The following is a 72089-nucleotide window of genomic DNA, read 5'->3' as shown; positions in this document are numbered from 1 at the left end:
GGGTTTGCTCGGAGCTAAAATATATTAAGGAAACGATTCCTTGAATTGAGTGGAAGTAATGGTGGAAGAAGGTAAGCTCAAGATCAATAAGGTCAACGACAAAAACTATCAACACTGGAAGATGTAGTGTCATAAAACCTAACATCTAACCAGCCCAAATAATTTTCTTATATTAAACTAATCATTTAATGTGGGAGAATAAACAAGAACAAGGGTTAGAATACAGACTTTTTCTTACGGGTCTATCTCAACATGGGGCCAATGGTAAAAGGGTCCAGAAGAAAGATGATATGTCAAAGAGCAAGGCTAGCCAATGGATCTTAAAGACCTTAGGGTTAGCTTCATTGAAGACCTCCAAAGGTTAGTGCTAAAATTTCTTTGACCTTAGGTAAGCTAGGGCCGAGCTTGAAATGGGAACCCTGCCCAAGCTTGAGGTGCTTGTCATGCTTGATGACTAAGGTGCTCGAGGTGCATGTCATGCTTGCTGACTAAGATGCTTGAGGTGCTCGTCATGCTTGCCGACTAGGGAGCTTGAGGTGCTTGTGGGAACACTACCCAAGCTTGAGGTGCTTTTTCATGCTTGCTGACTCAGGTGCTTGTGTTCCAAAAGTCAACAACATCCTTACAAGAGAGGGGGCGAGCCCTAAAGCTAGGGGGATGAGAGAGAACACACACACACACACACACACACACACACACACAAGGTAAGCCAAAGCCTCAAGAGGAAGCAAGGACACATGTCAAGCCCCTACCCATGTTGCCCTCATGGTGTGCCTAAAGCCTATTGATTGGCCTCCCAAGGGATCCAATGATAAATTAGTTAATCTAATTAATTGTTTTTGCATTTATCAAGTCCTCTCTCTCAAAGGGGAAAGGGGGACACTTGTCCCAAGGCTACCCTTGTTGCTTGATATGCCTCTTGCACGTGATTGGCTAGGCACACACTCTCATTGTGTGAAGTGCAAAGTGCAAGAGCTCCATATCCTTCTCCAAGCTAGTAGATAAGTTGAGAGCCTACACCAACACTCTTGGCTATGGAATGCAAATCCAACCAAGAGCCATACTTCAATGCTTAAGCTTGCCATCTTCTCCATCTTCATTACTATGCTATTATGTATGCTAGCAAGAAGAGTGATGATAAGTGAGGAACTATTTATTTCTCCTATGAATGTTTCTTCTTCCTCTTCCCTACCCTCATTCCCCGCTAGCTCTCTCCACCTTCGAAGGTGTTTGAGGCCTTGGGACTGAGGCTTGGGATAGTTATTGCTTTTTGCAAAGTTTATGTTATGCTCATGATGCATGAAGATTTCCATCTTCAGTGCATCACCTAGGTCACAAGGAACAGAAAGATTGTATTGTACCAAGTCTCTCTTGATGGGAGAATCTATAATACAAATGCCTATTGGAGGGAGGACTGGCTCCACATAAATCCAATCCTCAAATGTTGTCATGTTCTCTAAACTCTCTCTCTCTCTCTCTCTCTTGCAAAAGTATTGTTCATGCCAAGTTAACTAAGTACTATTTTTATGTTGCTACCATCAATTAAGTTCACCCTCTATGTTCTCAAAGTAATCTCACAAAAATACTCTTTTTAATTCTCTTAATTCCGCTATTCTCAAAGTTCATAGGCCATTTCCATTACATTGGTATCAGGTCATTTGGTTTCTCTTTTCTTGCTTAAGAAGAGAGGTCCTTAAGTAGCCTATTAATGGTTGATTTTGTTAATTACATTAGGGTAAGTGGGACTGGTATCTATTATCGATTTTGTTGAGTCCTCTATGTGGGATATGGTGCACACCTCGAGAGCTTTAGTCTTAATAATGGGGTCTTTTTAGACTTGCCTATAGCTTTACCATTATTGAGCCATAAGAAGTTTGAAAGGAGCTATTCCTCAACAATTGTGCAATATTAGATCCACTCCACTACTCTCTATAATTAACCAATTCGAGCGTGGGTATAGATACTTAAGTGTTGATTTTCAAAGGCTAAGAGGAGTAGCAACTAAGGTTTTGAATTGCCAAAGAATACACTAAGTAAACACACAAATTCTGCTCACATGGTTGATAATAACCAAGAGAGTAGAATGAACACTGATAACTTTGATTTTGCATATGAAGGTGCTAATGGTGATGCCCCCATGTTTGTCAATTATCTTGTCACTAGGTTGCAGCAAGCTATAGGCAACCTTGCTTTTTGCAAGCCGCAGTTACTCAGCAACTTCGTGCTTATGGGATTTTCCTTCCTCTCCAAGAGGAGATAGAGCTTAGGAGGCCTCCTGATGAGACCCCCAAAAGAAGACTCTCTCCCATACAAGAGGAGGAATCCGAAGAATGGAAAATTAATGAATCCCTAAGTTTCTCTGAAGATGCAGCTCCACGAAGACGGAGGTCTAGACGGTCGCCAACTCCTCCCAAGAGGAAACGGTCAACCCACAGTCCTTCTCCTCGTCACTCCAAAAGGGAAGAGAGGAAACAAAGGAAGAAAAGGGCAAGAAAGAGGTCACCCTCTTCTCCTTCTTCTTCACCTTCCTCCTCTTCCAACAAAAGCTATGGCTATTCTCCTAAAGAATACAAGAGGAGAGGACATCGCAAATCTTAACTTGCATGGCGAAGGTCACAAAAGCTCAAGAAGTTCCAAAAGGGAGGAAAGAGTATCTCTTTTCTCACCTATGATGGCACCTTTGTGCTACCGACAAAGTATTGGCCTTCATCCAACAATTTGATGTGGCCTTTGGAGACGAGGGCTTCACGGAGTCCTCCTAGCTACACCATGTAGCTATGCACTTCTAGAAATCGGCTTGTCAATGGTGGGCTAGCCTTCGTGGCAATGACGAGGCCCCAAAGACATGGAAAACTCTACGAGTTTCCATCATGAAGCAATTCCTTGCAAGCGATGCAAAGGACAACGTGCTTACCAAATGGCATAGTTTGAAGCTTCTCTCTCATGAATCTATCCACAAATATGTAGACAAGTTTTGGGATTTATGTCTCAAGGCTATTGTCTTTCAAAAGATAGACTTTGCCGAGCAAAAGCAACAATTCTGTGCGGGATTACCTAAAGAGATGTCCGAGTACGTCAACTCTCAACGGTCTGGTTCTATCACCGATGTAATCCACCGCACCATGGTTGCTTCGTGCATCAATTTCCAACAAGGAGCTAGACAGAATGTCAAGCCCATGGAAAGCAGAGACAAGAGTGATTCAAAAGGGAAAAATCAATGCCCAAAATTCTTCCCAAGGCAATTCCAACAACAACAACAACAACAATCGGTCCAAGGAGAAGGGAGTTTACAAAGGTAAAAACAAACTCTCTCTAAAGAGCTTGAAGCTTTTCTCAAGGACCGTAAATGTTTTAGGTGTGGGGAGCAAGGAAATGGCTATCATTCTTGCCTCAAGATAAATGTCCGGAATGAGAATCATAGAGCTACCACTATGGAAGCTTCAAAAGAGGATGCTCATTGCAAAGGATCACCTCTCTCCTATGCTTGGGGAAAGGTAAGGGAGCATGATGTCTTCATCTTGTTTGACCCTGGCTCTACTCACAACTTCATGGAGTTGGCCACCAAGTTGGGTATTCAAGCTTTTAGATGGGAGACACTGTAACGGCCGGGCACCGCTTTCAAGGGACATCAAGCCTTCGTTACTCCCTTGATTGGGAAGTTGAGGCTTCATGTCCAAAGCTATGTCGACAAAGAAGACTTTTTCATCTCTCCTCTGCAACATGAGGATGCTATCCGAGGGGCACCATAACTCAACCGCAGGATTGCCAACATGAAGTTCCCTGAAAGGAGAATCTACTTCACCTATAGGGAAAGAGCATGTATATAGATGCTAGTGAGTCTGGTCGTACTATACCACTTGTAAAGCCTCTTGCTTTTGATAAATCAATGAAGAGCTCAGTTTTTGCGTACATAATTTTTGTCAAAGAGTCCCTAAAAGATCCTAATGTTTTATCAAATGTAAATGGTAGGAATCAAGAAGAGTTAGACTTGGCTAATTTATTAAAAGGATTCCAAGATGTATTCATTGATGATGTCCCTATGGACTTACCTCCAAAACGAGGGGATGATGACCATCGAATTGAGCTCATACCAGGAAGCTCACCGCCTAACAAGCCTCCTTATCAAGTTTCCTAAGCTCAACAAGAGGAGATCATCAGTCAAGTACAAGAATTGGCAGACAAAGGGATGGTCAGGCCTAGCTCCTCTCCCTTTTGTTCCCCAGTCCTTTTAGTGCAAAAGAAAGATGGTACATACCGTATGTGTGTGGACTATCGAAAAATAAACCATATCACTGTCAAAAACATATTTCACATGCCTCGGGTAGAAAATCTGTTTGATAATCTACAAGGCTCTACCTACTTCGGTAGGATTGACCTTAAAAGTGGCTATCATCAAATAAGGATAGTGGATGAAGATATCCTAAAGACCGCGTTTCATACAACGTTTGGTCTTTATGAATATCTAGTCATGCCTTTTGGCTTGACCGATGCACCAACCATGTTCAATCGTCTAATGAGAAAATATTTAGACCCTACCACAAATTCACTGGAGTGTTCTTTGATGAAATCATCATCTACTCCAAGTCCTTGGAGGAACACAAGCAACATCTCCAAGTGATTTTTCAAGCATTGAGGGACAAGAAGCTTTTTCTCAAACAAAATAAAAGCAAATTTTTCTTCAAGAGATTCAATACTTAGGTCATATTATCTCTCAAGATGGTATCCGTATGGATCCATCAAAGTTAGAGGTAATAAAAGCATGGCCTAATCCAAAGAATCTACATGATCTAAGAAGGTTTATTGGTATGTGTGCATACTATAGACGCTTCATAGCAAAATTTTCTCAAATAGCAGGACCATTACATGACTTAACAAAGAAGAACGCTAAGTATTCATGTACTGCTAAGGAGAAAAATGCTTTTGACAAGCTCAAAGAGAAGCTTACCTCCTAACCAGTCCTCATGCTTCCGGACTCAAAGCCATTTGAGGTCTAATGTGATGCTTGTGGGGACTGCCTTGGAAGAGTATTGCTTCAAGAAGGGCATGCCATACAATACGAGAGCCGAAGGCTCAATATGGATGAACGGGTCTTAGGCATTTATGAGAAAGAGCTTTTAGCTATTCTACATGCCCTAGACACATGGAAGCACTATGTATTGGAGACTCCATTCATTTTACAAAATGACCACCAAAGTCTCAAGTACTTCATAACGCAAACCAAGCTTTCCAACAAACAAATGAGGCGGACAAATTTTCTTTCGTAATTTTATTTTCATATTACTCACATTGCTGGTAAGCACAATCAAGTGGCCGATGCACTTTCATGACAACCAAAAGTTAATGTGGTGTCTATAGCAACTCACAATGATCTATCTTCTATGATAAATGAGTATTCTATTGACCTTGACTTTAAAGACATAATGTCAGTCCTTGCTTTGGGGAAGAAAGAGGAACCATTCACCTTGAAAGATGGTTATCTTCTCCATGGCAATAGGCTATGTGTTACCCACTAACTTCGTGAGAAAGTCATGTATGAATCCCATGCTCCTCCCTATGCGGGGCATAGAGGTATTCAACCTACTCTTCAAGGAGTAGAGACATATTTCTATTGGCCTACCATGAAACTGGACATTCAAGAGTATGTTTCAAAATGTGTGGTATGCCAAAAGACACCATGGGGGAGTATATCCATGGATTATCCAAGTCTATCCATGGGAATACGAGAATATGGACAATAGTTGACAGGTTTAGCAAGCAAGCACACTTTATTCCTTTCAAAGAGACTATTAAGGCACACCGAATGGCAACTCTCTTCATATCTCAGATTTTCAAACACCATGGATTTCCAACATCCATCGTGTCAGATAGAGATCGTAGAATGACCAGTAATTTATGGAAAGGCCTCTTTGAAAATCTAGGTACAAGATTGAATTTCTCTTCGGTCTATCACCCACAAACAGATGGCCAAAGTGAGATAGCCAATCTTACAATACTCGATCTACTAAAGACTTATGTTACCGAAGTAGATCAATGCTTACAATGGAAAAAGTACTTACCTCTTGTAGAGTATGCATACAATAACATTGTACATACTTCTACAGAAAAAGCAGATTTTGAAATCATTGAGGGAAGACCTAAAAGTCCCTTGCTACTTAAAGTACATGGGAAGATCTTCGGTCCCGTTGAGTATAGTCGTGACCTACAACAATCTTTTCAAAAGATTAAGGAGGCTATATCCATCTCTTAGAAAGACAAAAAGCAGCTGTTGATAAGCACATAAGGGCCTTAATGTTTAAAGAAAATGATTGGGTCTTACTTAAGTTTCCCAAGGCTCGATTGAGACAAACAATGGGCAAAAATCCTACGGGCCATCAAAATTATTATGCTAAAGTAGCAAAAAGATATTATGGTCCTTTTCAAATTTTGAAGCCAATCAATGAGATGGCTTATCAACTCAAGCTGCCCAACCATTGGCTCATACACAGTGCTTTTCATGTGAGCCTACTTAAGCCCTACAAAGGAGAGCCACCAAGTGAACCAATTATTGAAGACCCTCCCGAAATCGAAAACCAAGAAGAGGTGCTACAACCTGAATCTATCCTTTGGCATGAAGACAAGGTACTACGATATGGTAAGATTGTCCGATGGTATCTTATCAAGTTAAAAATTTATCCTTTTGAAGATGTTAGATGGATGCAATGAATACATCTTAAGGATATTATAACCTTGTCAATGCTTACAATGCTACATTAGAGTAAGCAAATGTACAAATTTCTTTTGAATGACCAAAGTTTTTGTCTTATAAGACTAGTTATCTTTTTATTATGCACAAATTTAAATAGTATGCATGCTTAGAATCATGTTTGTGATGACGAAGTCTCTCAAACACCAAGTAGAATTTGTCACTCTACTTGGGAGAATGAAATGGACTAAAGTGCAGACATACTTGCGGCAACTATGTCTCCCAAGCACCAATGGATTAGTGTTCCATCTTGGAAAGATGTCGTAGGGTGAAATGGGATCCTCTACCCGCTAAGAAACATTGACTAATGACTACGGCTTTATCTCTTCTACCTCATAGTCGAGGATGACTATGAATTCAAGAGAGGGGTAATGTCATAAAATCTAATATCTAACCAACCCAAATGATTTTCTCATATTAAACTAGTCATTTAATGTGGGATAATAAATGGGAACAAGGGTTAGAATATAGACATGTGCTTACGGGTATATCTCAACACGGGGCCAATGGTAAAGGGGTCCAAAAGAAAGATGATATGTCAAAGAGCAAGGCTAGCCAATGGAGCTTAAAGACCTTAGGGTTAGCTTCATTGGAGACCTCCAAAGGTTAGTGTTAAAAGTCCTTGGACCTTAGGTAAGCTAGGGTCAAGCTTGAGGTGGGAACCTTGCCCAAGATTGAGGTGCTTGTCGTGCTTGATGAATAAGGTGCTTGAGGTGCTTGTCATGATTTTGCTGACTAAGATGCTTGAGGTGCTTGTCGTGCTTTCCGACTAGGGAGCTTGAGGTGCTTGTCGTGCTTGTCGACTAGGGAGCTTCAGGTGCTTGTGCGAACACTACCCAAGCTTGAGGTGCTTTGTCATGCTTGCCGACGAAGGTTCTTGTGTTCCAAAAGTCAACAACATCCCTACAAGAGAGGGGGCGAGCCCTAAAGCTAGGGGGATGAGAGAGAACACACACACACACACACACACACACACACACACACACACACACACACACACACACACACACATGCAAGGTAAGCCCAAGTCTCAAGAGGCAGCAAGGACACATGTCAAGCCCCTACCCATGTTGCCCTCATGGTGTGCCTAAAGCCTATTGGTTGGCCTCCCAAGGGGTCCAATGATAAATTAGTTAATTTAATTAATTGTTTTTGTATTTATCAAGTCCTCACTCTCAAAGGGGAAAGGGGGACACTTGTCCCAAGGCTACCCTTGTTGCTTGATATGCGTCTTGCATGTGATTGGATAGGCTTGGAGGGGTCCAATTAGCTTCAATCATGAGCTCTCATTGTGTGAAGTGCAAAGTGCAAGAGCTCCATCTCCTTCTCCAAGACTACACCAACACCAACACTCTTGGCTATGTTATGCAAATCCAACCAAGAGCCATGCTTCAATGATTAAGCTTGCCATCTTCTCCATCTTCATTACTATGCTATTATGTGTGCTAGCAAGACTACACCAACACCAACACTCTTGGCTATGTTATGCAAATCCAACCAAGAGCCATGCTTCAATGATTAAGCTTGCCATCTTCTCCATCTTCATTACTATGCTATTATGTGTGCTAGCAAGAAGAGTGATGATAAGTGAGGAACTATTTCTTTCTCCTTTGAATGTTTCTTCTTCCTCTTTCCTACCCTCATTCCCCGCTAGCTCTCTCCACCTTCGAAGGTGTTTAAGGCCTTGGGACTCAGACTTGGGATAGTTAATGATTTTTGCAAAGTTTATGTTATGCTCGTGATGCATGAAGTTTTCCATCTTCATTGCATCACCTAGGTCACAAGGAACACAAATATTGTTGTACCAAGTCTCTCTTGATGGGACAATCTATAATACAAATTCCTATTGGAGGGGATACGGCTCCACATAAATCTGGTCCTCAAATGTTGTCATGTTCTCTAAACTCTCTCTCTTGCAAAAGTATTGTTCATGCCAAGTTAACTAAGTACTATGTTTATGTTGCTACCATCAATTAGGTTCACCCTCTATGTTCTCAAAGTAATCTCACAAAAATTCTCTCTTTAATTATCTTAATTCCGTTATTCTTAAAGTTCATAGGCCATTTCCAAATTGAAGTATACCTCTACCAAAAGGATCTTTATCTGTCACTAGCCGGTCTTGTAAGGAAGCCCGCAATGATGGCAAATGAATCTTGGATCATCCTTGATAAAAAAAGAATTGGGAACAATCTGGCTATGCTTGGCGTCAATGATGGCCTTCAACGTTTCGGAGATGAAGACCACAAAGGACTTGATGATGTTGCTTGGTGGACTCTATGAGAATCTGTTCAACATCCAATAAGGTATTTCTCATGAAGCAATTTTTCAATTTAAAAGTAACAAAGAGTAGTTCGGTAGGAGAACACCTAAATGACTTCCTCACCACATAAGTCAACTTTGATCGGTGAAGGTCAATTTCAATGACGAACTGCGAGCTCTCCTTATACTATCGTCTTTACCACATAGTTGGGATAGCCCTATGATGGCTAAAGTAACCCCGTCTCTGACACAAAGAATCTTAAGTTTGATGATATTGTGGGTGTTCTTCTAAGCGAGGAAATGCAAAACAGAAGCACAAGCGAATCATCAAGTGTTGCATTGTCAGCGGAAATGAGGGGAAGATCAAAGGTTAGGTTCAAAAATCAAAAGGGTGGTGATCACTCAAGGTGAAGAAAATCACGCACAAAGTCAGTTCTCGAGTGCTAGAATTGTGGCAAGAAGGGACACGTCAAGAAAGATTGTTGGTCCAAGAAGAAGGAGTGAGAGTCTCAAGACAACAAGCCAATATCGGAGGCCAATGTGGTAGGTAAAGTAGAGAAAGACACTCTCATTCTTTCACTAGACAATGTGCCGACTTCTTGGATAGTCGACTCAAGAGCTTCATTCCATGCGACACCACACAAGCAGTATTTTCAAGATTATACCAAATCGAATTTTGGGTATGTATACCTGGAAGATGATGAAGCTTGTGAAATTATCGAAAAAGGTACAGTTTGTGTCAAAACTATAAATGAAAATGAATGGAATCTTACAGATGTTAGGCATGTTACCTCTCTTCGCAAAAACTTGATCTCTACAGGTCAATTGGATAATGAAGGTCACAACATTGCATTCGGAAACAAACATTCAAAGATCTCAAAGATCTTTGGTGGTTGCTAAAGGAGATAAGGTTGGTACACTTTACTTGTGCATTGTTAGTGTGTAATCTTCAACTTGTGCAACATCTACAAAAGTCGACGGTGCAGTGTGGCACTATCGGCTTGGGCATATGAGTGCCAAAGGAATAAAAATCCTTCAATCAAAGAAGCTTCTACCAGGTTTGAAAGAAAAGGACATAGAGTTTTGTGTGGACTGTGTTTACTATAAAATAAAAGAGGGTAAAATTCTTAAAAGTAGTGACAAGTGCAAGCACAAAACAGACACCAACGGCCTCTACGCCAGGACCATGCACGTAGAACTCGTTAAGGGGAGTGAACAGGGGGGGCACCACCTAGTGTTGAGCATCTAGGATGTGGACAACAACGATTCAAATAATACTAGCACAACACACCGTAGAGAGAGAGAGAGAGAGAGAGAGAGAGAGAGAGAGAGGCGGGGGGCATAGAAGGAGGAGATGAAAACCCTTCGGAATGTGAGGGCAAGCTTGATTCAAGGTGGTATTTACAAAACCCTTTGTTTCAGCAAGATGGAGACCGCGGTGTGTGTGTGTGTGTGTGTGTGTGTGTGTGTGTGTGTGTGTGAGAGAGAGAGAGAGAGAGAGAGAGAGAGAGAGAGCCTATAGTGCATTCTCTAGGGAAATCTCATGTGTGTGTGTGTGTGTGTGTGTGTGTGTGAGAGAGAGAGAGAGAGAGAGAGAGAGAGAGAGAGAGAGAGAGAGAGAGAGCCTATAGTGCGTTCTCTAGGGAAATCTCATGTGTGCAGAGATCCTGCTCCTGTGCCGGCTGGGGCATGCCTTTGGTGTCATTCTTTGGTTTGCCTTCGCCATCGCGTGTTTTTGGTGTCGTCGTTCTTCGTCTGTCGATGCATCGATGTCAATCCTCTTTGTTTTTTTTTTCCCTTTTTCTGCTTCCTTTCTGCATGCCGTGTGTGCGCGTTGTTGGTGTTTATTTGATTGTGTGCATGTGCTTATGCGTGTAGTATATATATGTGTGTGTACATGCATGTGTTTGTGAGCGAGTGAGTGTGTGTGTGTGGAAAGAGAGAGAGCTGAATTTCTTGCTTGCTACACAGAACGAGAGAGAGAGAGAGAGAGAGAGAGAGAGAGAGAGAGAGAGAGAGAGAGAGAGAGAGAGAGTTCTATTATCGTCCTCGGAGGTCAAATATGACCTATGGGACCAAATGAACATGTCACGTGGTGTGAGTGTAAGTCATAAGTGACTCTCGATGCTCAAAAATGGCTAAAATGAACGTCGCAATAGAGAGTCCACATCGTGGTTGGGAGAGGAAGGTATATAGGGAGAGCTCATGGATGAATATATGGGGAAAAGAGGACCTAATGTGGTCAAAATCTGAGCACTCAAGTAGTGTGTGGTACTCACTCTCTCACACTTGACGAGGGCATAAGGTGCAGAGTCAATGAAACTCCTCGCCAGTGCCCCAACGTCCTATCTCGCAGCATAGAGAATGTGAGATATGACGAATGGAGGCAATGGTGCGGATCGCACTTAACGGGATGGGTTCAATGCTTCCATTTTCATTAACATTGGAAAAATATGCAGACGTGAAGCGTCCTCATCCCTTCCAGGGACGACACATGCTATTTCAAGACTCTCTAGGAAATCCGAAGCATCTTCCCCCACCTTACCCGTGAAGGTTGGGAAGGAAACGTTTGCCATTGCAAAAAAAAAAAAAAAAGTCAAACTTTTTCTTTTTTTTTTCTCAAACACAAGTAGCTTAGCTGCTTATAGTGGCTTCTTACAAGGTTGGGTGGATAGATCAAAATAGGATGAAAATTGAAACGTTAAAGGAGTGACGGTAATGCAACACGAGGAGAATAATGGGATTTGGGGATCTAAGGATCTCTCCTAGCGCTGCAGCACCAAACAAGAACACAATCTTCTGCTGATAGAAGATCTTTCTATCTATATGTACGTACATGTTACAGAAACATAAACGAAAAAGCGGTTGATCCATTTTCCATTATGCACAGTGTAGAGTACTCACTTATACCCTTACCATGCCGGTGTTGACAAGTCGTCACATCCACAGGAGGTCATCGCCCTTCATAGGCTCCACCTTCCCTTCATTGCTCATCACGCATGGAGTGATGGTGATGTGTTTGACCACTTTTAGCCTTTTAGCTAGAAGTAGTTGCAAGTAGTTACCGTAATCGGCTCGTTACATGAATTCCACACCATTTGATTGTAGCTCATCTTCGGCTCACTGGGTTTCACCCATAGTAGACAGTTTCTTCAGGATGAGTTTCACCAAGGAAGGCCCTCTACCCGCCTTCCAAAGCAATGAGGACAATAGCCAAACCACTCCTCTCTAGGACATGGGAACCTCCTTATCACCTCCGCTTTGGGGTTGTCAAAGTGAATTGGCAGCACTCGCATGCGTGCCACAAATTGATAGGCGATCTTCTGCCGCATTACCTTGGATGAATTTCCTTCTGGTAGCCTGGGCACGATGCTGCTTTCCAGAGCTGAACTCGAAGCAATCGCATGGCTAGGTGTTTCTTCTTCCTTGGGGTGATGTGATTTAGGATTGGCCTAGCCCTCCTTTTCCCTTGGCATGAGCAGCCCCTTTGGGCCACTTAGGAGCCGAGGCTACACTTTCATTTTCAGATTCCTTGGAGAAAAGAGGCTTTACTAACCTCTTTCCTTCCTTAATATGGATAATTTCTTCGTGGTGGACGTCGAGGATTTCTGCTTCTCCTTTACTTCCATTGATGGCACTCATTCATAGAGTGCGGTGGGTGACAACAATGAGAGCAGCCTGTTGCCCTCCCTCTAGTGACTCTTGATTCACGGTTAGAATGAGGGATGGGAGATGGAGAATTTACTTCCTGGATGTTGATGACGGTGTATTCCGGAAGCAGCACTTCGATGAAGGTTCTTAGTGCTTCATCAATTTCTTCCTCCTCTGTTCTCCAATCATTAGGAAGAGGATGAGGTCTAGAAGGGCCTCTTTATTTGCTATGAGATTATGGAGGTGATTAACATTTTGACAAATAGGTGCATGCCATGTGTGCAAGAATGGTGGGTGTGTAAGAGAGGTGTAAGAATGGTCAAAGGATGCACTTTCTCCCCAAAAGCGGGGGAGGGACAACTTTATGCTTTTGGGACTTCCATAACTCCTACATACAATCTTCAATTTGAGTGGAGATTACAGATCTAGAATCTACACGCCGAGCTCTTTCCGTAGATATGTTACTTGATATAGTTCTGCCCGCTAGATTTTAAATTTCATTTTGGGGGGAAAATTTGAATTCAAATAAACTAGCCGTTTTGCATGTTTAAATTCAAAAGATCTCCTTTGATTGCTTTCTTAATACTAGAGCTTTACCTTCCTTAAACTGCCAAATAAAGAGGCCCTCCTAGACCCCATTCTCTTCCTAATGTGGAGAATTCCCGCAGCCACTCGTCCGTGGTCGACGACATGCATCATTTTCAGTGTTGTAAACTGAAGGATTGCAAGAAGCCCTCCTCCGTGGGGACACAAAATGACAAGCGCAAGCGCAAAATGGACCCCAGCGGCCTCTACGCCACGATCTTGGACGTAGAACTTGTCACGACTGAACAGGGGGGCACCACCTAGCATTGAGCGTCTAAAATGCAGACAACATCGATCCAAATAACACTAACACATCACACACCCCACACACACACACACACACACACACACACACACACACACACACACACACAGGGAGGCGTAGACGGAGGAGATAAAAACCCTTCGGAATGTGAGAGCAAGCTTGATTCAAGGTGGTAATTACAAAACCCTTCGTTTCGGCGAGATGGAGACCGTGGAGAGAGAGAGAGAGAGAGAGAGAGAGAGAGAGAGAGAGAGAGAGAGAGAGAGAGAGAGAGAGAGAGAGAGAGAGAGAGAGAGAGAGAGAAGTCTATAGTGCGTTCTCTAGGGAAATTTCATGTGTGCGGAGATCCTACTCCCGTGCGTAGTGACCCTTGGAGTCAGTTTATGTGCATGACCTCTCTTTCAAGTGCTGACTCCCTCGACCTCTCAGTGCTCTTTTATAGGTGCAGGCTACTTAGTTTAATATAAGCTAATTAGGTTTCGGGCCCTAAGATGGAGAGACAAAGCAGGCAGTCAGACGGTTGAGCGGTGCTTTGTTTTGGGAGAAATAAGAAAATGATATTCTCTTAAGTGAGCCTTTGTGACCATCACCTAGAGAGAGGTGGAATATACCATTAGGAGAAATTGGACTTTGCATGGGTCTTGTAAGGAATCCTAATTTTTAGGGATTAAAGCTGATGTTGTGTAGGGTTAAGGGGACAAGAGCATTGAAGAAGGTATTTTTGATTAGGATTTCTAGCATTTTTTAAAGACAAATGTAGGATGTGGACCTAAGAGAGCTTTTTGAAAGTAGTATAGGGATATAGCCACATCAGTAAAAACGTGGGTCACTAAGAGCCAAAATTTGACTTTTTTTCAAAAAACTCATTTTTACTTATTTTTGACTTAAAACTCCCTCCCAACCTATAAACATATTCAAAAATCATTTTTTGACCCTTTTTTTTTACCTACAAGCTTTGAAAGTTCATTTTTTAAAAATCTTTTTCCCCAAAGAGTTAAAAACACTTTGTTCTCTCCTCCTCCTCCTCCCTCCTCTCTCCCTCTCCTCTCTCTCCCTACCCCTACCTTCGTCCTCCTCCCCAATCTCTCCCTTCCCCCTCTCCCCCCTTCTCTCCTACCATCTTCCTCCCTGTCCCTCCCCCTCTATCTTATCATCCTTTTCTTCCTCACACAACAGCTGTCATGGTGCTTACGGAAATCACAAATCGTTTGCTTCCACCACCACGGGCTCTGTACACCAAAAGCGTGCATATTTGCTTTCCCACGGCGTTTGCACTGAAGGCCGCATGTGAGGCTTATCAAAGGTCATCACAGGAATGTCGCGCCGTCGCGGTGAGATGAATGTTGACATTTGGGTGGACGGCCATTTGTACCCTTAGGATCCTATAAGCCGCTTCCATCCATCCTTTAATAGCCTTTCAACATTTCTTCAATATCTTGGGAGGGAAGAAGCAGGCTTGTTAAGCTATTGCAAGCGGTTGTGTATGGGTGCAGATGCTTCTTTGCATATATGGATGCACGAATGTTCAGCTCAAGACGGTGGCATTACAATTGCCTCTTTGGAGAGGGAGTTTGAAACTCTTCAGCAACAAATTCAGGAAAAGGATTTCCACATTATGAAGCTTGCCAACACCATTACATATTTGAAAGAAACACCCCTTGGTGCAAGGGAACGCAAACGCACGTATTCATCTATTGAAACCCTTGCACATACGTGTGGAGCATGCAAACGATGAGTGTTATCCACAAGGTGATTTGGTCTTTACTTGAATGATATATTCTTACTTCACACTATTTTCTAACATTTATCTTATTGGTTGCTAGAAACTTTATCCAGGAGGCATGCGATGGAACAAGCCAAGGTGATTGAGTTAACCTTCTCACTAGTTGTTTCACATTAGGGGAATTTTGAGGTCACTTTTGTGCCCTGTAAGAATATGTAGAGAGAGAATATATACTTTATTTTAAAAATAGTGAAATGTTTGTAAAAAGGTGAGTTTGCGTCCTTTTTACCTCCACCGAAACATGTCATTGTCAAATCTTTCTAGGATCTTTCGTATTCTAAAAAATACTCCCTTCAAAACTAACGAAAAGGTCAGTTCTGGCCCAAAATTCAAAATTTCCAAAAGCTGAAACAAACCTTTTCTGTGTCGTCTTCTTCCTCGTATCTGCACAGCTTTTTCCTATAGTACTATCTCTAACAAATACTGTTAACAGACTTCCATGAGGAAGAGAAGAAGCTTATACCATCTACACATTGAGCTAAATGAAGAATATTGTCCAGTGCGCAAGAGAAACAAATGTGCAGAGGTGTCCTCGTCCATATTTGAAGCAATGCGGCAAGATCAAAAAAATCACATTGATCTCTGGACTGATGGAAGATTGTATCCAGTGGACCCAATGAAAAAGAGCACTCCCCCATTCTCAAATTGTTCATCTTTGATAAAATTTGTGGGTGATGGTCAAAGAGGGTTGATGGGTTATACACAGAGTCTTGCGGCAGAGAGAGATATTCTTAAGTTAGAAGATCATTTGACCAAACAAATGATAAATACTCTTAAACAACAACTTGAGGAATGTAAAGAGAGCAATGAAAAGCTACAAACTCAGCTCAAACAAGCTAGAAGCAAGAATACAATGTTAGGAAACAGACAAAGAGAAAAGAAGTTAAAGAACATTGAAGCCTTGAGACGTGGTGGAGGAGGTTGCAGCAGGAGAATCAGAGCAGCAAGGTATTGTTATTTTATATGATTCTGCTTATGTTAGGTTGTTAATCTTTTTGTTAGGTTGTTATGCTTATTTTATATGATTCTGCTTATGTTAGGTTGTTAATCTTTTTGTTAAGTTGTATTGTGATTCTGCTTATGTTAGGTTGTTAATCTTTTTGTTAAGTTGTATTGTGATTCTGCTTATGTTATTGTTATTATGCTATTGTTCTTTATTAAATGATTAATATTCAGTTAACTTTAATTTAGTTTGTTTATTTTGTTGGTGTCATTTGGACAATAATCAGTTAATTTTGTACCTTTTGATTTAGGACTTTGCTACAACCAAACTCTGCATCAAACATGGAAATGGCAGCTAAACATTATTGTGATGTTTTACCTCTCAAGGTTGCCAAAAAGATTTTCACAGAAAAGAAGTTTAAAAAGGCAAAGGAGCAGTGCATTGAGGGATTTTTGCAGAGCTCTTGCTTGGACAAGGAGGATGTGCAATATACTATGGATAAGGTAGGCATTAGCAGAGATGGTTATAGCAAGCTGTTCAGAAATATGAAGTCAAGGTTAAAGCAATGTAAGGTCAGGTCCTCTTTGCTTCCAAAGCCATCCATTGTGCAGCAGGCAAGGAAAAAGATCAATGAGAGGATAATGGAGATGTTGGGTGAGCCTCACCACATTCATGGTACCTATCATGGTAAAAAGAGGGATCTTCAATTTGACGAGTTCAATAATATTTTCCTTGACTTGAAGACACTTCAGAAGGAAATGATCAGATTCTATGAGCTGGAGCATACAGAAGCAGATGGTGTTGTCAGTTTTGTGATAAAGCTTGATGAATGTGAGATTGTTAAGAACAAAAAAATTGAGAGGATTTCCATAACTTTAATGAACAGAGCATTGAAACCGAAGGATACCAAGTACTTCAGCGTGCAATCGGAGAAGAATGTCTGGTGGCTAGGTGCTTTTGAAGTAGAGAGTGAAGACTTTGATGTTCTGGATTGGGTTTTCCATCAAACAACAATACCCGAAGTCATTAATGCACAAGAATTAGGGGAAGAACTTGAAGTTGAAGGGTTTGGAAGTTACAGGGTGGAATGGCACATGGGAGGAGACCTTAAAACCCTTAAATGTATGTACAATGTCTCCAAAGGAGCTATGGCAAAGAGCCCTTGTCTGTATTGTATGGCATCAGCAAAAGAATGTAATCCTGCAAATTGGAACAAAGCACCCAATAGGCATACTCAAGATCCAAACTTCAAAGCAGTTTTAAATATTCCACTTGCTAATGTCCACATATGCACTCTGCATGCTCTTTGCAGAATTGTGGAGAAAATCGTACATCTCTATGTGGGGTTTGCTTGGAAGTTACAGCCAAAAGCAGCTAGAGATGCTGCAATCAAATGTATTGAAACGGTTTTATCAGAAATTGGCCTTCACAGTGGTAAGGTTAAGATTGAAACAGACCTGAAGAGGTCTTCAAATGGAAACAATGTGCCTAGAAAGGTATCTGTTGGTGGTGTGAAGGCCAGAGCTTTCCTAGGGTTTCATGGCAAACTAGGAAAGGTAAATGCCAAGAAGGGTTCATCCAATGTGAAGTATAACCAGTGGAAAGCTCTCCACAATGCCATCAAAGATCATGGTCTTGAAGGTACATTAAGAAACAAAAAGGCAGAGGTATGGGAATCACTAGACAAAGTATTTTCCTACTGTGATAAGACATCCTGGGGAAAAAATCATATGCCAAATTTCAAGAAAGTGCTCAATAACTTCAGAAGTGCAATGAAAGATGCTTGGGATCAGGAATTCACACATTACATGGTAAGTTTTTTATTCCTTTTTAATATGTACATACTTTTAGTTTGGAAGCAAATGATTAATCTCATACTTACTAATTATTGACACACTTTTACTTTGCCAGCATATAATTTACAATCACACTCCCTGGTTTGTAAAGAGATGGGGCTCCCTGTCCATATGGTCTACACAAGGCATGGAGAAATCCCATTATCAAGCAAGAACCAAGTTTTTCAAGCATACAAGACATGGAGGAGGTGCAGTGAAGGCAAACAGCTTGCTTGAGGTTTTCCAATGGTTCTATAGACAAATATGGCATAGAACCAGATCAAAAATGACAAAGAAAGCACTACTGAACTCAGATTTAGCAAATGCCTTACAAAGACAAAATTCATATAATAGTTCATCTGCAAATGAAAAATTCTTACAATGGCTAGCTACAAGAGAGAGACAAGGTAGAAAGTGGGCCAAAGTACAGGTATGAGCAAAGTCAGTCTTTTGATGAAGGTACATCAACTTCACCCCTAAACTTCAGAAACTTCTGCTTATTGTAGCCTATCATTTGTCTCTTGAGGTCCCCAGAGTGGGCAAGCACATAGGATGCCATTGTTGCAAAATAACCAGCTCTAGAGCCAGTAAGGCCAGGGAAGAATCCAAAAATTCTGATGGCTTCCTCCTTTTCCACCAATATTAACTTCTCTAACCCTGGAGGAAGCTGATATGAACCAACAACCTTTGTAAGTGCTTTAATTGCAAGCATTGGCAGCAATGGTTCTCTTGTAAACTTGTTATGGAATATAATGACAGTCTCTTTGTTGAGCTTCCCAATAAAGTGTCCCAAGCTCTGGTTCCTTCCTAAATTTAAGGGTCTGGAACCCTTCCCCTTGCCAAGGAATTTGTCTGTGTCCAGTATTTCAATCTGCAAAAATATGTCTTGGTTAATTGTTCAGCACATTAATAAGACAGGGCAAAATGGTCATTAACATACCTTAGGAGACTCATCCTCCTCAAACAAGGCAGGTTCCCATATATCAATGGATCTAGTTGGCCTTACTTCATAATCTCTGGTCTTTTCCTCTCCCATATGCTCTATTTTGAGCCTTTTCTGGATCTCATTGAACTCCTCTTCAGAAGGTACACCCTGTTGCTCATATCTCAGAACAATGTCCTGCACATGCTTTCCAACACTTGAGCTGTCAATAAAATTTTCTGCCTCTGTGTCCAAGACTGCTAAGGGGCAAGGTGAGTAATCAATAAATCCTATGTCATTAGATCCCCACTCAGCCAAAACTGCCAAAGCATAATCTTCCCTTAGATAAAAAAGATGCTAAATGTCATTCAGCAAAACATATTCCTTTTTGTTAACTTTGTATGTGCGAAATGTTGCTGTGCAATGCAAAGGATCAACATCTTCATCCTCAATGTCAACATTCTCCACTTTAGTGATGTTTTCTGCTTTAAATTTTGCAATGTCCAGCATCTCAGTGCTTTGTAGCTTCTCTTCCTCTTCATGGAACTCCATCTCTATCTCCTCTTTCTCCTGGTCCTCCTCAACCTGGGAAATCTGCTTTGGAATCTCTTTGCCCTCTGGTGTTGGGAGTACACTGAAGAAAATGATAAGTCCAAGGTCATAATCTACCAACTGGCAATGCATATTACCATGAAATTTGCAAGGCTTTATGATCTTTTGCCAGTCTGGATGAAGGCTTGACCACTTCTTTGCAATACCTGTCCTTGAAAAGCTACTTGCTTTGCATATATCAACAAAATGAACAAGATTGTCAAGCCTGTGATCTCTGATCAATTCTGTATATATCTCTTTCAAGTCACTAATTTGTGTAGAGAAGCCATCCACAAGTGCTTGAAGATCAAAGGCAGCATTAAAAATCTGTTTGGCACTTTGAAATCTTGTAAGTTCATTAACTTTGTAAAGAAAAGACATCAGCCTATCATCAGCGGTCTCGCCTATCATCAGCGGTCTCTTGTATATCCTCTGTATCCATTATGACAATCCACAAATGCTTAGCTGAAAAAGAGAAAAGAGAAGTCTATCAAGACATTAACCACCCTTCTTTATATCAAGTCTACAAACAAATTAAAAGCATAAAATTGTCAAGCAAATTAGGCGCACAAATTAAGCGCAAGCAAAAAAGAATTACATAAAATTGTGACATGCTATGTTTGTCACTTGCTATGCGAACTTTGAGAAGTTAAGAGAAACTCGTCACTCACTAACAACGCGCACAATGTGACACTTGGTACGCGTTTTCCTATTGCTAGGAAGAGGTTGACGTCCACCAAAATCGTGCACGGGTGTCGCGGTGTGTCGCTTGGAGGGTTGGAGGCTTAAATTCGTGAATGACAATAAGCGAATCAACGGGTTGGGTAGGTTCCTTTTATGGGCAAAAACGCCGCCTCGGGAAGTGTGCAAATCCGTTGCCGCCTCGAAGTTTGGTCCAACGGCTAGTTTTTAGGCGCCTAGGGACTTGCGCCATGCACCCTATATAAACATCCTTAAAGCCCAAACTAAGCGCATTTTGAATGAGGTTTTGAAGGAGTTCCACAACCCAAAACTTCGAGCGCTTTGAGCGTACACCGTGCGCGATATTCGTAAGTGAGAAGACTTTGCCTCTTTTATCATTTCGCGTACCGAGTTTCAAAGCAATGTGACCTACTATGTCCACATATGTGATCATGTTTACGATGTGTACCGCAATGTGTACCGCAAGAGGTTTTCACCGCTTGGTTTTCCCGTCACCCCGTGCGCGAATTTGGTAAGTGGGAGGACTTTGCTCCCTTCGAAATTTCGCGTACGAAGTGTCACCGTATCTGTGTAATGCTCCGTCACATCATGCGCGATCACCGTTAGTGTTAGGACTTTGGTCCCTTTGTGATTTCGCGTACGGGGTGTCATCGCAAGGTGTTCCACTATGTACGGAAATGTGTGCCACTAAATATACATTTTGAAGGACATTTTGTCATTTCGCTTACAGAGTTTCAAGGCAATGTGTTCCACTATGTCCACATATGTGATCATGTTTACGATGTGTATCTCATGTGTGCCATTATTTTCACCATGCGTACAACATGTGTCTCAAGATGTTTAAGAGGTTATCACCGCTTGGGACTCCCGTCACCCCGTGCGCGAATTTGGTAAGTGGGAAGACTGTGCTCCTTTCGCAATTTCGCGTACGAAGTGTCACCATATTTGTGTAATGCTCCATCACGCCGTGCGCGACCACCGTTAGTGTGAGGACATTGGTCCCTTTGTGATTTCGCCTATGGGGTGTCACCGCAATGTGTTCCACTATGTACGGAAATGTGTGCCACTAAATATACATCGTTTACTTTTTTTACTAATGTTTGTTGTGTTCCACTATGTACGGAAATCCCTTTTGAAGATGGCAAGGACCAAGAAGACTGCAAGGAAGGTTGATAAGCCGGTTGATAAGCCTCTATCCGAAGATGAAGAAGAAGCTCAGCCTAGCAAAGCTTTAGCTGGTACTTCAAAACCAAAGGAGAGCACATCTCAGAGGAAGGACCCTAAACCAAGTACACCTGACCCTCAACCAAGCAAAAGAAAGACTACACATCAGAGGAAAGCTTTCAAGCCAGTGCAGCTTAAGCCTCTCCTTACAAAGAGAAAGTTCAAGTAGGGGGTCAAATGTCTAAGAGAGATAAGGAAGGCCATAAAGGCCATCAATCTTGCAATTCCCAAACTGCCCTTCCAAAGACTATGCAGACAAGTTGCAGAGGAGTACAAGATTGACATGAGGTGGACTAGAACTGCATTAGCATGTATCCAAGAGGCTTCTGAGGACTTTATGATTGAGCTTTTCCAAGATTCCTATATCTGTGCAGCTCATGCCCATAGGGTTACTTTGATGGACAAAGACATGATCACCCTCAGGAGGCTGAGATACAGGTTTTCAAGAATGTTGGAGCCTGTCCCTATGCATGATATTAAGGCCTTTAATATTCTCAACATTCCTCCATGGAGGAAGCCCAAGGAGCCTGAAGTAGGAGTAGTTGATATTACTGAAGAAGAGGAAAAGGAAAGGAAAAAGAGAGCAAAGGAAGACAAGGAAATTGCAGAGAGAAAGGAGCTTGACCTGTTGGAACCTCAACTAGTGCCCCTCTTGAGGAGTGTCAATCCTACTGGTTTTGTTGTCGCTCTATTCAGTGAGGAGGATCCTAGGGAGGATTACAATTCACTTGACTCTGAGACCTTGGAAATTCTCAAGGACTGGACCAAGGAGATCAATTCTCCACTCCTTATCACATGCCTCAGGTTGCTTTTGTTTTCCTATGTATTTTTGTTTATAGCAAGAACTCTTTATATAACAATATCTTGTACCAGGTTAATGATGCATACATATGAGCCAGACCTTCAAAAAAAGGTGGAATTTTTAGACCCTTCTATCTCCCACTTTCTCAGGACAGAGACAAATATTAGAGAGCTCACAAAGTGGTTGATTCATGTGGACTTGGAAATCTGTGAAATTTTCTTGATTCCCTATCATGAGAGGTAAGTTTCCTACCTACACCTTGTGAAGAGAATTTACTAATTCATGTTAGAAGGCTAACTGAGGCTTGTTTTTATAGCTCACATTGGAGTTTAATTGCAATTGATATTGTGAAAAGAAAATGCTACTTTGTCAATTCTCTTGCTGGAGTACATGGTCAAGCAAAATTGTAAGTATAGTAGCAGACACATTTTGTAAACCACAAGCAGAACCTCAAGCACATACTTTTAATAAAGAATTTTGGACAGTGTTGCTACAAGATTTATAGAGACACTGGAGAATTGTCCACCCATGCCAAAGATGCTGACTGAAATCCAATTTTCAGTTGTGAAGGTTGGAATTCTTTATGCTTTGTTCACTTCAATGGATTATCCTCAAATATTTTTTCCCATAAATACATGTAATGAGTTGCAGGTTCCAATCCAGCCTGAAAGCCATTCATGTGGATGGAGGGTAGTGACAAATGCCAAGCTCCTCTTGGACTTCATATACTGCAATGACAATCAGAATATAGAAGTATAGCATATTTCATATTTGCTAGTTGTATTTTTTCTCATTTTATTGTTCCTAAAACTTGCTTTCTATTGCCTTGTATAGATCAACAGAGAGTGCTATAGTGAGAACCATGTATGGTTGACAAGAGCAAAGATTATCAAGTATATGATTGAAGCAAATGGACGACTGCAAGAGGTATTTAAAGATGATGATGCTGAAGAGCTAGAAAAGGCAAAGGGGAAAGCAAAACTAGAAAAGGCAAAGGGGAAAGCAAAACTAGAAGAGGCAAAGGGGAAAGAAAAGCTAGAAAAGGCAAAGGGGAAAGCAAAACTAGAAGAGGAAAAGGGAAGTGAAGAGGGAGAAGAGAGTGGTGAGCAGGAAAAGGCAAGTGAAGAGATGGATGATAAGAGAAAGAGGAAGCAGTCCTCAAGCCCTCCTGCCAAAGAGCCCACAAGAAAATCTCCCAGGACAAAAGAGCCCACTGCAAAAGCACCAACCCCTAGGGACAGGAAAACTCCTGGCAAAAAACTATTCTAGCTTTTTGTAGCCCACTTGTATCAAGCTTCCCACTTGTATCCAATTGTCTATTCTATAGCCCTTTGTATCAAGCTTTTTGTATCAAGCTTTTTGCAGCCCACTTGTATCAAGCTTCCCACTTGTATCTAATTGTAGCCCACTTGTATCAAGCTTCCCACTTGTATCAAGCTTCCCACTTGTATCCAATTGTCTATTCTATAGCCCACTTGTATCCAATTGTCTATGTAATTGCAAATATTTGAAATTGAATACATTTTGATCACCTTGTTTTAAGACTCTGTTACAAAATCAAATCATTGAAGTAAAATCATTGATGTTTGGAAAAGTTGCATTTCAATAACAAAATAAAGATCCTTTTAGATCTTTATTTCAATAAGATCCTTGCAAGTCATGTGATACAAAACAAGATCCTTGCAGGTCATGTGATACAAAACAAGATCCTTGCAGGTCATGTGTTACAAAATTGCCTTAAAGGATGTTCAAGGCACCAAATGTACAATGCCATCCAAGATGTCCTTGCACTATAGCCTCTTTTCATTCCTTTTTGATACCTACAAAAACAGCCCAAGTTAAATAAAGAACCAATAAGAGAACAAGAGACTTTTAGTGATAACAGTTACCTTTCCACCATTTATTTGAAAGCAGAATGTTGTGGGCAGTTCAATTTCATCATTTTGCAGGTCCAATCTCAATTGATGTAAGCTACACATGCCTCTTATCTTTACAATTGACAAATGCTCATTGTTTACCCATATATCAATGTCTTCTATTGGGCTGTCAATGAAGTCCTCCATGTCTTGATCAAGTGGAGTTAGCTGACCACCAACATAGTGCCATCTTTTGTAATAAAATGACATAATGAAGTTTTGTGTCCCTATCATATATTTGCAAGCAATTGAGCCAGCTTGCACATTACAAGTGATTCCTTCACTGTTTTGGTGTTCCAACCCTCATCCACAAATTCAAGTACATTTGCTGAGTCTAAAGTCTTCACTGAAAACATTGTTCTAGATTTTCTGACTTCAGCATTAGAGAAGAAGTCTACAAAAACTGTAATGGGCATGAATATAGAAATTCTACTCTGTTTGCTTGCTATGTTTGCTTTCAAACACTTTTGAATCTCACAAAATAGTTTGCACCTGTAGCCCTCACTTGTATTTGAGCTAGGGAGTGACCATTCTCCACTTTTGAAATCAGGCAAGTCTAGCTTAGTTGTGGCTCCAAGTTCTCCAGTCCTTCTAGGTGGAACATAATAATGGTCAAAGAAGAATATTCCATTCTCTGCCAATGAACCCTTAGTCCTTCCCTTGTATATTTCTTCACCAATTGATCCATGACACACATCCAGAATATTTATAACACATTCTACTGGCTGCCATTCCATAATGTTTGAAGGATACAAATCTGTACAACAAATAACCTTATACAACATGCATTACAAATAAGAATTTAAGTTAAGAGACTTACAATTTGGTCTATGTAATGGCAAAGCAGAACTCTCTGAGTTAATATGCAGATCTTTATGCATGTACACATGCTGCACCAGCACCTCTTTGATTGATTTTTTGTTGTCGCCAAAGCTGAAATCTTTAACAATGCCCTTCCATCCCGCCAAGAAAGAGTTTTTGGTGGAAGACTTTATTCTCTTGTTCTGTTGCATCAGTATCCACGTTCCTTTGTGTATAGTTATTGGAATCCATTCTCCATTTTGATCAGTGGTGTTGTAAGTGACAATGGCTTCAATGGAAGTTCTTGGTCGTTTTGATCGTGATGAAGATTCCATGGTGAAAAAATAAATGAGCAGAGAAGTCTAGTCTGAGTTCAAGAGAAGAATAAGCAGAATGTGCAAAAAACGGTTCAAATCTGGAAAAGATCATGAGATAGAATCCAAACGTTGTTTTATGATGACGACGTGCAAAATGAAAACAATATAATATGAGAAGTACGTCTTTCTGAAAGCGACAGCTATTGAATCCCTTTGCACTTTTACTTGTTTACATTGCTATTTACCAGCTCAAAGTTGCGGTAAAGATAGAATATTTGCTTTTTTTGTGAGTTTTCAAAAATAGAGGTTCCGTAACGGAAGCTCTTCAACCATTGGTTGAGACCACTCTCTCTCTACACGCTAAAAGGCACAAAAATGACCTCAAAATTCCCCTAATGATACCCATGATGCGATTTCTATCTTGCAATCACCTAGAGGTAAACACATTAAGGATGCAGTCACCTAGAGGTAATCACCTAGAGGTTAACACATTAAGGATGCAGTCACCAAGGACCTTATGTGCAAATTGAGAAATGTGGTTAGTGAAGATGACGTGCAACAAACTTGTGACGAGGCAGGGATCAACACCAAAGCCTATCAGGCTATTTCTTGACTCCTAAAGGATTCCCTCAAAGAGCGTGGCATTGCGGAAACCTATTTCTCATTCCGTACAAGGTCAACCTTGCAAAGAAGGCCACAAACGAAGATATATTCTCCCGCATTGGGGCATACCTACACATTGAGGATACAATGCCAGCTTCGCTTTGTGCTTCGTGCACAACAAAGGCAAGGGGAAAAGGTAAGAAACACTCATTAAGACTTTCAGGGAAGGGCTTCCCTTACAGAATGTGGAAATAATATTTGTGGACCTTAGAAAGCTTCAACAAGCCATGTTTAGGTTTTATAAGTTATCTGAAGAAGGTGACATACTAAACTTCTTTCTTTTGGCAGTGTTCTTATCATAGACCTTGAAGTATAAGGTCTTGCCACTATTTATTTTGCAGTGCTTGGCACAAAGGTCGCTTTTGTGCTAAAACTTGATGAGTGTCAAATAGTGAAAGGCCGAAGGTTAGAGAGGCTAAGTGTCACTCTAATTATTAAGGCTCTTTTGCAAACCAAGAGAAGGGATTCAGTCGAGCCATCTCCCACTCCATCTTTTAGTGTGCAATCAGAGAAAGACATTTGGTGGTTGGGTGCTATTGAGGTGCCCAAAGAGACCAATGGAGTACTTTCATGGATTTTTGAGAGAACTCCATGGATCACAAAAGTAATACACTCCCAAATTGCAGGTGAGAAGTTGGAGGTTGAGGGTTTTGGTAGCTATGATGTGGAGTGGCACTTAGGTGGGGACTTGAAGACCATAAAGTGTTAGCTTGGCTGCAAACAAGGGGCTTCTTCTATCACGCCTTATCCATTTTGCACTCGAGGGTACAAACCTAGCGGACAAAAATCACACAAGAGCCCTGCAAAGGTCAGTTCAATGCTTCCATGGCAAGGGGATGGAGAACAAGGGTTGGACTGTCGTGATACTAGAGATGAAGGTAGAGAATGGGAAGCGTCTATTTTGAGATGTCCCATGCTCAATGCCCCAGACCGTGCACAAAAGTACCAGGCTTGGAATCCAATCTTTCCATTTCCTCTATCGAATATACATTTTTGTACATTACACGCATTCATGCGCATTTTTGATAGGCTATTGAAGCTCCACATTGACTATGCTTTCACAATGAAGCCATTGGAAAAGTCCAAGGAAGCGATCGAAAGGGTGGAGACACTCTTGAATTCCATTGGCTGTCACGGTGGAAATGTGTCTATCGTTGCTGCAAAGAACATAGGGAAGGCCCATGAAATTGTCCAACAAGTGTCAATAAGTGGACAAAAGCTAGAAACTTTTTGAAGAAAGTAACCATAGGAAAGCCTGGCCGATATGATGCTCAAAACAGCTCCAACCAGCAGGCAGGTAACCTTTGGGAACTTTGGAAGGAGTTATGCAAAGCTACTACTAACAATGATTCAAATGGCGAGCTTGCAAACAAGCGCAAGCAAGTTTGGGCACATTTTGATAAATTGGTCAAGCTTATGGGCCTTAACAACACAACAAAAGAACAACGCCAATGAAGCCTTGGCAGATTTTACCAAGGTCTTCACCCTTTCTTGGGGTGAAAATAACATCACACATTACATGGTAAGCCATGTTACATGGTGAACTTATTACAAGGGATTGTTTTCATTAAATAATATGGATTGTTTACTCATGTGAACAATATATTTTGTTTGCGCATGGTGCATTTTTTATGCAAAAATATGGTTCGCTTGATATTTTTAGCACTCAAGGCATGGAGAAGTCCCATTATCGAGCAAGGCAGGTGTACTTCAAAAATACTCGACATGGTGGTGGAATGGTGCAATCCAATTATTTGGAAGAGATGTTCAACTGGTTTTTTTGCACAACATTTTCTCGTAAGCTCACAATGGAGCATGCACGACAATCCAAGATTGCTAGGAAAGTGCGGAAATGGAGTTCTCAAGAGCACATCAACAAGTGGCAAATGTCGCAAGGCCCCGCCAAGCATGCTGCATGACGCCAATGTAGAGTGCAACAAGGGTCTAAATGGATTCTACGTGAGTGACTACACATGAACGCAGGGTCCAACTCTTGATATGTTTTTTTTAAAAGTTTGGTGCATACATTTTAAAAATAATAGTTTTTTTTCAAAATTAGTGTGAACAGGGCCCTTTTAAAATGGGCCCTTATAAATATTGCATGCTCTCATAAATCACTCATTTCTTAAGCATAGGTGAGCTCTTACCATACACAATGGAGCACACTAAACAAACTGCAAAAGAGCATCCGCCTGCCAGCAGAAACACCCTCCAAGGATGTGAGAGGTCGGCATGGCTTAAAGGCACAAGAAAATGGCCACAAACACTTGGTCGTTCCAGGAACTCTTCTAGTAGTGGGCATGGTAGTCGGGCCTAGGAGACATCAAGGGCATATGAGACTTCACCTGCTCAACAAAAAACGCCTCGACATAGAGTGAAGCAACGCGCCCAACGTTGGCGAGAAGAGCAGGCCCAACAAACACCAGAGTATGATAGGGAGGACCCACCATGCCACAACTCGGAAGCAGGACCATCCAGAGCTCGAGTGGTCCATACAGGTATCGAATCAGAGACAGATCCACCATCGCAACGAGCTGATATACCGCGCACACACCGGGTGCCCGTTGGGGGAAGAAATTGCCTCTTGGCCAGGGAGCTCTCCCCACAACACAAGATCGGTAAGCAAGGGAAGAGGATGAATCTGAAGAGGCTGAAAATCCAGCCCCAAAGCATGTAAATAGGTGCAAATCAAAGTTTTTCAAGAAGTCTAAATGCGGCCAACCAGCAAATGTGCAAGTGCCACCAAGACAACCTCAGCGGCGTCGAAAAATAGCAAGGGTATTTGCAAAAATCCGACACTACCAGAAGACTACGGAGCTTTTAATTCGACGCACCCCCTTTGCTCCCATGGTGAAGGAGGTGCTTCAAAGCTATGAAAATCAATATAGGATGCAAGCAATAGTGTTGGAGGCTATTCAAGAAGCTGCAGAGGCCCACATCATATCGGTGTTGGAAGATACCAACCTACACCATACATGCAAAGAATGACAATACAGTCAAAGGATATGTAGCTTGCACGCCCATTGCGACGGGACTTTGAGCATTAGCCAAAGTTACACGTCCTTTTTTGTATTGAGCACCCTTCTCTTTGTAAGCACTGATTTTGCAATGACAAAATGATTATGAGTTGTCTACAGTCTATGTCTATTGTCTCCATGGTCATTTGGCTTTTTGGACTATCCATATGTTTTAAGTTAAGTCTTTCTAGCCATGAAGAGGTAAATTTAAATCAAATATCAAAAATTTTGGTAAGCTAAGGGGCAAACAATGCTAGCAAATGCAAAAAAAAAGGGTGGCCACAAGGGAGCGTAGGTGAGCCATCCCCAACAGTTTTGGATGGCTCAATTGCGTGCCCTTGTGGCCACCCTGTTTTTTGCATTTGCTAGCTTTGTTTGCCCCTTAGGTTACCAAAATTGTTGATATATAGTGAAACCAGTTGTTTATGTAGCATGATACTAGATTTTTATACTGTCCAATGTGATTTGGTCTTTTGGTGCAGGAAACTAGAAAGTTAAGTTGAAGGAAGGCATAATGTGCTTGAAAAAGTTTAATCTCATGTTCATCTCACCTTTTCCAGGTTCCTGGGGGGCAGACAAGGCCAGATAATGCAAAAAAAAGGGTGGCCACAAGGGCGCACAGGGGAAAGCCATCCAAAAACTTTGAATGAGCCTCTGCGTGCCCTTGTGGCCACCCTTTTTTTTGCATTTTCTGGCCTTGTCTGCCCCCCAGGATACCAAAAAAAGTTTAGATTAAGTGAAAGAAAATCTTAATGCAACATGACATTTCAAATTCCACTTCTTTTCACTCAGATGTTTTTTGTACTGTCCCGAGAATTAAGGTACGTTGAAAGAAGATATCACGTGCATCCCACTTCTACTGTGTTGTTACTTTAAGAAAATAAGAAAACTTATTGAAACACATCACCAATTTCAACAACTTACAAGATTGAGAGATCACATTGAAAAGAATGTACAAGATAGAGAAATTGTTCAAAGTATATTTTATTACTTCTAGAAAGTTGATTTTACATCATACATCTGAGGAGCTCATAATTTTGTTGAGCATTTCTTGGCGCCTCTCTTACCCATAAGGCAACTCCCCAGTCAGGAGGGACTGCGCTATCGCCTTAGGGTCAGTTGAGCCAACAAAAGCATGTATCCTAATCTGGGCAAGCACTTTACCACGGAAGCCAATGCCAAATGCTGTGCATACAAGGGATCTATGCACTAGGAACAGGAGATCGGCAGTCTGAGCAATGGTGCACAAATACAAAACCTTGCTCAGAGCTTTCAACGATCACATCATAAAGTGGACTTGGGGAGTGAATTCATTATGTACAATGGCAAAATTTCCAGGGAGGAGTTGTCCTAGGTAATGTGCAAGGGAAGACTGAGGTCCAAGACTGAGGTCCAAAGCCCGGCCTCTTGCCACCCGTCCTTGATGCAAACTCATCAACCTCCAGGACGTCCTATCATAAACCAGTCAAGGTTAAGAAAAAAGACAATAAATGGTAAAAAAAATAACATAAAAATTAGGATAGATTTTACCTCCTGCTCCTTGTCGTCCTCCTCCCTGTTGCCCTTTCCACCCAAGTCAATGCTCCCTTGTACCGCACCTACAAGATTTGGATCATCAGAAGGGGGTTACACAGTGGAGTAGGCATCCTAGCGGACTCAACCTTGGCTTGCGTGGCCTGGAATTCTTCCTCATCCACATGCAACTACTCTACTGCCAAGACCTCTGCACAAACAAGTGCAATAGTGTTGGTAACAGAGTCCCCAAGTGGAAAGAGGTTGCTTTCAAGGGCATATGGCGCACTGTCTAAGGGAAATTTGGCATTGGTGCATAGCACGGTCAAGAATTCATCCATGCGCAGACCAAATGCTTTCTCTAAGGTATGCATAAACACATACTCCTCCCCATCCACTACAACTGAGGAGAAGCAGTAGACATCATCTTCCAAATACATTCTAGTAATCGGAGCTTGCTAATGTCTCAGTCTCTTGTTCAGTGTGATGAGAAAAGAAGGTGTGGAGGTGCAACTTCCCTATGTAATTGGTGTCCTCAAGGAAGAGGATGAAGCGTAACAAAAGGGTGGATGTGGGTGCAGATGCAGAGGTTGTGGAGGCGTCCATGTCTAGCTTGGGATGCAGACAAAGAGTGGAGGAGCTCAAGTGTTGCGAAAGTGAAAAGTGTGAATGTGAATGTATTGAAAATGTGGTGGAAGGATTCTCACCTTCTGACCTTGCAAACAAAATTGCGCTTGTTGAAGGGCCTCAAAACCCATAATAGCCAAATGTTCTCACACATTACTGGAAGTCCAATGTTTTTCACTTGGACAGCCTCCAAAGCATAGCTGGGCATCCTCACTACAATGTCAAAGCTTGCATTAGTGCCGTCTACACTCTGTAAGAGAGTCCACTCTCCAAGCTTGCACATCCAATGATCATAGTGAAATCGTATGGACAAGGAGGTGCAAGATTTTAAATAGAGCATCCCAATACCTGAAGCTCCAACCTTACAACGATACCTATCCCCATTGTGCATGCCCTCCACAAAACCCCAGTCCTCTTCTAAAAGCCTTCCTAATTCTTCATAATGCACATCTTTACATACAAGCATTGTGGTAGTCTCCACAAATCCAAACTCCTTAAAAATGTGCACGAAACAATGAATAGGCAAACACCAAATCAAGCCCACAGACCTAGAAGCTTTAGAGTATTTCAAAGAGTTTTGGACATCTATTATCATCTTTTTCTTGAAAGATGTTACCGACCACAAATCTGGATGTGGCCACTCCATACTTAATAAGTAAGATACTTTGATGGGTTCAAACTTTCCAAACCCTTGTGTAGAAGTAGACACAATATAAGAGTGAGAATAGAAGAAAATCCTTCTTTGAACCGGTTTGGTTGGGCAAAGATGTGTGAAAATTGTTGCTCCAATATCCACATGTATAGCATTGAATGTGCCGGAGAGACTGTGTAGTGGCTGCTGCTCCACCAATGTGGATGGAATATGACTATAAATAGATAGCAAATGTTAAGTATGAATCCACAAAAACATTACACTGTGATTTCACACCTAGCTTTGTATTCTCAAAACATGTACTTACAATGTGTTGGAAATCAAAGTGGTTGTTCCAGTAGCATGCTTGACATTGAGAAAACATGTTGCACAATGGCTACGGTCCCCTTGTCTTTGCGGTTCTTGAATCCAAGGAGCTTTCCTTTCCAGTGATGATCCAAGTTTGCACGATTTTGCACACGGTGAGGGCCAATAGCAGATGGCTGCATGTATACCCAAGCACCTTCGGTGAACTCTTGTGGAACCCACTCATCATCTATACCTCTTGTGTTGTGGCATGCAAGTGCTGTGACTTCATCCTTTGGCCGCCTTTGCGGCGTAGAGCTGGCCATAGTTGAACAAAGACAATTAGGAGGAGGAGCAGGACCTTGTTTGTTGCTACAATGTAGGTGGGAGTAAGTGATAGGAGAAGGTGGATAACCCTTGCTTGGTGTGGCAATGGGAAGTGGTAGGGGAGGAGAGAGGAGCTTTCTTGCTGCAACAATGGAGATGGTGTAGAAAGAGAGTGTTGGAGTAGAGGGTGAGTGTGATGGTTGCAACCAAAGAGGGGTTGGAAAAGGGGTTCTAGAGAGAGAAAATCACTTTTTGCCTGAGGACTAGTTTTGGGGGGGCTTTGGATAGTAAAAAATGATGTTTGAAAAGTTTTTGAAAAAAATTAATTTTAGGGTCTTTTTGGTATATGTTTTGACTTTTTGAGATCAAAATTTTCTTTTTTGACAATAAAATAGGTTTAGGGAGGTTTTAAGAAGATAAGATTTGAGTTTTGAAAATTTTGAAAAATTTCAAAAATTTTGGGATTTTTTCAGAACCAGATCAAAAAGGAGGGAAGTTGGACGTTCATATGGCCCACCACACTCCCCCCCCCCCCCCTCCCCCTCGTCGCTATATGGCACAGTTGGAGGCCAGAGGGGATCGAGGGCTGGGGGAGTAGGGGGGATGAGAGCTGTCCGATGGGCGGGACCTCGGTTCAGGGGATGGCGGCGCAGCTAATGAAGGGGGGAGCATGAGCATTCAATGCCTCCCTTGGCGTGCAATGTGGAGGGTGAACTAGGCCTCGTCTTACTGCGCTCGCTTTTGGGATTCCCTTGCGTTCCTCCCTGTGTTCTCCGTTTTGCGTTCTCCTGCGTCAGGTCAGTCCCTGCGCGAGCCTACATCGATTCCCGCTTATTCCGCTTTCGGTATTACCATGGTTTCTCCTGATCATGCAAGGCGTAGCCGGGTGCTTCATGCCCTGCCTGTAGCGATTGCACCCGTAGTTCACACTTTGCATTATAAGCAATGCGTAACCGGGTGCTTCATGCGCTGCCTGCAACGATTGCACTGCGATTCTTGCGTTGCATTATAAGCAAGGCGTAGCTGGGTGCTTCATGCGTTGCCTGCAACCATTGCACCCTTATTCTTGCTTATTCTTATTACCTTATTGAAGCTCTGCGGCTTACAACGGTATCATCTGCTCGGCACCCGTGAAGCAAAGATACCATAGCTCTTTACAACAACATAATACCCTAGCATACAGAGGCTTATGCTCTGTGTGCCTTATACTCTCTTATACCCTCAGCTCTGTGCCTTATACCCATTTGTGTGCCTTATACCGGTGAGGCTTTGAAATTGCAATGGACTAAGCTTTAGGAGGAGGAGCATTCAATTAAGTGTCCCACTTCACTAGCTCACAAACAAACAATCACGAGGGATGGAAGATGCGAGGCCGCTCTACATCGAAATTGTGTGTGACAATGGGAGAAAAACTCGTCAATGCATTGCAACGGAAGAGTGCTGGGCTAACAAAATATGTTATGAGAAGAGGGTCGACATGATGGAGCATCTTCGAGATGATCATGGCACTGAGTGTGATATCCCCCTACGCAAGGGTGGTTGACCTCAAGGCATGATGAATCGGACTTCGTCAAGGGAAAACACATACGAGAAGCAATCAAAGGTGCGGTTCAAGGATGCGGCTTATAAGTTCGAGAGAAACAAATCAAAATTTCTACAAAGGAGGGAGAAGTCCTTGCTTTGAAAATGGAATGCTTTTGATGAGAGTGAGAAGCTAGCAAAGGGATCGAAAGAAGCTTTTGTAGAAAGAGAAATGGCCAATGCATTAGGGGACTACATGAGCACAAAAGATGCACGCATGGTGGGTATACAAAAACGGATTGATGGTGGCTTCAAAATGAAGGTAAGCATATATATCACAACCATCACATTTTATTTTTATAAGGATTAATTTTGTTTGCTTTTCGCTCTCAACTATTTTTAGAAGCGTAACCCCACTGGAAAAATACATAAAGAAGAGGAAAACGTAGAGGACAAAAAAGTAGAGGAGAAAGTTGATATGAGCAAGCATGTACTCCGGTATGTCGCATGTAGTGTCGTTATTTAAATGACTAATTGTATGGTATGATGCGGATTTTGAATTTGGTGTTAAATGAGTTGCATGTCTTGTAGCCAAATCTCACATTGGATGATGGTCATGGTCCTTTGCTTGCACCCGTGAAGCAAGAAAAAAAAAGGAAATTCATAGAGGGTACTCCTGTACTGTTAGGTGCTTCCTTGCTTTAAAATTTGTTGTCCATTAAAAGAGGGAAACGGGTAAAACTTTGTTCATGTAGAAATATAAATCATGCATATAGTAGATAATGTTACTTAGCTTCTCTTGATCTTGTCAATATACTTCAAATTCAGGTGACCATTGGTTCATCAAAGCAAATCCAAATGATTAGTGACTCTCCTCTTTGCAAAGGTGACATGCCACTTTCTTTGGTGATAAGCAACGGGGGAATTAACTTGGAAGCAAGTAGTAGTAATGGCAATGAGTCCATAAAAGCAAGGTGAATATTACCATCCTCTAAAGGTTTGACATTCTCTTTCATTTGTTAATGTATGATTTGCTTTGACATATAGTTTTGAAAGTGGATCATCAATTCAATTTAAATCTCATCGATCTAATATAATTTCGGAAGTGGACATGAAAATGCTTGAAGATATTTCCCATGCCAAAGCTTCCACAAAAACAATGAACTTGTTTATGATGTAAGTAAAGCTTAAAGCTCATGTATGCTTTCAAAAAAAATTCGTATATTATGTAAGTTTTCAACTCAATGTCTTTGTTTTTTATGGTGAGAGTTGGATAGAAAACACATTGCCTAAAGAGATTTTAGACAAAGTTTGGTTCATGGATAGTTTATGGTATGACTATGTTACACTACGTCACCATGAAGACATTGGAGTTATCAAGAATTACTTGCAAGTTTTAGATATGTCTCAACATTGGTTCCTTTTTCTACCAATAGTTAGTAGGTATGCTTTATTCATTTTCTTTTAGCTTGAAAGTGATGTGATGTACCTTTGGTTGTCATGCTTAATTTGTTGCATATTTATGTCTTGTTTAAGGAACCATTGGGTCCTTTATGTCATCTTCAACAATCACTTCAAAAAGCTTGACAAATTTCCATGGGATTCACATGCTATCATATACTTCAATTCATTGCGGGATTCTAATGGCACAACCTATCTTGCTAGTGTTTATAGGTATGTATGTGGTAAGGAATATAGAGGTTATTGGGTGAGAGTTGGATCTAAGAGCTTTCCTTGTAGGGTTCTTGAGATTCTATCTCACAATTGTTCGAACGAGGTTTTGAAAGAGTTCATGGAAAAACCAAGAAAAGGACTTTCACCACTAGAAATACCTGAGGTGTGTCAATGGCTCAAGTGTTGTATGCATGTGTTGTCATGTTGATAAGATCAATTTATATGATTTTTCACTATTGAAAATTGATGCATGTCTTTAGGTTCCTCGTCAACCAAATGCCCATGATTGTGGGTTTTATGTTATGGCTTATATGAAGCATCTTATTGCTAGGGCCTTTGGAAAACAATCAAAGAGTTGGGTATGTAAATGTTTTTCGTTGAAAAAACACTTAACTTCATGTGATGTTCTATCTTTAGTGATTTACATGGTTCACTAACTCTCTATGTTTGATGTACAACTCACAAAGACTTGGTTCAAGCACCAATCCGTTCAAAGGCTAAAAGAGGAGCTTATAGCATGGAGCAAAAAGTCTCTAGGACTTGATGGAGTGCAAGGATGATGTGTTTTGAACACCCCAAACTATGATATCTATGTAGCATCTCTTTTTTATCTCATGCATTGGAAATCGTTTTATTATATGTAAAACTTTTGTGATGTAACTTTTGAGATCTTATGAGAGCATAGTGCACCATATGCTAGTGTCTTTTATGTCACATGATGGAGTTATGATGTAAATGTTTTGTTCTTTACGCAATATAATCCATCTTGGTTCCTCCAATATGTCTCTCTGTGCATCTACTCATGCTATTGATTGCCTACCTTTTGTACATATTAAGAGGGATGTCGTTCTTCTCTCCAATATGTCGTTCAATTTGTCTATTTCATGTGTGGTAAGAAATGATGTGTTAAGATGTGAGAAATGATGTGTGAGCATGTAAGAAATGATGTGTTAAGATCGATTCTAATTCTCTAAGAGTGACCAAGGTAGGTGCACTTGTTGCCAAAACCTTACGAGTGAAGATTGTGCTAGTGCAATAATTGTTGGTGAGAAAAGCAAGAAATGGGGTGATCAACACAAAATGATAGACCAATTATTATAGGGGTAAGAGGCCCAAATGGTAACGAGGAATTGCTATAAAATATAAGGAGCCGAGTCTTGAACTAAGGTAATGCAAATTACATGACAATGAAGCCTCCATTTGTGATACAAACTAGGCATAAGGGGTGACCCAGGGGTGAACTAAGGGTTAACTGAGGGTGCACAAAGGGTGAACTAGGGAGGAAATCTGGGTGAACTAGGGACCAAATCTAATTGCAGTATGGTGAACTAGGGGTGAACTAGTGGTGAACTAGGGATGAACTAGGGGTGAACTAGGGAGGAAATCTGAGAATGATTCCTGAGAGGATGGTTTTGGGCCTTGCAGTGGTTGAACTAAGGGTGAACTAGGGGTGACCTAATCTAATTTCACTATGGTGAACTATGGATGAACTAGGGGTGAACTAGGGAGGAAATCTGAGAATGATTCCCGAGAGGATGGTTTTGGGCCTTGCAGTGGTGAACTAAGGGTGAACTAGGGACCTAAACTGAGAATGGTTCCCAAGGGGTGACTAGGGACCAAATCTGAGAACGATTCCCGAGAGAATGGTTTAGGCCTTTCAGTGGTAAACTAAGGGTGAACTAGAGATAAACTAGGGACCTAATCTGAGAATGATTCCCAAGAGCATGAGTTTTGGCCCTACAGTGTTGAACTAAGGGTGAACTTGGAATGAGCATTGGTTTTGGCCTGACAATGGTGAACTAAGAGTGAACTAGGGGTAATCTGAGGGTGAACTAAGGGTGAACTGGGGGTGAAAATGGGTTGTGGCCTACAGTGGTGACCCAAAAGTGAACTTAGGGTGAGCTAGGGGTGAATTGGGGTTGAATTGGTAGTGAACTAAGGGTGAACTCGAGGTGAACCAGGGGTTAATTTGGTGTGAGCACCACAAAAATTCCTAGAGCATACCATATTGCAAACCAAATGTAAATTCATATATTGAGTGGAAGAGTATCAGACAAGTGTAACTAGAAGTGAAATAGACATAAACCTTGATTAAACCAAATATACATGACCAAAATGGATCCATCATACGAGCACAATCCTCCATTGGAATGCAAACACATTACGGAGAACTTCACCATGGTCTTGAACCATTGTAAAATCTCTCTCATCTGTTGGGGTTTCTCTCGATGTACAAGAAATAATCTTGCATACTACATTTGTTGGGATATCACATATTCTCACATGTTTATCTATTAGGTAGTCTCTCCATCCAAAAAGGGTATGTTGTGACAATAAAGGCAATAATGCATTGCAAGTTTCACATGTAATGGTAACCCTAGGGTCAACCATGAATGTTTTGGTGCAACAATGTGGACACCAAATTCGTGGTGTCTCATGAAATCGAACTCGAGACCTGCCATGTTGATGTTTCCTTCGCAATATACCAGTTACGTGAGCTCTCTTTGTTGGTTGGGATGTCCCTGCTTCATAAACCTCTATATTTGGCTCCACTTCTTGTGGCCTCTTCCCATGCCCAAGTCTTGTTTTGAGTCACATGTGCTTGTGTTTGCCGTATACTTCCTCTCATAGGCATCTCAATCGCCTTCGGTGGTGAGGTCTTTAGTAAGGTATCCTTGCAAATGTTGAGTTCACGTAACAAGACTGCTTTTTGAGACGGATCATTGTCCTTCAAGCCTTCTTCAATCCTTGTAAGTATGCTTTTGACCTCGCTTACACATTTCAAGACCTCATTATCATCAGCCCCATCCTCAATTGAGTTGTCCATGAAATATTCATTGATATCTTCTGTGTTCTGGAGATCTTTATCAACAGCATGCTCATTATCCATAGTTGGAATGAAGGGATACAAGTGTGGAAAGTACTTCTTTATGATTAGGTGAAGTGAATATAGGTGTTTACACCCGCTTGCCCAATCTGGGCAATCACAATACTTGCATTGCATGCTCACATGATGCCAGTGGCTTCTTTTAGAAATACTTTGAACCTTGAATAATAGTGTCATCTCATTCACAATTTCCAAGGTGGAAGGATCACCCTCATACAGGTGTAGTATTTTCTCCCCACCATGTAATCGCGTAGTGTGCTGTTTTGAAGAGCCCCGGATGTTGTAGCGGCCCGAGTCAACTAGACTAACAATACCAAATCAAGTTTAAGATCCCTCTTTCATAACAAAGAGAGAAATCAATCCATGAGGGCTTGTCTTACCTATTTCTTGTTTTTGTTTGAAGAACTCCAATAAAGTACCACCCATTCTAGTGCCAGTTGTTGAATCGCCCACAATAGCATTCAAGAGATCCATAATAGATCTATTGATCCGCGCGTCTAATGAGGTATACTTTATGTATTGCCACAATCTCTCCACTAAGTTGGTAGTGTCAACATTTCCATAGTTGAATAAACGACCAAACTTGGGCCATCTTCTGCGCCATGGGCAGTCACGTCTACGCCAACCATTTGTCACATACCTCTGCACTTTAACATGAGCTGCATAGTGTTGAAGGAGTTCTTGGTAGTGATTCTCAAATTCTACCTCGTCGAAGGCATGCATAAGTGTTGTCATTGATGAATAAAGATGATCTTGGAGCTCCTTTGGTACCTACATATACAAGAACAATTGGTTATCAAGGTGCACAGGGACCCACACATGCATTGCATTCACAAAGAAGAGTCCACAAACCTTTGGAAGAAGATTTTCCACCCATGCTTGATTTGTGTGGAACCACACACAATAATGTGGCAAAAACTTTGCTCTTGGGGTCCCGTTTCATAATAATGCGAATAACATTCATCACCATGGATGACCTTTGAGAATGCTTCAAGCTCTAAAGCAGATTTGTCAATGACAAGGGCGGTAGGTCTAACATTCCCCATTCTAGATAGGATTGTAGATATTGTTATCTCTAGTGCTATCCTCTCATGGTCTGAGCCTGGGTCATTAGAGGACGTCATAGACCAAATTGGAATACCCACACCATGTTGGTTTGGCAAGACAGCGGCATATAGTGGTAGCCCAAACGCATTCGTCTTAAAAGTGCTATCAATAGCCCATGAGTTATGCTGAGATAATCGCATAGCCATTTCCAACATCCATTGGTCTTGAATGATAAGAATAAAGGGATTTTCACTGTCATTTGTTGCATGAGGATTGTAAGGTTGGTAGTAGCACAACTACATGTTTTCACAAAAAAAGCTTCAATAGGCACTATGCTCAAAAAACTTTTGGTCACTACAACTCTCCCAAATGAATCAAAATATTATGGATACCTTTCCCTGCTTCTTTAGCATTGTAGCCTTGGTCAACATACATGTCCAATCATCCCTAGAAAGTTTTCCTTGGAGCACAAAATGAGAAGTATACCTAAAATGCATTAGTTTCACCACGAGAAATTACAAAGTGTACTTGAGTCAAAGAGATAGCCAGTAAATACCTTGATTTCGTATTTGAAATGACATCATTGAAAATTTACTTTGTATCATAAAGAATATGAAGGTCACTTGATCAACGCAAGAAGACCGTTCATAATGTAATTTCTCTTTTGATAAGGACATTTTTGCAACACTTCGTGCATTGCCAACATCAAATAGATCTTCCATACAACACTCAATGAACAAAATCACTTGGGGATAGAAGATACCATTAAAATGATCAAGCTAGAGTGGTGTGTGTACATTAGAAGACATGGGATTCCACTTGACTATGTGAAGGACCTTCTCAGTGCTTGTGAGTGTAAGAGATGGAAGGAATACTTAGAGGCATGCAGTAGTGCCAAAAGAAAGCATACATATGTGCGTCTTCCACATCACAAAAGTGTAGATGTATCAGAAGTAAAAACAGCTTTGGTAGATATTATGGTTGAGCATAAAGTGAGGCTTGTTATGGTCCGTTCCACTAAGATCCATGGTATCTCTAATACCACTATCGATTACATTTGTCATAGAGATGGACAACCCCAGAATAAAGGTACCAAAAAGAGGTTTAGAAAAACAAAAAAGTGTGGATGTCCTTTCAAAGTCAAAGTAGAATATCTTGATGGTAACAAAAAGGCCTCCATTTTGTTGTTTCCTCTTCATGAAGGACATACCCCTGGCAGTCGTAGGTATTTATACCACTTACTTGTCCACAAAGATAACTCATGCCATCTTCAGGTTGTCCCAAGCACAAACCTTCCTTCATTTTTCTCCATCTACCCAAATCTAGCACCCCTCTAGTATCACAAGCTTTAAGAGTTGCCAAGGTGATTAAAGTGTCATCCCTAATCACATTATTCATCAACTCATAAGTTCTCCTTTCAAAAGAATAGAAAATAGGAGAAACATATGCTAGTGGATCGAAGGAAGGTAACCTTGTTTGTGTCCTCCGCGATATGACTTCATCACCTTCAAAGGATCTCGGAGAGTCACTAGCTTGATCACATGTGTTGCTACTTCTTGAGTCACTCTCCCACTTTAGGTCCGATATGATCTCGTTGCCTGCATGGTCTTCAAGTGATTCCATATTGAAAGAAGCTGAGTTTAGGTCACTCTTAGTTCATCCTTAGTTCACCCTTAGTTCACCTCTGTGAACCCACATTCACAGGCGAGGACAGGCCACCCCAAGTTCACCACTAGTTTACCCTTAGTTCACCCCTAGTTCACTATGGTAAAGTAAAAAAACCTTAGTTTATCTCTAGTTCACCCTAGTTTACTGTTAGTTCACTAATTTCAAAACTCTCTCTCCTCACTATACGTGCACATTAGAGTCCTCCTATGTGAAGGTTTGGCTTTTTGAAATGTGCCTTCTCAAAGTAATAATGACTGGCCCTTAACTGTCGTTGGATTATGTGCGAATCTACTTTTTAGGCCTAGTTTACCCCAATTTCACCTCCAATCATTGATCAAGAATCTTCCTTAAAAGACATGTAATTTGCTTTCCCACCCCAGTTCACCCCTAGTTCACCGATTCGCTGGACGGCTAGGATTGCATTGTGATTCCCGCTTCCCTTTCCCACCATAGATCCCCCCTGGCTGGAGCCGTGCCATATAGTGACGACCCCCCCCCCCCCAACCTTCTCACTAAGTAAGAGGCCATTAAGAAGTGTAAGACTACTTTGTCCCCCTACTTTTTTGAGAGCATAGAGTGTGTCCACCACCCTCTTCTCATTAGCTGGCCTCTAATTAACCTTAATTCCAAAGGGCCCCTAGAGGGTTCATATTTTTCCTAATGCAAATTGTTTTTTACAAAGTTTGGCTTGGAGAGCGGAAAATGAATTACCCTGCGGCTATTACTGAGGAAAATGCATCGTGGATGAGATGCCGGTGAATCGCAGGCTTCACTGGTGGATTGGTGTAGCGCGCTCGTCAATTTCGGTGCTGGCTGGGGCATGCCTTTGGCGTCATTCTTTGATTTGCTATCGCCATCGTGTGTTTTTGGTGTTGTCCTTCTTCGTCTTTCGATGCGTCGATGTCAATCCTCTTTGTTTTTTTCTTTTTCTTTTTCTTTTTCTGCTTCCTTTGTGCATGCCATGTGTGTGCGTTGTTGGTGCGTATGTGATTGTGTGCGTGTGCTTATGCGTGTAGTGTATATTTGTGTGTGTACATGCATGTGTTTGTGAGTGTGTGTGTGTGTGTGTGTGTATGGAAAGAGAGAGAGAGCTGAATTTCTTGCTTTCTACACACACACACACACACACACACACATAGATGAACGAGAGGGTTGTGAGGGTGTGTGTGTGTGTGTGTGTTCTTGAGCGATGGCCTCTGTGTGTATGGAAAGAGAGAGCTTCTATTTATTCCTTGTTGTAGACACAAAGAGATAGAGAGAGAGAGAGAGAGAGAGAGAGAGAGAGAGAGAGAGAGAGAGAGAGAGAGAGAGAGAGACAGAGAGAGAGAGAGAGAGAGAGAGAGAGAGAAGAGAAAGAGAGAGAGAGGGGTGGTGGCAAGGGTGGCGGCCCTCTGTGAGCGCAAGGACAAGGGTGGGGGTGGTGGCGGCAACCTACAACAGAAAAAACTTTTTATTTATTTATTTTATTTTTTAAATGCTTCCCCTGTTTGGGGTTAGTGCCCAAGGCCGAAGCTTCCGAAAGCCGACCATCAATAGGAAATGAAAGAAAAAAATAAAAACTTGAACTAGTTCATTCTGATGTTTGAGGTCCTGCGAGTACACCATCCCTTGGTGGCTCATTGTATTATGTAACATTCATAGACAATGCAACTAGAAAAACATGGATTTATGCAATGAAAAATAAATCCAATGTGTTTTTCATATTGCAAATGTGGAAAGACTTTGTGGAAAATGAAGCAGGTACTAAGCTTCAGTGCCTCAATTCCAACAATGAAGGCGAATATTGCAGCCAAGCTTTTGAAAGCTTTTTTGCTAGCAATGGAATTTGAAGGCAAAAGAAAACTCCAAGGACACTACAACAAAATGACATTTCAGAAAGCATGAAGAGGCTAATCATGGAGCGAGCATGAAGCATGTGGATATATGAAGGCCTATCACTTGAGCTTTGGGCAGAATTAGTAAGTACATCTGTGTACTTGATTAAACGATCACCCTCAATAGCACTAGATGGAGGAGTTCCAAAAGGGACATGGACAAGTAAACCAGTGAATCATGCATTTCTTAAAGTGTTCGGATCCGAGGCTTTTGTGCACATAGATTGAAGTCTACGGTCAAAGCTAGATGCAAAGTCCAAAAATTATTTCTTCATTGACTATGGAGAAGCGGACTTTGAGTATTGCCTAGGGGATCCAAAGATGATAAAATCTTTAGGAGTAGGGATGTAATTTTCAAGGAACAAAATATGTACAGAGATTACTTAGAAAGAAAAAAAACAAAAGGTACAGGCGATGAGTACATGGAGCTTGAGGACAGAGAATATTCAAGGAGCACAAGTGGCGACAACTTGCAACAACCTCAACTAGATGAGGAGCCTATGCCCCAAAGATCTACAAGAGTAAGTAGACCTCCAGAGAGGTTTCCTTCCTTCAACCATCTCTTGGTCTCAGATTTTGGAGAGCCAGAATCATACGAAGAATCAATGCAGCACAAATCCAAAGAAGAATAGACAAAGATCATGCAAGTAGAGATGGACTCATTACATCGCAACGAAACATGGGAGTTCGTTGATTTGCCTAAAGGTAAGCAAGCACTGCAAAATAAATGGGCGTACAAGCTAAAGGAAGAAGAAGACGAGAAGAAGAGGTAGAAATCGAGGCTTGTGGTAACGGGGTCTTCTAAAAAAAAAGGTATCGAGTTTAATGAAATATTTTCTCCTCTTGTAAAAATGAATTCCATTAGGCTTGTCTTAAACCTTGTGGCTACTCATGACTTAAATCTTGAGCAAATGGATGTAAACACAGTGTTCTCTCATGGTGACTTAGAGGAGGATATTTACATGCTTCATTCGAAGGGCTATGAGAAAAAGGGTAAGGAGAAAAATCTTGTATGGTATAAAGAAAGCATCAAGACAGTGGTACTTAAAGTTCGATTGATGGATGTTGGATCATGAATTCAGAAGATGCAACTCAGATCATTGTGTCTACATGAAGAATTTGGGAGATGGGAACGTTATCATCCTAATGTTGTATGTTGATGACATGCTGATTGCAAGTGCTAACATACAAGATATCAAAGACCTAAAAGAGGGATTATGCAAATCTTTTTCGATGAAAGATTTAGATGCTGCAAAGTAGATACTTGGTATGAAGATATCAAGGGATAGGATGAAGAAGACACTAAAGCTATCTCAACAATATTATATCAAGAAAGTACTAAAAAGGTTTGCAATGTAAATGCAAAGTTAGTTTCTACACCTTTGTTTAGTCACTTTAAACTAACCAAGGATATGTGTCCAAAGACAGAGGAGGAGATAGTGTACATGTCTAAAGTTTCATATGCTACAACGATAGGTTCTCTAATATATGCTATGGTCTTGACAAGGCCAGATATTACACATGCAATGGAGTTGTGAGTAGGTTTATGGATGATTCTGGTAAAGAGAATTGGCAAGCTATGAAGTGGATACTAAGATATCCAAAGGGGACAACCACGAATGCTTTGTGTTTTGAAGGCACTGATACTTTCTTGGAATGGTATGTTGATGTAGATATGGTAGGTGACATACTTGAAGGAGCACTACATACTGGCTACATTTTCATAGTTGGAGGTACAACAGTAAGTTGGGCTCAAAGCTATAGCAAATGGTCTCACTTTCTACCACGGAAGCAGAATATGTTAAGTATGGAGCCTAATTCACCCCTTGTAATTTTTTTCCTCAAAATGCACCTTTGTAAGGCCCTTGTTATGAGGATAAGCCATCGTGGGTGACAAAAATCACTCGTCGGAAAACCAAAAGTTCACTTTCAGGATTTGCCGGAATATTGTGGCCAGACGGCGGTCGGAAAGTGACCGAAACAGTGGTAGTTTGGTTGGCCAGTTGGCCGGTGGCCCGTAGGCAATGGCTGATGGTTGATGGTTGGAAGTCTTTGGCTGGTGGCCGAATTCTAGAAGAGTTTCAGCGGACTTGTCTACAGCTACACATGGATGAATTGCCAATTTCTAGGCGGACTTGTGTACTCAAAGCCGGCCACACATGGATGCATGGGAGAGTTCTACTTAAACTCATTTACACAAGGGCGGCTACACACACGGGTGTCTCTCATGAGAGAGGAAAACCCTTTTGGCCCATAAAAGGAGGCCTCTTCTACACACAAAAGGTATTGTGGAGTTGGTGAAGCAAGGTGTGTGTGAGTTGCTGAGAGTGAAGCAAGTTGGGAGATCCATTAAGGGTATAATCTCTTTGTAACCTACTTCTATTTTGAAGTGCAAAAGCCATTGAGTTTCTTCTTTCTCATGGACATAGCCCACATTGGGTAAACCACGTATATCATGTACTCTCTCTCTCGTGTGTGAAAATTATCTCTCTCTATTAAGCAAATCACTCTAACCTCTACTTAGCTACGCCTTTATTTCTAACACAAGAGGCAATTACTGCACCATGTGCATTACTTTCTCTTTACCTTAGGAAGCAGATTTCTCCTTGGGACAATCCTTTTTGCCATGTCCACTCCCTAAACAATTAAACATAGCTTTTCCTTCTTTACTTTATCAAATTATTCACTAGACAGATGGTCCCTAGGCCCCTTGGGTTTCTTTGATGCATCAGATGCAGCTACTATTGGGTTCAAGCCCTGTGGACTAACCCTGTGGGAATTACCCCTTATGAAGCATGCAGATGAACTGCACACTTTTAGAAATTTGCATGGCTATGAGGCTTTATATGTAAAATATGACATATAGCGTGTATTTTGTTTCCCTTGTAGTGTCGAGCTTCTCTCTCTCTCTCTCTCTCTCTCTCTCTCTCTCTCTCTCTCTCTCTCTCTCTCTCTCTCTCTCTCTCTCTCTCTCTCTCTCTCTCTCTCTCTCTCTCTCTCTCTCTCTCTCGTTCTTGACACCTACACACCATGGTGATCCTCCTCAGATGCCACCCTCCATAGCTTCACACCTAACACCTGGTATTAGAGCCCTGCCCGGCCTCGGCTCTTTGACTCAGCATCGCGGGAGCAGTCGCTTGCAGCGATGACCATGGCTTCTTTGACCTGCATGGTTTCCACCACAACCTCCCTCAAACTATTTGCCTTGGCCGGAGAGCACATTTTTGACACAACATCTTCTACTATTTTTTACCATGGCTTCTTTGACCTGCATGGTTTCCACCACAACCTCCCTCAAACTATTTGTCTTGGCCAAAGAGCACATTTTTGACACAACATCTTCTGCTATTTCAGCCTCTTCAGTCCGCTGCAAGGGAAGTTCGTCATCAGCGCTATCGTAAACGTTGTTGCCGATTACACAAGCTCTTTTTTTTTTTTGAATTTTCAGACTGGTTTACATTGGCTGCCTTATTTAAGTCCTTTTGGCTCTATCTAGAGCTTATTCACACCCTTGTTACTTAGCATTGATAATTGGCAACACTTGTGAGCAATTTTTGTGTGTTTTTCAAAACGCTATCTATTGCAGTTTGTTGGCAAGGCAAACAAAGCATTGGCCGCAGGCAAGATTTGCAGCATATCAATACGCTGCATAGGTAACAAGGGGATCTTCTGCTCTTGGCGTTTCAAAACGCACGCAGAAATAGAGCTTGGTGATATCAAGCATCACAAAATCTGCAGGTCTCAACAACAGCTTCATCAATTAAAAGGCAAGATCATTGGTAAGAGATTTTTGAAGCTAAAAAGAATTCTCAATTTGATATCTTGAGAATGGAACCTATCCTAATTGCAAGGACACTTGTCGAACCTTACACTCTCATTCAAAGTACTCTTGACACAAGAGACCATCCTTGTATAATGCGAGGATGCAATTGCATGAAGAAGCCCTTAACCACCAAGCTTTATGAGCTTTGCACAATTGAGAATAGCTCGATGGAAATTGATCCAATACTACATCTTGATCTGGAAAAAAATGAAGAACATCCATAAGCCAACAGTTTGCTTCGAGAACCAAGAGGTACATCAACAGATGCTAAATATCAAGATCTACTTTGAGATTGCAGTACAAGTTTTTCAAAACTATTTTTGTCAGTTTAGTGTCATAGATTTGTCCTCTTTTTTGTCTATTGTCAAAACCATCATACACTTTTTAGTCAAAGCCTTATTTTAGGTTATAAATTGTCAACTATTGCCATGATAAATTGTATGGGTTAGACACTGCCACACAGACCTCCCAAACATATTTGTTCTCAATCCAATTTTATCCTACTTCTCGTGACGTTACTGGGTAAACCTTAAACCCAAGGTTTGGCAGTGAACCAAAAACTCCATTTAATGGTAGCTAATTTTTGACCTACACGTAATCTGTTCAAGGGGGGGTTTCACTATCATAGCACCAGGTTATGGATACACCAGAAATCCTTGGTTGTGAGAGAACCTAAAACTCACGGTTGACGAGTACACCAAAAACTCGAGGTATCATGAGAGGGTCTGTCTAGTTCGGGCTTGAGGGGGGGATTGTTGGGTTCAAACCATGTGGACTAATCTCGTGGGAATTACCCCTTAGAAGCATGCAGATGAACTACACTCTTTCTAGAAATTTGCATGGCTAGGAGGCTTTATATGTAAAAGGTTATTGAGAATAAAATATGACATATAGCGTGTATTTTGTTTCCCTTGCAGTGTCGAGCTTCTCTCTCTCTCTCTCTCTCTCTCTCTCTCTCTCTCTCTCTCTCTCTCTCTCTCTCTCTCTCTCTCTCTCTCTCTCTCTCTCTCTCTCTCTCTCTCTCGTTCTCGTTCTCGTTCTCTACACCTACACGCCATGGTGATCCTCCTCAGACGCCACCCTCCATAGATTCCCACCTAACAGCTATGCTAAATTTCTCTTATTATGTCCATAAGGTGTTTGTGTATTTGCATGTGAAGAGTTAGGCACATGTGTGTTATGCAAGGCTTTTCATCGAGATATTCACAATATATTTGTTGTGCTCCCTTTCCTATCCTTGAAAAATTGGTGGCTTGGTAATTTTTAACAAGTCATCTACCTTTTTTGGAAGAGAAGGTGCAACCTCTCCAGATTGGAGCCTTGCTCTTGAAGACCAAGGGTGCTTCCGCGACGCATGGAGGTTGTAGAAACCCTAGTCTACTCATTAATTGGGCCCTTGGTCGACTATTGCATGAATTGCACTAGCATATCAAACATCTTAGTGACATTTGCATACAATTGTGTAATATTGAACTCTAAAACAGCCATGCGTATTTGCAGTGCCCTAAATTCTTGGATTTCAAGAAATTAAATGCTATCATCTGGACCACTTGATTCATGGGCACCCTCTATAAGAGTGGCTGACCGCGGGGTAGCAGCAAGCGAAACTGGGCAAAGGTTCTCAAACTTAAAAGTATACTGCATGTCAACATCCGAATCCATGGCATAATGTGCTATGCTAGTAGGAAAAGATTAGAGCCTTGTTGCAAAAATCGTGTGGCGAAACTAAAGAGGGACCGCTATAAGCAACCGCAAGAGAAATCGATTAGCCATGCTGAATCAAAGTCGTCAATTTGTAATAAAGTGCCGATGTCAATTTCAAACGCTGAAAGTCATAGTCCACAAGAAAAGCTTACAGAAAAACTTTGAAAACCCATCGGAATTGACCTTGTCAAATTCGATGAAGAAAGAGCCTTCAATTTAAGTGTAGCAAGAAGATCTTGCTTGCTATGGATGGCCCGAGGGAGGATGATGATGAAGCGAGTTGTGACCCAATCTACATCGTGCATGCATAGAGACCAAGAACGCAACATTTTGCGGAGGTCGCTACCGACCCTTCCCCCTTTCCATGTAGTCCTTCACGACGAAGGTCTCCTTGTCTTCTCCACGGTTTACATGAAAGCCTTTGCTAAGAATAGACCACGCCCTAGCTTTTTCCTTCCAAAATAGCTCTGATACCAATGTGAGATTAGGGTGTCTCTCTCCTCCCAGTCTCTTGCTCTTATATAGGCAATTCCATGAGCTAAGTTCACATTGGCCCCTAACCTCCAGAACATTGGCCCCACACTAAACTTGTGCTCATTTCCATAATTTCTTGGCATCTTTTATGAACGTATGTATATCTCTTGGAATAACGCTGCTCTAAGTCCTATTCCCATACACTCTTAGCCATAGGACCTATGTTCTTACATTAATTCCCCTTCAAGAGAGTTTTTGCCCTCAAAAACAAAAGTTGAAAATCTTTTCCAAAGAGAACTGATGTTTTTCCAAGCGAGACCTTTATCCTTCCACTTGATGCACTCAGAGCATAGGCTTATAAACTTTAAATCTTATGATTGCGATCAAGCTGACAACTCTAAGATAAAATCCATACAGATAGTTTCCCTTGGCCATAAGAGATCTAAGGTCAGGATAGCTTCCCTTCGGAGATGCTCTATTTGAACAAAACTTGTTGCTCCAAAGTCTAAGCGATTAAAAATCCGGAATGCTTATCCTCCATAGGGTATTGTCAATTCTTTCCCGTAAAATTACTCTTATTGGTGCAACTTGTTCATTTGAACAACCATTACTTGGACTTTGTTGACACAAATATGAAGTTTGGTGCATGATGTCTAAGTCCACTTACTTTCCACATGGATAGTAAGGCCCATAGGTAATGTTATTGGATTTCTAAAAGAAGCCTTAGAGAGGGGTTGAGTTAGGCATACTTTCCTTGTTTTCAGTATTTTATTAAATGAATCTTTCTATTTCACATCCTTACACGGCTTGACTTCACTTGCATTCTATTCTTTTAGAATGCTAAAGTGAAGCTTTACCTTGCATATTTCTAGTAAATTCTATACATATACATACATACACACATTTATTTATTTTACACAACACACACACACACAGATATATATATATATATATATAGATATATATATATATATATATATAGATATATATATATATATATAGATATAGATATATATATATATATATATAGATATAGATATATATATATACACACACACACACACACACACACACACACACACACTAAATGAGCAAACCATGGTAAGGGGAAGAAAAAATGGTGAAATATGTGAGAACTTAGGTTCAAAAATCTTGCAAATTCAAAAATTCGAATACTATTTCTAGTTTGCTTCTTTGCAAGGAGGAAACTCAGACCCTTAATAAAAGAGATATTCCTGAACAATGCTTTACCTTATATAATTCTAGTTAAACTTAACCTAATGATTTTATCATTTTCTTATTGTTTTAGAAAGCCACCATGACCCTTTCACTTCTTATTCTTATAAAGAAGAAGAGCCACGTGTGGAATATTTGTGGCACATAACCCTATGTGTGAGGGATCCCAAAACTTTTGAACTCCACACACTCTTCTGGATGTAACTTGATGCTCGATCTTGCCTGGTGGATACTCATTTGTCGCATGTGTAAAGCTAGAAAATATAATTGAGAGAATATATTTTCTCAAAGCACTACCAAAATCCGAAACCATAGTTCTGAAGGATCTTGGCCCATAAGGCCTCACAATTATTCAAATTTGAGTAGCCAATAAGGTGATCTTGCATATGATCAGTGCTAAACTATCTATCCTTAGTGTCATGATGCATTCAATTTGGAACTTAATATAAACCTTGGACTAGGACAAGTGCCGATCCAGTAGAAACCTTAAATGGTGTTCTAAAACTCCAGCTTCTGGTACCAATCTTTATCTTTCCTATGCTATGAGACTACCTTCTTCAGTGTTGGCACATTGGTAAGCTTCTAATCACCTTATTGAGGAAGTGTCTTGCTTGATCTGGGATCGACTCAATTGGACTCCCATACCTCATTATGATGGATGTCGTTATAAAAAAAATTGACAACACTCGCTGCTATATTGTCCTTCAAAGCAACAACCTCAATGCATTTTTGTACAATAATCTATTACCACCAAAATATATTGGCTTTTTGTCATTCTTGTAGATAGTTTAATGGGACCACAAAATCCATTCCCCACTTTTAAAAAGACTCCAATGGGAGCATAGATTGATAGTCCTTACTTGAACATAGCAAAAGTTAATTATAAAGAAAGGAAACAATTATGGGCTGAGAAATTGATGTATTGGGAGAAGCACAAAAATTGGTATTGCCTTTGTGTTTTAAGCTCATTGTTTCAGCAACAAGCAAAACCAGTATATTCAAGGCAATTGTTTAGTGTATCTTTAGAACGGGGAGACAACCTCCCAAAGAATGTGTATGCTTTACAATTTAGGTGCATCATTGCTCTGATGAGCCTACTGCATTTGCCCATCCTTAATGTTGTATTGCCATGGCTTCAAAAGTCTCCATGTTCGCTTGCATTTTCAGCAGCTACATATATTTTGGACATAAGGTCATAAAGTGCCAGATTACCCTTATCTATTTGCAGTGCTTGTTCAAAGGCCCACTCCCCAACATTCACATCTTGCCGATTTTGGCAAGCATGCAATAGGGCACGCCACACCGTCAGATAATTATCAGATGGAATTTTCTCAAGAAGAGAGACTGCCTTGTCAAGGTGCCCTGCACGACCAAACAAATCAACCATACAAGTGTAATGCTCTATAGTTGGCTCAATGCCGTACTTGGCGGTCATAGATGCAAAATATATCTGACCCTCTTCTACAAGGCCAGAGTGGGTGCATGCATTGAGAATGCAAGTAAAAGTTAGTGCATTTGGTGAGAGACCCATAAGCTGCATTTGTTCAAAGCAGCTTAAAACACCTTGACAATGCCCCTGGATGGCGTACCCTGCTAGTAGCGTAGTCCAAGAGACGATGTCATGAGTAGGAAGCTGATCATGTACTTGTTGCACTTTAACAAGTGCACCACATTTGCCGTACATATCGAGCAATGCACAGCCAAGCACAACATCACTTCGAAGTAAGCCCTGTCTAGAAACCTCTTTATGGATTCGCTCTCCAAAGTCGAATGCTCCTATGCTGCCACAAGCCTTCACGACACTGGAGAAAGTCACTGCGTTTGGAGAGATGCCCTTCTTCTTCATCTCTTTGAAAGACACAAGAGCTTCCTCTCCTTGGCCCTGCTCGACATATCCGTCAATTAGTGAGCTCCAAGTGAAAACATCTCCCCCTTGGGAATCTTCAAGCACTTGTTGAGCTCTTGACGGAGCACCACATTTGGCGTACATGTCCACCAAGGCTGAGAGAAGAAGAATATTTCCTCTCAGTAAACCCTTTTCCACAATCTCATCATGGAATTTTTTGCCTTTCTCAACTGCTTTAATGCTGCCGCATGCCTTCAAAAGACTGACAAAAGTCACTGCATTAGGAGATAGGCCTTCATGTTGCATCCACTCGAAGCATCTCAGAGCATCATGGCCATATCCATGAGAAGCAAATCCAGAGATTAGAGCAGTCCAGGAGTATACATTCCTCTTAGGGAGCCTGTCAAGCACTTGTTGTGCTTTCATGAGAGCCCCACATTTGGCATACATATTTACCAAAGCAGAGCCAAGTGCAATATCATATTCCAGAAGCCCTTGTTTAGCAATGTCATTGTGAACTTGCTCACCTTTCTTGATTGCACGCATGCGCACGCATACCTTCAAAACATAAACAAATGTGACCGCATCAGGAGAGATGCCCTCATGTCGCATCCTTTGGTAGCAATCAAGAGCATTCTGGCATTGACACTGTTGAATGAATGCCGCGATGACTGCATTCCAGGAGGAGACATTTTGAACGTGAAGGCGAGCAAGCAATTCATATGCTTTCGACAGGGCACCACACCTTGCATACATGCGCACAAGAGCATCATGACCAAGAAGGCCTGTTTCCAGCAACCCTTCTTTGAGAAGATCTGCATGCAGTCGTGTGCCTGCGTGGAGATTCTTAACCTGGCTGCAAGCCTCCAGCAAGTTCACGAAAACTGCGTCCTTTCCGTGCAAGAGCTGCTTTGTCATCTACTACCTTGAAGCTACCCATGCCACACACGTCTTGAGTTCCAGACTGCTTGGGTGGATCTTTGAGACCCACCAGTGTTAGAAAAAACCCGGGTCCTGTGTATTTTGACCGGCTGAAATCCCTAAGTCCCGGTTAGATTTTGAGCTTGCCTTGAAGAAAACCGGGAAATTTTCACCAGTTTTGGTGTAACTACCGGCAAAAGCTTCAAATTTTGACCTAGAAACCGGGAGAGTTTCTAGCTTGCCCTTATTTTCTTCGGTTAGGAAAATGTTTTTTTCTAGTCTTGTCCCCCACATGGGAGGGGCCACTGGCCGGCCCTCGTGACTATCTGACACAAGAGGGGAGCCACTTGGGATCCATCATACAATGTAAATTTTCTTGGCTAAATATCGCTAATTTGGCTAAAAACACAATTTGAACCTTAGGGTTTTGGCTATAACTAGGAGTAAAATTTCACATGTTATCACCAAAAATATGAGCATTAGGTAAGATGTATATAATTTTTTAGCCAAATTTGTAAAAAAAATTATGTAAAAATTTAGAAAATTACCTCTTCTAAATGAGAATCATACTACAACTTATTAATCATTTTGACTTAAATAGTGTTTGAAAAGATAATTTTTTTTAATACTATCATAGACCTTGACAAAATATTGATAATTTTGCTCAAAATTTTATAGTTTATCGCCAAACAATTGAGCAAAAAGCTTAGGGTTTGCTCCAAAGAAAATACACTGGATCCATGTTGGAGAAGGGGGACTTGATTTAGGGCAGTTAGATTGGGCTTTTGAAGCCTAAATGAGAATCATACTACAACTTATTAATCATTTTGACTTAAATAGTGTTTGAAAAGCTAATTTTTTTTTAATACTATTATAGACCTTGACAAAAATTGACAATTTTGCTCAAAATTTTATAGTTTATCGCCAAACAGTTGAGCAAAAAGCTTAGGGTTTTCTTCAAAGAAAATACACTGGATCCATGTTGGAGAAGGGGGCTTGACTTAGGGCAGTTAGATTGGGCTTTTTGAAGCCAAAAATAAATCAATTAATTCATATTAGTTTCACTCAACTTGAAATAGAAGATTGGATTACCCCAATTTAAATTTCCCTCTACTGACCCCTACATTTGAGTGTCCTTAAGTTGGGGGTTTTACCCTAGTATAAAGCCCAATAATGTTGTAGACAGTCACCATCGCAATGTTCAACAAACTACCTAAGTGGTCATCGTAGCGCATCCCCAATCTCCCCCGTTCTGGATTCAAATCTCTCCTCAACTTGTCCTTGAGTGCAATACTACTTCTTTTTGTCACTTCGATGTTGGAATGGCAAGCAGGGAGCACAGACTAACGCACATGCTTTTCTTGTGACTGATTCCATCCTGTAACAAAATTGTGCTAATATCATTAATCGTAGCGGAATTATATTGACAATAGAGAGCATTTCATTAAGGAGATTCCTAATGAAGAAAATGAGAGTACTTGGTTGGAGTCTACAACAAGAAACAACATAACTAGATAGCTTGGCATGAACAATAACTTGAAAGAGAGAAAGAAATGAGATTGACAACAATTGAGGACCGAGTTTACTTGGAGCCGGTCCCCCCTCCAAAAGGACTTTGTATCATAGATTCTCCCATGAAGAGAGACTCGTATACAATACAATCTTTGTGTTCCTTAAGACCATTTGGTGCCATGAATATGGAAAGCTTCATGCACCACAATTATGCTTCATGTACACGATAAAACTTGGCTTGGCCTCAATCCCAAGACCTCAAACACCTTCAAAGGTGGAGAGAGCTAGCGGGCAGTGAGGATGGAGAAGAAGAAGAAGGAGTATTCTTATGAGAAAGAAGTATTCCTCTCACATTAGTTCACTCATAAATCATAGCATAGCTTAGTAATGGAGATGGAGAAGAAGATGACCATGCTTAGAGCTTGACACTTGGTTGGATTTGCATTCCATGGTCAAATGTTGTTGGTGTAGGCTTCTCCACTTCTCCCACACATGAGAAGAAGACTCTCATCTTGAATATGCTTGTGTGTGGTGCAAGAGTGAGTATTCTCATTTTTTTAATTAAGAATACACTAGCTTGAAGGCTATTGGTCCATACTAGGGGCTAACCATAGACAAGGTTAAAGGGTGTAGCATTTAAAGCTATCTTGAATGAAACTCTATAAGCCCATAGAGAAGCATGTAGATTCATTTCCCAATCAGCTCGTCCTGAACTAACCACTTTAGTCAATACCAAGCTAAGAATTTTAGTCGTATGCTCAGCTTGTCCATTCGCTTGTGGATGATAAGGAGCGGATTTGTTATGGATGACCATAAATTCATTTAGTAGATACTCAATTATTTCATTGATGAAATGAGTTCCCCTATCACTGACAATTTCTTTTGGAAGTCCATATCTTGTGAATACATTCTCATACAAGAATGCGCATGTGGTTCTAGCATCATTCTTCCTGGTTGCCTTAGCCTTTGCCCACTTGGTCAAATAGTCCGTACCTACAATGATATAATTGAGCTTGAGTTCTATAAGCATGTGGTTGTATTGGTCCGACAAAATCTATGCCCCATTTTGCAAAAGCTCTAGTCCCCATCATTGGTCTTAATGGCATGCTATCTACCCTTGTTGGCAGTTTTGCTCGTTGGCATGCATCACATCTGCGAACATATTCTTTGGCATCTGCAAAAGAGTTGGCCACCATATGCCTGCCATTAAAATTACTCTAGCAGTGGTTTCACTAGAAAAGTGACCTCCAGCTAATCCACCATGTGCTTGTTCTAGAATGGCTATATATTCATTTGCATAGAGACGCAAATGTTGATCCTTTCCCCTTCGATACAATTGGTTTCCAATAAGAGCATAGTCTCTTGCTTCAATTTCAATAGCTCTTTGGCGGTGTTTACTCATATCCTCCAAAAATCATATGCTTGATAAGTAGGTAACTATAGAGTTACTCCACTTAGGAACGAGTGAGATTTGAAATAATGTCACATGAGGTATGGGTGTTTGTTTTTGGCATTGAAGACAATCTTTCACAAATGATTGAACATCACTCCTCATGGTTGGCCAAAATACTCCAAGTCTAAGGATCCGTTGCATAGTTTGGTCTTCCGCAAAGTGAAGTCCTACTATAGTAATGTGAGCTCGATTTAGGTATTGGGTTTTCACCTCAGGATTAACACACAAAATCAATATTCCATCTCGCTTTCTTTTGTATAACCTCCCAGCTAGTAATTGATACATAGTCGATTGCCCAATTAATCCTGGTGTAATAGGAAGTGATATTTGAGAATCCACTTAAGCTATAGTCATAAAGGAAACCATGTTTTCCTACCAACAGGGTATCATTTCCACGGAGAATAAATATGCATCTGGTAGATCATCTTCTACCCCTTTTGGTGGTTCTCCTGAAATAATCCTTGATAAATGATGTGCTCTTTGGTGTGTTGTGGTTACACTTTGTAATTTGCCAATCCCCTTGGATACTGATAGTACTGAGGTGTGTTTCCCCCACGGTTTACAGACAGTCTTCCCAGGGGACTGGTAAACAGGGAATCACAATAGCGTATAACATTGTTGAGGAATCAAAAATGTCTGAATAACCATCGTGGTTAACTTGAAAAATCCACAAACACCCAAACCGAGCCATGACCTCTATTGGTGATTAGTAGACCCAAAAGCAATCTCATAGAGATAGTGCACATAGAGTGTAAAATGCTTCATAAGCAACAACGTGAGGAATATGCATGCCGTTCCAAATCAGCCTTTGCTAAACACTAGGGCCCATAACACCTAGTGTGCATGCATTTAGCAAAAAACAGATCCGAACGTGGCAAGCCTTACTGAAACGTCTGAACCATAATAGAAGGTGAAACAGTGATCACTTCTAGGTACAAATAATGAAACTTTTTCATTTGCTATATGTATAAACAAACATTTGTAATGTTGTTTAGCAGTACTTGTACCTTAACAAGTCATTCTAAGTATCCGACAATTTCTGGCCATTGAAATTACTCCTGATACGCTGTGCCAAAAATGGTCGAGAAAACTGATTGGACCAGCACTTAGGGACTTTGTCGTGACACATATTTGAAATAGTCGGCGCCAGTGTTAGTCCCAGAGACTCATATCCTCCACATGTGGAATATGTCTCATGTAAGAATATCTAAAAAAGAACATTCTTCAAGTACAAGATGTACTTGTGTGTGGAGGTAATTGCAAACACTCTACGACGAGAGTGAGAGGGACCCTTGTTATCCTTGCTCCACATTGGCTAAACCGAACTCCTTGAGTCCCTAGACCATGTTGTATCCCATGTGACAACACGTGCCAAATCGAATCCTACAAGTGGATTAATAACAGCATAATGTACATTGGACACTACGGCCCAAAATACTTGTTTTGACATGCCCTTGGCATGGCCCTGAAATATTCAAGCGTATTTAAACGACTTGAAAAAACCAAGCAATGCATACTAAAAAATGGAATAACACCAAATCAATAGATGCGTACCTGGAGATTGAATTGAATGTTCACTTACCCGTATTCAAATACAGAGGAACATGTCGTCCATGTGTGAAAAAACAAGCAACATTGCACTAGAAACCCTCGGTGTTGACTTCGCAATCCAAACCTAATTAACCGTGTACAGAATGATGAGAAACAACTTAAAAAGTTGATTTTTTTTGCTACCACATGGTAGATTGCGGAATGCTTTCCTTGAAAGTATAAAAGATCAAATTGTGATCCTCAATGTGTATGGGGTGATTTAGTAAGCACCCGCTAGGTCGTACCCCAAAACTGTGATGCCATAGACACTCGTAGTGCTATAGAGAGAGCAAGAAATCCACACAAGTGAGATGCCTAGCTCGTATCAATAGCCATGTTGTCTCAACTGTTTGCTGCCTCTAGAGTCCATGGTATAGATCAACTGATGTAAGTGCAGCTGATGTAAGTGCAAGAGTATCAAAAACTCAACTTGAGCGTCACACTAGAAACATATAGTGCAAAAATGACACCCTAAACCTCCGAAATGACAAGACTTGCTCGTCCATTAACGTCGATACGTTCGATGTGTACTTCACTGAGAAAATCTGTTCGATCCTAAGAACAATCACCCAAGGAATGCCAATAGTTGGGTCTTACCCAAGATCCGACACTGGCTCTTAGCAAGCCTGTTTGTGGCTTCGAGCTCTTACGGCAATTAGTGTTCAATCGATAAACCGATGAAAACGAATGTGAATGGCATCTTGGCCCATTTCTAGCTGAGAGTTAGAGCACCTTGGCTCATGCTGACTCCCAAACAAAACATGTATGAAAAACTTCTTAGAAAGTTTTCATTATTCTTGAGAGAAATAAGAAAAAGAGAGAGAAGAAGAGCATGCTGGGCTGAGGAACTTTCCTTAAATTTGTAGAGTGTGTGCCTAGAATGTGTGCTCTTAGACATCTTATGCCTGAATTATAGCTTATCCTATAAGCATACCACAATCTGTCTGTATGATGCTCTCATCGAGAGAGGGAACATAAAACACGAGTCAAATCTTGACCATCTACCGTGTAGGGTCGTGACTGTATGAGGATGACTTGAAAAGGGCACCTTGCCGGTGAATCTAGTCGAAATTTAGGTGCTTTTTAGTGTTGTTGAGTGTTGATAGCAACCAACAATCATACTAAACAATCCATCCGTAGTCTTTCCTTGACGGAGTTGCAAGTGTGTTAGTGGAAACGTAATGCATGAAGCGGTAGAATTGAATCCACCACACTAGCATGCCTTGCAGGTAGAATTGTAAGCCCTTGCGGAGAGTGATGGTCTCAACCGTGAGAACCAAAACCATAAGTGCCTTGCACAGTTTAGACTGGTAGGGATTTTGTGAGCTGATATTCCCATTTTGGTAGTTTCCCAAACTTGTGTGCCACTGCTTGTGATGCCAAGTCATCAGGCAGTACCTTGGCACAAGGGAGAAGTCTTGCTTCATATAAAATTTCCAAAGCACTTTGCTTTGCACAGTGACAGTAATTGGCAAGTAAAGTGTAAACAGGGAAAAACAAGAAAAAATTAACCTTGGCGAACCTGGTAGTTGGTGTTGCAACCAGTTGTCATGAAATTTGGAAGGAAAAACTCATTCCAAAACGGTTCATAGCCATATCTGCACAAATGCCCTTGTATATCCTATACACCCGTCTGGTACATAATGAAATAACCTGCAGTAGGAAATAACCTGCAAACACATTGCCTATTCCTTCCCAATTTTGTATGCTCATAGCATATGCCAAACGGGCCAGCCTCAATGCAAGATGTATGAATTAAATCTTTGCTTCATAGAACTATGTATGGCCTTATTGCCAACCAATGCTATTGACGATAGATGTCATAGCAAAGAGACTCGACCTTGTCGATCATGCACAAAAAATCGACCTTTTCTACTTGTAGATCTGCTAGAAAAAAAGAATTATATGTGCAATAAACAAATACCAACTGCGTACCTCATGAAGTACACCTGTCGATGAAATGGCCATCGTAAGAATTGAATGAGTTGGAATCAAGGTTCACAACTGTTTGATTTCATGCTGCCAAGGGCCTTGCCCGATTTGCAAGAAATTTGGAAGCTTGTGAGCAACTGCTATGCTCTAGTGGTGTTACACAAACCATCCCCATGAGCATCTTTGACGAGCCTTGCTCCCGTATAATCCCATTGAACTGCTGACGAGTTGTTCTTTAGCCATGCTACTGGTCAAGACTGTGTGTACTCAAGCCGTGCTTGATGCAAGTTTGCAACTAGCATGCTACAAGTCTTGGCTACACTAGAGGAGCCAACATTACCTAAGACCAAAAAATTCCAAGCCAAAATTGGGAATTGGGCATCCATAGCGGAAGACCCGAGCATTGCTCAAATTGCCCTATGTTGAGGACAATATCTCCCAAGAAAAAGTAATTATGATTGCCTTTGCTTGCCGTGGTTATAATGTAGAGAAATCTGCAAGATTCAATGAAGTCAGACTTGAAAACATTACAGTTGACTGGCTTACCGACTCATAGAAGTCCATGTAGCGTGGTTGGGGCCGCCTGGCCGATCTCCTTCAGAGTTTAAAGAATTGATGCGGTACCGTTGCCGCAAAATGTAACCTCGAATGAGCATGCACTTGTGAGTTCCTGATGTCGTATTGGCATGCCGTTGGAAAAAATGGTCTATGGGCCATTTGTTGCATCTTATAACCTTGTGATCTTCACATATGCGACATGTTGTTCTCGAGCTTGACATCGTGCCAAATCTCGAGTGTTCGTTGCATGGTCCGTGCATGCGGCCCTGAGAACCTTGTTCATCTTGCACAATTGTAAAGGAAGCAATTGTTGCATATCTGTGAAATTTTCCGAGTTTGCTGAGGTTGCAAGAATTTTGCAACTCTAGGCTTGGACAACCCCGTCGAATCATGCAAGAAGAGGATGGGGAGAGAGCCTGCCTATGGGCATCCACCCTTGAAGGCAAGCCCAAAGGTTCCCGTGGGCGGTACTGTATGAACATCAAAGAAAAAAAAAACTAAAAAAAAAACGTTCACAAGCTCCCATGGCCGACTGTGTCCTCTGCGTAGAGGAGAAAACCGCCTTGCCTACTTAACCTTGGCCGAATCAGGCTCCGTCTCAGTGACGTGAAAGAGCCCCCAGGGCGTGGCGAGTTCAATGAGGCTTCAGCCGCCTGCTTTTGTTCTGGTCGACGGCCTGCCCCTTCCCTTGCTTAGCGGTCTTGCCCACGCCGGTATCGACTTCCTTTGGCTCTACCCTTCGCAAGCAGGCCTGCACACGGCCGTCTCCTCCCCGGTTGCTCCTCCCTCCAAGGGAGCTTGCCCACGACCCTTGCCCACGACCCATATCCATGGAACTTCGGGGGAGAGAGAGAGAGAGAGAGAGAGAGAGAGAGAGAGAGAGAGAGAGAGAGAGAGAGAGAGAGAGAGAGAGAGAGAGAGAGAGAGAGAGAGAGAGGACATGCAATCTTGCAAGCAGCAAATCGACCCTTCTCCTTCCCTCCTCCATAGCTTTCCTCTCCCCTAGCTCTGAGACCAACGTAAGACAAGGGGAACTAGAACCTAGGAGTCCTCCACCCAACCACCCATTATATAGGCAAGCCCTTGGCCCTTTGCCCTAGTTGGACTCCCCGTTCCACACCGCCTAGCCCGGCCCTGCCCTTGTCTAGTCCGGCCTTGCCGGTGTCTTGACACTTTTCCTTATGTACCATTTTTGTCTTCTTGGTTTTTGATTTGGGAAGTCAAAAAACTTTTTCTCTCCTCCTTTTAGGAATAGTTGGGCTCTCACATGTTCTTTTTCCGATCTAGAATCATTGGATGTAGCTGAATGTTCTTCGAACTCATTAGTAGCATCATAATAAAGGTATGAAAAGACTTGTTGAGCTTTCAAAAGAAGCTCCTGCAAACCACATCGGCAAACTACCCATGGGCGACATCTGCATTATATACAAGGACTTCTCCCTTGATGGACATTTTTCTTTGTGGGTCTTGAAGGTTGTCAACAAGCTCTTGTGCTTGTCTATATACCTCAGATTGTGCAAGTAATTTTTCTTGTATACAAATCCCTTGCAATGGCCACTTTTGGCATAGGTTTTTGTGGCAAGGTCTTAGCCAGTGTAGCTATCAATCAAGCCTAAGACCCACAAGCCATAGCGGCCTCAGTCCTAACTTCCATCCTACCTTATGCGGAAGCAAGATGCAAGGAAGTTGCACAGTGCCTCCTAACAGAAAACCTGTAATGAGCCCCTTTTGTAATTTCATATATCAATATAATGTTGGTTCCACGTGTACTTTCCTATCTTGACTTACAGTTTGGCGTAAATACATGGATTTCAGTGAACTTTAATTTTCTAGTTCTGAATGGGCAAGTTTATTGTGAGTTTTATTAGCTACCTTGAATCTTTATTTGGTATAGAGACATGTTTTTGAGTTAGATCAATTTGAAAGCTATGATTGTGCAAGTGCTTTGTGGGTCAGTCTCTATCTATTGTGACAATGTCGGGGGTCCCAACTTGCCAGATGGAAAGGGTCAGTGTACAGGCAAGTAATTGTCACAGGATGTGTCATTAGCTTTTAAATGGTATTCTTAATGCTAATGTTGTGCTAGATTTGTCCTAGAAACTACAAAAAAACCCTATTCACAAGGCACCAATTTTGGGAAAAACAAGTGCACTTGTTTTGCCCAAAATTGATGTCTTGTGGACACGGTTTTTTAACAGTGTTTAGGCCAAAACAAGCATATCTAGTGCCTTCCAAATGTCAATCAAAGGCATTTTGGTTGTCTCTCAGTCTTCCACAGGTACTGTAGGTTGGGAAGGCACTGGTAGCAAAAAAATGTCAATGATTACTTTGTTGGGTCTTATGTTCCAGTTGAAATGAACACCTCATATCTGTTTTGGCCCAAAATCACTCCCTTGTGGATAGGGACCTTGTGCACCTCCAGGGCCAAACAGATATGAGGTGTGCATTTCAAAAAATGGCACTTGAAGCCTGTTGTGAAGGTTTTGTAGCACTAGTTAACAAAATACTCATCCACAACTCCCCCCTCCCCGTCTCCCCCTCCGTGTTTAATGGCATAGTGTGCAAGAACCACTCGATAATGTACAGAAGACTTATAAAAAATTATTGAACACAAATTAAATACAAAGAACTTAAATGGCATAAGATGCGACACATTTCAAAATGAGTAAGCATCATTTCATTTCCAAATTTGAAGTCATTACATATCCATTGCAAAAAGGTGTTGTTGTACATATTACTAGCTATAAGTTCGCTCGTATCTGACGGGCTAGTACCAAATATTTTTGCATTATGGTTACATGCTTGGCATGGATGGCACACAAGTTGGTTTCCTCAAATAAACCCACTAAGTATGCCTCTGTAGCTTCTTGAGTCCTTCGAGGCTGATGGGATGTATGCGTAACTTGGTGTTGTAGCTTTGCACAATCTCCCCGCATGTCTGCGCAAAAGGAGCCCTTTGGATGAGAAGTTCCACACACTTTTAACAATGTCAAATATCAGCAAAGGCTCTGCTAAAACGGTGCACTCTGCAAGGTTGCCTAGTAGTGCTTGCTCATCTTGCTGTAAAACTTTGTTTTGTGGCAGCGCTTGGGGGGTGGGGCTACATCCTTTAGGAAAAATTTGTCGTCGCTAGACTCGTCTTCTTGAGGTCTTAACAATAAAAATATGACACTCATCCTCTCTAGCCTTCGTTGCTTCACAATTTGGCACTCGTCAAGCTTGAAAAAAAACACCAACTTAGTTCCAAACACTGCAAGAGAAGAAAGGCAATAAGTGAAGGTCATACAACGACAATGAAAGGGGAATGTCACATGATTCTTTCCTCACCAAAAGGTAGTGCATAAAAGAAAAATCGACAAAAATATTATTTGACATAGAGTAAGGAAACCCCTTGTCAATATTATCAGCACGATTCTTTGCATTGGTAGATTTCTTAGCACTTTGTGGAGATTCACTACAAGAGGTTCTTCATAGTAGCGACGCTAGCAGTGCGACGCTCAAATGTTAAAATCCACAGTGTCGCTATGAGCATCGCTATTTTCTTTGTTGCATAGCGGTGCTTATAGTGACGCTCTTAGCCACCCTGATAGGGGTAAAAAATAAACCGAGAGCGCCAAAAACTCAGATCTCATATCTGAGTTTTGGCGCTCTAGAGAAACAGGTAAACCCGCGCCTCTCCCTTTCCCCCCCCCCCCCCCCCCACCTACACACACACACACACACACACAATATTGCTTGTGTCATTACTCATACAAAAAAATGGACTGAAAGAGCATGGCTTTATCACAAAAAAAACCCGTGTTTTTCACCATTACATATCAATTAACCCTTCCATTACATGATCATCTAGATAGGCAGGTGTCACAATAGTAACAAATGTTGGGACGTTCAGCCAAAGGTAAGATACGGTTGATTAAAATCACTCCTAAATCCCTAGTGTAGGGTGTTTGGTTAAAATATCCTCGCAAGGGTAGGCCAAAATGGGGATACAAATAAATTTTATGGTGTGGTAGAAACTTAGCTAGCAAAAATACACGATCAGAAAACCCACGCTTCAGTAAATGTCCCACATAATAATACTGTGGCCCTAAACCTAGGGCTTCCTTTACCATAGCCAGACGGATATTATTCCTAAAGTGTCCCCGACCCCAAAGGGTCACTCGTGTTACTTTTTTTTTATATGTCAACCATCTAGTCTGCGCAACTGATGTTCCTAATTGAGGGAATAGAAGACGTTCATAACGGAGTATGGTGTTTTGACGGATGGACTCTCTTGACTGCTGCAGATGAGCAATAGATATCGCTATTACCTGTTCTTGCATATTAGCCATGACTGATGAAATATAAAGACACAGCTTAAGACAACCTATTACAGTAAATTGTATACTATGGAAGTATGTAGAAAAACCCAAGGCTCTAACAATACACTTTGGGTTATAAATTGCATGTCTTTTATAGACCAATACTGCAACCACGAGTCTGTGGATTTCCGTACTAAAGGCCCACCTAATGTGCCCTATCTGATTGCATCATATAAACACTTTAACTTGTCCTCTATGTTCATGACTTTTGTTTTTTCTAGAACATACCAATTTGGCCTACATAACTATTCTGGTCTCTTAGAAAAGGTCAGTATTTGTTCCAACCTGCCAGTGACAGAGTCTTGTCCTCATTGAAAAGTTCGAGCCGGGCATTTACTTTGTTGGGAGTGTCTATGTTAGATATTGATACTCTGTTACTATTGCCTTAATTGTCACCACTGTTCTTTAGTGCCTCCTATGTGTAGTTTCTCAAAATAGGTTATATTTACTTAAACCCTTAACCTTTTAATTTCCTGATAGCGTGTTCATTCTAAATGGGTTACCGCTTGTATATTGTATACCTGCCCTGACGTTTACTCTGTCGCACGCTACCTCTGCTTCGGAATGATGAGAATATTATCTAGCGACTTGGGCGCTCACAAGTATACAGATCTAGTGAGTTACATATCCCTGGAGACCCGGGTGTGTGAGATTTCACAATGGCAGGGACTGCTGAAGTTGGCGGAGTCACTTCACCTACAGCTGGATTCTATCTTTTATAAAACCCACACACATGTGGTTGAGGTGAGTACTAGACTCACTTAGCATTTGTTTCTGTACTGTGCTTTCTAAATCTTAAAGATTGGGGACTACAAAATGCCTAAATTCAATGAGAAAGCTATGGTGGAGTTGTCTCCGGCTCCGAGACTACATGTGATTTAATCTTGGAGTGGTTATCGGTTTGCTGGCTGTTACGATGAGGCTGTGATGATTCAGTGCAATATTAGTAGATTAAACTATTGTTTGTCGAGGGTTTTTTAACTACTGCTCACTAGTCTACTGTATTATCGTACCAAGGTCTTAACTCGAGGCAATTTGTTGTCACTTTAATCCGTATAAAATAGGGTTCTCATGGTTGATTTGATTCTGAGTACTAATGTACTGCTGGTTTTGGAAAATGTCGGAATAACATTTGAGCTTGATTAGTTTATCCATCTTACATCACCTTATCCTTTTTTTTTGTTTCCTTTTGGCTCACCACTTGCATGGCTTAAGGACTTATAATTGCTGGATATAGATTTCCTGGTTATATTTGGACCTTCGACTGTACAATAATCTTTTCTTTACTCTTTTAAGCTAGACTAATTTTTCTCACATTTTCATTTTAGTGGATAGGAGGATGATTTCGTACCCGCATCATGCGGCCACATTGAATATAAATTGGTTATTTCCAGTGGATGCTATATATCTAATTTAGGTTGATGATTTGATTGGTAGTCTCCAGTGTTTGAGAGTTCTTCGACTACACTCTTGCTGGTCCCTGCCTTTTTGGCCTTACTTCGAGTTTACTGAGATGGTTTTTGTTAATGTTGTACTTAGTACTTTGACTCGCTAGGCTGGCTGTGATACGTAATTTTGAAAGGGGGAAGGTATTTGTAATATATGATAACATGGGATATAATGGAAGTTCTAATGTGATATATTTATAAGTGACAGACATGACATAAGCTATGAGACAGCTGGATTTGAAGATGGGAGTTTATTATGTTTGATCGCAAATCAAAAAGAGAAATTTGTAAAGCCAGACATATTGGTGTGACTCCTCTAGTCTTATTTGCTGGCCTTCAATTTCTTGAACTTGAGTGTGTTGGTGCTTTCCGTAATGACATCACCGAGATTTTTTATTTGCTTTACTATAGTAAACATCTAGGCTTGGATTAATGAATTGAAATTTGGGTATGTAATGATTCATGTGTTACTAAGTGTTACTCATAAACACTTCTTGAGATTTGTTGAATTAGATTAGGTTTTACTGATGCCTAATATAAGACGTTGGGTCTCGAGCCAACATGTGCTTGTCTATATTGGAAAATTATCCCATTAAGAGTTTAAGAAAGATTTAGAAAGGAGTGAATGTTTAATTAAGTCTAGGAAGATATGAATAATCTAGAATTATTTTGATAAATGTAGCATGTACTATGGAATCAATTTGTTTAAGAAAGATTTGCGAATTGCCATTTAATTATGTATACTAAGAACCTAGATAATTTTCTTTCTCTAAATTTCTACATATTACAGCATTAGAATAGTTGGTTATTTCATTGAGACATGGATAACAAGTGGATGCCCATGCATCACCTACATACAGTAACAATTGCTAACTGAGCATTTTCTTATTTACTATGGGTGTAGGTGAGGGCTACCTTCTTTGATTAAAACAAACTGCTCGACGTGGTTAATGATTGGTGGATTAGCTTTTATCCTAAAGCAGTACCACCCCTTTATTGGGATTAGTTTTCCTTATCAGTTGTTGTTCTCTTCATTACCTTGTACAAAAATTTAATTTAATTTTCATTGTATTTACCTAGAATTTCTGGTCTGTGAATAGATTCTGTTCTTTTGCGTATATTTATATATATAGAACTACTACACACACAATAAACGCAAAAGAGAGATTGACATGTCTCTCTCTCTCTCAGACTTTGGTTCTAGGTCTTAGTGCCTGTTACAATATAATATAATTTATTATATTATAATATGCAGGGGTGCTATCACACAGTCGTAGTGGTCCCCGTTGACCTGAATGGTGAAAGGTTGCTAGCACTACCAATCTACTCTTACCTTTCTTGTTCTCTCTTTCTAAAAGACCCTTTTGCCTTATCTTTTCATTTTATATATAATTTTATTTTTATTTCTGCCCACCAGGTTACTTGAAAACTCACAGCAAGAATGAAGGTTTGCTCGGACCCAGTAAAAAGGGCTCTCATCTCGGAGAAATTATGACTTGCTAGAGAATTAGAGATTTTCTTTCCAAATATCTCACTTAGGATGAGGCCCTATCTTCATAGGGCTGTAAAACTCAAAAAGAAGTTACTCTATGTATAATCAATGTTGGCCTGACTAATCCTCTTGCCAAAAGAGTTTAATCTAACTTTTATTATTAAAATCTTTGCAGATTATCTCCCTCTCCCAAGGTCTTACCCTCCCAATGGATCCTCTCTCCTTTGAGTCTCTTCTAGTATTGAAATGTATCCAAGATAGTGAAGCTTCTGCGTTAATTGTGGATGCCTCAAAAGATTCTAGTATGTCACTTGTCCAGCTTATTTTGTTTGACCAATGGGTGAAAGTTCTCGCTCTCCTTGTTAAGAATAAAACTAAGGGTTTAACCTACTACTGGAATTTACTTCTAACTTGTCTGGTCTGTCCAAAGCACATATTCAAGACTTAGCTACCTTTTCTTCTAAAGGCTCAGAATTATCCAATCTCCTCATAAAATTTTGCGGACTTAGTACTAACTTTGTTACTGCTCCCTCAACTCCAATAGTCCCTCCTCCCCATAGCCTTTTTTGTAGAGATGCTGCTGCTTTAGAAGCTGTAAAAGAATTTCAAAAGGACCTTTGTTCACTCAGTGAGGCTTCTCTTTTGGATATGATATCGGAAGTCTCTAGAGCCTTTCGTTTTTTACCTTCACGTCAGATTGAGGTTGAATCCTTGGGTGTGGAACACAGACTCTGGTTGTTCCCAAATAAAGGATTTCTCGTGCCCATTTTGATGGAAACTTGGGTCTTCCTTGCCAACCTGGCATCAGCCACTATTGAGGAATGCAAGCTTGAAGTTCTTAAAGGGATTCAGCTTCTGGACAAAGGGGATCTGATTAAAGCTCCATTCATTATGAATTTTCTTGATGAAAACAAATGCGGATCTAATACAGGTTTATATGCAAGAACCAAAGGGGTGATGACCTTTAGTAAAAACAATGTTGAATACTATACCAAAATAGTTTGGAACGTGTTCATACCTTACCTTAAGTGTGCATGCATATTTTTAGATCCAAAAGCTGCTTGTGAGTCGAGCATCATTTGGTTTGACCATGCTATTTGGTATGCCCTCAACAATCTTCCTAACATCTTTCCTGACAAAGCTGAAGAGTTTCATCTTTCCCTCTTCTACTCGTGGCTGGGTGGACAAGATAGGGAGTTGGTCTTAGCTCAAATTGCCTTTATTCATTATAGATCTTTTATGTGCGACACCCTCCAAGAGCTTGGTTCGGAAGGTTGTGGTACTATGTTAACCACTTATGGAGGATTTAAAGGAATCAAAGGTATGGTTGGGCAAATCAAGATGAACATTGATGAAGAAGATACTCAAGTATCCAAACGCCCCAACACTCTCGTCTCCCCATCAACTTCTTACACCTCGTTCTTGACTCCCTCCTCTAGTGATTCTGTATTTCGTAGAGGGAGGGCTAAAAGTTTTACTAGAGGCCGTGGCAGAAACCTACCAATACGAAATCTTATGGATATGTGATCTGCAGGTATGAAGGAACGCTTGTGGCAGATTTTACCTACCTCCAAGGGAAGAAGCCTATAATAGATTAGTTACACACTGCTTATATACTAGCAAAATTTTGGAATTTTTTACTCCCCAATCTATTTTTACCGAATGCTTTAGACATGTGTTTGGACCGAACATATTGCTAAAAGATGTTATGATTGGTTGGAAGTACTTGCCTTTTATTAAAAATATTTTTTATTCTAATGACTTCCTCCACAATGAAGAGGTTCGTGTCTGTGTTTGTCACTTGTATCCTAAGTTTTGTAGATCTTTTACTAACTCTAGTATACATGTGTGTACTTCGAACTTAGAAATCATATCTGATACACGGGTGAGGAGCCTACTTGGTAAGGGCTTAAATCATATCCCTCCTTATCCGCTAAACCCTCAACTTGCCTTCTTGGCTCTACTTGATTGCCTGGCCGACTTGGCCTTAAAACTCCAACTGGAGGTTGACGTTCACTTGCTACTTAAATCTACATTGAAAGAAATCTTCTGGAAAAAAATCAGTCTTTTACCACATGAATGGTTAAGTATTGATACTACCTGGCTGACTCCCAATTTCAAAAATTCCATCTCGATATTAAAGAGAGATGGTTCATCGGTCTAGATAAAGCAACTAACTCTACTTCCTTTATCTGTAAAAAATTAGCGTTCAAGGCTACCTTTTCTAGACTCATTGGAATTGATTTTATTAAGTTGGATACCTCTCCTCAGAAGATACCTGTACTCTTCCCAACATATAAAATTCATAAATTGATTTTACTAACTCTCAGAAGATACCTGTACTCTTCCCAACATATAAAATTCATAAACATAAGTTTAATGGATCTCTGATGCATCAAATAGCTTGTTTTCATGTATTACTAATGACATCACCTTCTGCTTAAATTTGATTCTACTAGAAATTGAAGCTATTTGCGCCATCAAGCGTAATGATCTAAAAAGATTTATGAATGTAGACTGATGCCCTTTTTGGATGGTAAAGAATGCAGCTGAAGTCTCGATTAACCTCCCATAAAACATTTTTTCTATCTTTACAGCAGACATAACACAGTGTTATGAAAATATTCCTCTAACAGGGCCTATTGAATTGTTTATAACCCTATCAAGTCTAATAAAGATTGCTTTTTCCTACAGAGCAACGCTTGGATATACTTGTATCTCGACAGGTAAGATTACAAGGTGGGTAAAAAAATCTAAATTCACAACACCTTTCGTCTTTAGAGAAAATGAGATATATATATATATATATCTTTTGGCTCCTTAATACTTGTTGTATCCAAATAAAAAAATTTAGGGATCCCAATGGGATTTTCTTGTTCTCCGGTTATGTGTAATCTTTATCTTTGTTACTTTGAATAACAATGGCTCTTAAAAATGATGTGTGACCCTGCTAGTGCTTCGTTACTCTCACACTTTGTTCATACATTTAGGTTTATGGATGACCTGTGTAGCCTTAACAATCCTAGTTTCAAAGAAACGCTTAGAGAGATTTATCTGACCTTTCTTAATATTGAACCTACCCTCTCTGACAGAATTATGAGGCTTGATAAATGGTTTGTCTCTAAGACTCACTTCTTGAATATCAAGATTACTTTAACTCCCCCATTCTTGGGTACTTTTTGAACTCGTTTCTTCTGGAAAAGGGATAATCTCAGGCTAGAATCTTTTGAATTTACAAAAATGAAGAGCATTAGAGACTTTAAAAATTCCTTACACACATGTATAGGAATGATATTTCATATTTTATATGCTTCGTCAGACAGTTTTGCAGCATATGAAGAAATCAACAATCTGATTACCAAGTTTATCAATAATGGGTTTCTTAGAAAAGACATTGTTACATGTATCTGCAATGCCTTAAAAATGCAAAAATGGTATGGATTTAAGTTTGACCTACAAAACTAAATTACTCTCTTTAATCTTGAATAAGATACGCTTAAGTAAAAAATTCCTTGAAGGAAACTCCCTTTTTCTCTCTTGGTGAGGTAGTAGGCCCATATTCTATGGGTCTACTACCTCTTAGAATATTGTGCCTGGGAATGGGTGGACGCACACACACACACACACACACACACACACACACACACACACACACACAATATTGCTTGTGTCATTACTCATTAAAAAAATGGACTGAAAGAGCATGGCTTTATTACAAAAAAAAACCCTGTTTTTCACCATTACATATCAATTAACCCTTCCATTACATGATCACATAGGTAGGTGTCACAATAGTAACAAATGTTGGGACGCTCGGCCAAAGTTAAGATACGTTGACTAAAATCACTCCTAAATCCCTAGTGTAGGGTGTTTGGTTAAAATATCCTCGCAAGGGTAGGCCAAAATGGGGATACAAATAAAATTTATGGTGTGGTAGAAACTGAGCTAGCAAAAATACATGATCAGAAAACCCACGCTTCAATAAATGTCCCACATAATAATACTGTGGCCCTAAACCTACGGCTTCCTTTACCATAGCAAGATGAATATTGTTCCTAAAGTGTTCCCAACCCCAAAGGGTCACTCGTGTTACTCTGTTTTGATATGTCAACCATCTAGTCTGCGCAACTGATGTTCCTAATTGAGGGAATAGAAGACATTCATAACGGAGTATGGTGCTTTGACGGATGGACTCTCTTGATTGCTGTAGATGAGCAATAGATATCGCTATTACCCGTTCTTGCATATTAGCCATGACTGATGAAATATAAAGACACGGCTTAAGACAACCTATTACAGTAAATTGTATACTTTGGAAGTATGTAGAAAAGCCCAAGGCTGTTACAATGCACTTCGGGTTATAAATTGCATGTCTTTTATAGACCAATACTGCAACCATGAGTCTGTGGATTTCCGTACTAAAGGCCCACCTAATGTGCCCTATCGGATTGAATCATATAAACACTTTAACTTGTCCTCTATGTTCATGACTTTTGTTTTTTCTATAACATACCAATTTGGCCTACATACCTATTCTAGTCTCTTAGAAAAAGTTGGTATTTGTTCAAACCTGCCAGTGACGGAGTCTTGTCCTCATTGAAAAGTTCGAGCGGGCATTTAATTTGTCAGGAGTGTCTATGCTAGATA

The 72089-nt window shown here is 40.9% G+C and overlaps 3 pseudogenes; 1 reads left to right on the top strand and 2 right to left on the bottom strand.

Annotated features, from left to right (window-relative positions):
- The first annotated feature begins 33778 nt into the window (after positions 1-33778).
- On the top strand, positions 33779-36117 carry LOC147422585 (uncharacterized; annotated as a pseudogene).
- A 1391-nt stretch (positions 36118-37508) lies between these two features.
- On the bottom strand, positions 37509-40131 carry LOC147422584 (uncharacterized; annotated as a pseudogene).
- A 10500-nt stretch (positions 40132-50631) lies between these two features.
- Positions 50632-53176, bottom strand: LOC147422583 (pentatricopeptide repeat-containing protein At2g03380, mitochondrial-like; annotated as a pseudogene).
- Between the last annotated feature and the right edge of the window lie 18913 nt (positions 53177-72089).

This window comes from Adiantum capillus-veneris, chromosome 27 (assembly GCF_014529385.1).
Source record: "Adiantum capillus-veneris isolate H3 chromosome 27, ASM1452938v2, whole genome shotgun sequence".
Classification (NCBI taxonomy): Eukaryota; Viridiplantae; Streptophyta; class Polypodiopsida; order Polypodiales; family Pteridaceae; genus Adiantum; species Adiantum capillus-veneris.
The sequence above is the reverse complement of the archived record's forward strand: the minus strand, read 5'-3'. Positions and strand labels throughout refer to the sequence as shown.